The sequence below is a fragment of the Hippocampus bargibanti genome, linkage group LG13 (genome assembly GCF_051943395.1).
Source record: "Hippocampus bargibanti isolate YZ-2025 linkage group LG13, ASM5194339v1, whole genome shotgun sequence".
NCBI lineage: Eukaryota > Metazoa > Chordata > Actinopteri > Syngnathiformes > Syngnathidae > Hippocampus > Hippocampus bargibanti.
In genome coordinates, this window is record NC_142746.1 from 18,989,840 (window position 1) to 19,061,928 (window position 72,089).

A 72,089-nucleotide genomic window follows, 5' to 3' on the forward strand; every position below is an offset into this window, starting at 1 on the left:
ACAGCATTGCAGTCTTGTGTGGTCTGTTTTCGAGAAACTTGCCAATTTTCAACTTCCATTAAGATTGCTCGGACTGTCATTTGTATTGATTGACTGTGTTGACAGATTCCAATAGCATCATGCCAAAATCATTCCCTCACCAACAGAAGGGCCACAAATCAGTTCTGATTAGCCACACTATGGTTTCCAGGCAGCCAGCTATCAATAAGCCACTTAACAAACACCTGCTGGTTGAATCCTTGCGTTCCATCTTGGGCTGTCTGACAGTGCGCATCGATCATGTTTAAACCGCTAAACTTTAATTTTAGCAACTTGGCATTAACTTTGAATTTTATGGAAGTAACATGTTCCAAAAAAAAAAAAAAATCCAGGACAACCCACACACACACTTTAAAGGTCCTTTAAAGGACAACCGACATCTCCGGACAAGTTGTGTCCATAATTTGTAAAGTGGCTTCAAATGACTTCTACTGGTCGTACTTTACAAAGATTCCACCGAATAAGCTATATTTTACGTTTTAAGACTTGCACTGAATATTCCGGAAGTCTTGTTTTTGAGTTGGTGACGAGTCCTCACCCTACGTCACTGAAGGAACGCCCCTGACCGAAAAAAGGACACATTGTCGCAGTCCTTCCATCACGTCAATGCATTTTGCTGTACTTTGGTCTGAAAACGTCGTGTAGGACCAAAAAAAAAAAGCAGAAGAGGGCGACAAAGCTCCATGTAAGGAATTAATCAGCCTGTGGAAACGGGCTGATTAATTCCTTACATGGCTTTGTCGCCATTTTCTGTCTTTTTTGGGTGCAACATTTCTCACCCGTGATGCCTCAAAATGACACGGAAGGACTTCTTTAATCGATTGCAAACATGTATGCTTTCTTCTTCAGAACTATTTCAATCATATTCATAACTGGATGAGTAACAAGAAATCATATTCTCTGAATCTGAAGTCATTGTTTTGATTCTTCAGTAAGGCAAGACGTCTTGGGGTGATATCACGAAGAAGGGGGCGGCACCTTCTGAAACTGGCCACTTCCGGGTTAATTTTTTTGCAGATTTTGGACACTTTAAGTCATTTTTATTGGTGTTTTCAATTTGACTAAAAATATCATACTGCGTGTTTTAGGTATTTTAGATGATATAAAACGTTTTTCTGATGTCAGTTAAGAAACAAAAAAAGTGATGTGGTTTGTCCTTTAAACATTTAATATCAGTAACAATGCACTATTTAGACACACTGGATGATGAAGATTACTTTCTTTTCACCAATCACCGGCGCTTTATTAAAACACTTGATCTGACATATGGCTGCTGTTATTTTGACTTGGCTGTGCCTGCTGTTATTTAGTTTATGAATATTTATTTAATATTCCCACATACCCCCTGCAAGATGCTAATGTGCTCATTGCGGTATGCAAATCCTGGTTGGAAAAAAAAACATTAGCTTATATCATATACGTTCGTAACAACTCATTTAGCTGGAATTGCAAAGTAAATCTGGGTAATAGTGACACTGATGGTGGAATGATACGCTCGCCTGACATTGTGGGATTGATTTCTTGCGCAATGGCAGTGTGGATGTGGGTGTGAATAGTTGGTAATTGCTGTGTGCCCTGGAAGTAGCTTTTTGCCAGTTCAGGGTGTCCTCTACCTTTCACCCTAAATCGACTGGGATACACTCCAGCAAACCGACTTCTCTGTTACAATAATTTAAATGATATACGTATATTGTTATTCAGGAGGCAAATCTTTGATTCACATGCAATAATGTACAAACGTATTCCTAAAATTGAATATTATCAACATATCCTCGCAGGAGTCTTACTAATTAGTCTTCATTTCACAGACACAGTCATGTATTGACAGTGGAAATATGAATATTGACTAGTTACAGTTTGTTCCCATTAATTTGTGACTTGTATAAGTACAATTTTGCATTAGGTGGCAGTTGTGCTCAGTTACTGAAAAAAAAAGCCCGGTACTTTGATTTTTTTTCCCTATTTTGTCTTTCTTTACTTGCCATAGAGCACGCAGATCTGTTGCGTAGCAACGCACGAAAACAAATGCCAGCATTATTGGGAAAAATCGTCGAAAAAAAATAAAGGAAATATATTTTCTTGTGTGAACTCTACACCACAGGTAGTTTAAACATTTAGATTTGTATTAACTTACCCGTTGCTCGTAAGATTTACGTTTGAATTCGATGGCAATCAAATGGCTTTTGACAATAACATTAACTAAAATCAAAATGTGTCATTTTTGAAATGTTGATGTATCAACACAAAAAAGTGCCAACCAATCGTGAACAATAAGTAACGGAAGAATAAAAAGCTGACCCATCGTAAACAATTAAAGAAGTGACGCTTATTGGTGTCTTTCAAGTCCGGAAATGAGCCAAGTGAAATCGTCGTTTTAGTTTCAAAAGCCAAATATTCGTTCTTTGTTTTTTGGCATAAAGTCACCAATAGTTTTTCGAAGAGAACAGAGAAAAATAATTGTGATTCAATTTATTTCTGTTGTTACATTGGTAACATTGGTGTTGTTGCATTGTCTGCAAATAGACGCAAAATGGATATGGACGTCCTTCAGTATTTGGCCAAGGCCAGGAAAAAACAAGGTTTGTGTTCCTGCGTGCTCAAGTACTGTTAAAATACATTATGAAATATGATTTGCACATAATGAACATTATGATTTCCTTTGTATACAGACCCTGCAGCTCTGCAATCAGCCTTCAATGAATTGGAAGAGATGACAGAAGCTGACTTGGGCGGACCACTCAGTTTTGATCAACATATGTACATCTCCTGTGCAGAAGTGGCTCTGACGGTAGGGGATAAGGGTTGTGTCAATAAACAGAGATGTCAAACCGAGGTCCATAAAAAAAAACACTGCCAAAGTTTAGCTTTAGCCATATGTGCTTCTACTTACCCGGCAGGAAAAACTAGCATCCCAAGAGCTTTTACTTCCTGGGCTTGGATTTGACACTTCAGTCCTGCAACACACAATCTCAACCTAAACGTGCACGTGTGTAATTTGAATGACAAAATAATAAACATAAAAACGCTCCTCCTGTTTGGATTGTGTTTTAGCTGGGTTGTTTAGAGATAACTGCAGCCTGTCTGAAGCGGTTCTTTGATGGCAATCCACCATCTGATGAATATATGTGTCGAGCCTTCCTTTGTCAGAGCCAACTGAAAATTCCACCACCCACAGGGAGCATCGTGAGTACAGTGAAAACGCAGCTTTTTGGTGCGCTAACTTACACTTGGTATATGGCTAGCTAGCTAGCTAGCTAGCTATGCAATCAAAGAATTGGAAACTCAGGAAATGACTTTCGAATCCTTATGCAGAATATTTGACGTGATAACTTCTCAATGACATTGTTATTTTTCTTTGTTTCAGGCAGACTTTAAAGAAAACGTGAAGTATTTTCTTAAAGCAATTGATATTTCAAAGCGAGAGAACAGGTAAGTACCGTCCGTAATTCCTCCATACCAAAGATTGTTGCCACATACCGTCTAACCCATATACGTAAACAGTATGACATAACATGCATACACAATCAAATATACCCCCTGTAGAACATGTAGAACGGAGTGTGTATGGTTAGTCTGGTTTTCCATTCCATTAATGTTTGAATGGCAAACAATGAATAATTAAATGATATCTACTTACATACTGTGACCTGTTATTCACGCTTGGCTCATCTGTACTGTGTTGGTTTAATTCAAACAACTTTGTGGCAGTCATTGATATATAAGTGTATAAACCCATTTGTGTTTCTCCGTAAAATATGGGCGTGCTTCTTGGCTTAAAAATGCCAAATGTGTCAAGAAAAGGGTCAAATGAGCAAACCCCAATTAGCACCTAAGGGAATATGGATGTTAAATCTTGCCCAGACAAGTACACAACATGCTCTCCGATGGATAAATTAGTCCCGCTAAAGTAGTCTATTTATAATTAACATAGCTTTACTTTTTACGCAGTGCATTACTTACTTGACTTCTTCTTTTCCTTTCAGCTCTGTGGTTCATTAAACAAAGACTTCAAAATTCCACTGTTTTGCTTTTCACATTACATACATACATACATACCTCAGCTTACGAACTTAAGTGGTTCCAGAAAATGTGTGTAAGGTAAAAAGTTTAATCTGCCAAGCATTTATTTCCCGTAAGAAACCATTAAAAACGAGAATAATCCATTCCCAGGTCCCCATAAACCACAATTTTCTACTAAATACGCCTTCATTCCTTTCATCACTTTGCTGCAATTTTCCACTACTAATAAAGGCATATCCGCCTTAAAACTACACAAAATATACCTTATTTTATGTATAATAAATAAATATGCTATTGGATTTTTTGTGTCCTCTTCGGCTTAACACTAGCCTGTGGTGGGGTCTTATTCGGTCCCATAAGAGCAAATGTACTCCACTCGATAACAAACCACGTCTGCACCGAAAGAAAGTGGGAGTGGAAAACTAGTCCGCCTGCCACCGTGGCGCTGTTCGACCATGTGGTTTGGTTCGTTCGCCAAAAACGAGTTTATATGCCAAGATTATATTCAAAGTCAAAAGTCAGCTTTATTGTCAAATATGCTAATATGCATGACATACAGCACAGATGAAATTACTGTCCTCTCGGACCCAGCGCATCTCGCAAATTTAATGACATAAGGCGAAAAGTTTGTGCGCTAAAGCGTTTGTAAGCCGAGGTATCACTGTACTTGGGCTGTCAGATTCCAATTCTGTAGTTGAGCCAATTTGTGAATATATAAAAAAAAGTAAATTGCTTTATCGATTGTGATTTTTTCGGACTCCCTTGAATATCGATATAACGAGACTTTACTGTATATATATATATATTATATATATTTTTTTTTTAGGCACTATTGAAATTAATATTGTTTTTTTTTGTTGTGATTGTTTTTTTTTTTTATCTGGCAGATCGCACTACATCGTGTTCAATGCCTCAGTACTTTATCTCCAGATGGTACGTCCTCTTTTGCAACCAGGGCGGTGTTGCCACCTCATACCCTCCCTACGGCAGGTTGTCAAAAGTCTGGAATTAGTGGCAGACAAGGACCACAGCTGGAGGGCTGAACTCATGATGCAAGTGGTTCCCCGTTGTTTTCTTTTGTTCATTCTCCGTTCACGGGAATGGTATGCGGAGCTAATTAAGTGGCATTTCGCATGCTGCAACAGCTTTGTTGCTCCCCAATTAATTGGCTTGCTTTTCATCTAATAGACGGAGAAAGTGCGTCTCTTGCTCATAAAAACACCACAGGTTCAAATGCATTTTTTTGGTCACTATACACAATGTGCAATGTGTGTATAGTGAGTGAGTTTTAATTGGATTTACATTTCCTGACAGGATATATAGTGTAGTTAGTTAACATGTTTGGATCTCAGTCCACAATATAGACTACATTTCATATTCATCTTAAATTATGACGCAAAACAATCTCATTGCAGCTTGAAGAGAACTGACAAAAAGATAAGAAATGCTTTATGTAATTTGGTCATCAGATATGGAGATAAACTGTGTAAACACTTAAAGGACAACCGACATCGCTTTTTTTGTTTCCTAACTGACATCAGAAACACGGTTTATAGCATCTAAAATACCCAAAACACGCAGTATGATATTTTTAGTCAAATGCAAAACACCAATAAAAATGACTTAAAGTGTCTAAAATGTACTTCAATTTGAAACCAGAAGTTGTCAGTTTCAGAAGGTCCCGCCCCCATGTTCGTGGTGTCACCCCGAGACGTCTTGCCTTGCTCGAGAATCAAAACAATGGCTTCAGATTCGGAGAATATGCTTTCTTGTTACTTATCCAGTTATGAATATGATTCAAATAGTTCTGAAGAAGAAAGCATACATGTTTGCAATCAATTAAAGAATTTATTCCGTGTCATTTTGACGCATCAGGGGTGGGAAATGTCGCACCCAAAAAAGGCAGAACATGGCGACAAAGCTCCATGTAAGGAATTAATCAGCCCGTTTCCACAGGCTGATTAATTCCTTACATGGAGCTTTGTCGCCCTCTTCTGCTTTTTTTTTGGTCCTACACGACGTTTTCAGACCAAAGTACAGCAAAATGCATTGACGTGATGGAAGGACTGCGACAATGTGTCCTTTTTTCGGTCAGGGGCGTTCCTTCAGTGACGTCACGTATGGATTCGTCACCAACTCAAAAACAAGACTTCCGGAATATTCAGCGCGAGTCTTAAAACGTAAAATATAGCTATATGCGGTGGAATCTTTGTAAAATACGCTCAGTAGAAGTCATTTGAAGACATTTTACAAATTATGGACAAAACATGTCCGAAGACGTCTGTTGTCCTTTAAAGAATCTCCGCTATTGTCTGTTTCTGTTCAGGCACCTAATTGACTCTCTTTTGGACGCTGGCAAAACTGATGACGCTGCAAGTTATGCCAGAGTTACTGAGGAATTCATCAGAAAACACTGTCTACATCTTTATTCAAACGTCTTTCGTTTACAGGTATGCAATGCAATGCCTTCTTCTAGGAAAAGAAAAATGTAACGTCACCTTTTACCGTAGGTTTGGCACAACCTGTCAAAAAGGGAAATCCTCCTTAAAAAAAGCCGTCAATCGACGACCTTAACGGTTATTTACAAAATGCTGCAATTTAAAAGGTAAGGAACTTTGATACACTAAGTGCCAATGTTTGGAAGACATTTCTTTTTTTGCTTTCTCTCTACATGTATCTTAGAGAGTGAATTGTTGCACTCAAAATGGTGCCTTCACGTTTTAATTTACATTTTGTTAATAAAAGTTCCGCTTTTTCGAACCGATGACATAAAATATCTTAGTTTGCAATATTAACCTGTTTTGATCCTGATGTACTACAGTGATACCTTGGTTTACGAACGCTTTAGCTAACGAACATTTCACCTTACGAACCTTAAATTCGCAAGAACAGTGGTGGAACGGTGGAACAGTGCCACGGTGCCTGGCGGACTAGTTTTCCACTCCCCCTTTGAGTGCAGATGTAGTTTGCTATCAAGTGGAGTACATTTGCTATTATGGGACCGAAAAAGTCCCCACCACAGGCTAGTGTTAAGCCGAAGAGGACACAAAAGAAAATTACGGTCGAGCAGAAGAAGGAGATCATTGAAAAACACGAGCGAGATGTGTGTTTGTGTGACTTAGCGTCCCAGTACGGGTATGCTAAGTTGGTGATTGCTACGTGTGGCTAAGGGTGTTGCTGTGTTGTCTAAGCAACGGTCTCACGCAATAGAAGATGTTGAAAAACTTCTATTAATTTGGTTTAACGAAAAGCAGCTAGCAAGGGACCGTGTGAGTGAGGGTATTATCGCTGAGAAAGCACGGCAACTTCACTCAGATATCATCAAGAGCCAACTACATCAACAACCATCACAAATGTAAATAAAACGACTTTATTACACTGTACAGTTTATTTCTTTCATTACAATACAATCGTACATTTATTATACATGAAATAATGTCTATTTTGTGTAATGTTAAGGCTTATTTAGTCGAAAATTATGTTTTATGGGGTCCTAGGAACGGATTATTCCCATTTTTAATGGTTTCTCATGGGAAATAAATGTTCGGCAGACGAACTTTTCGCCTTACACACACTTTCTGGGACCCAATTAAGTTCGTAAGCTGAGGTATCACTCTAATAACATTTGTTCAATCTTTCGCCAAAAGTTGTTTATTTCCTGAACACACAGAGTGATCATTCATACTCAAAGAAATCTACTTCATTTTAGGGCGTTGGCAGAAGTAAACGAAGATGAACTCGCAAAAAAAGATTTGAATGAGCTTGAGGAGATTTTTAGTCTCCTGGGGGACACCGCAAAAGCTTCTCTCCGGGTACCTATCCCACCTGCCAACAGGTACGTCTTTTTACGTGCCCGTTTGATATCCCATCTTCAATATGAACTTTGGAGTAAAAAGTGTTACGGCGGTGGTCCTGTTCTAACTTGACTCATTCACTGCCTGACAGGTGCAAAAATGTGTCCACTCCAGTGCCAGGGTTTTTGTCATTGTCACTCGAATTCCAGGACCCACAGATTATTGAGTTTTAGGACAACATAAACATTCAGTGCAGCGTAAGAAACCTTAGACTCTCTTTTTTTCACCAGAAAAAAAGAGTTAATTCCTAAATTATATGGGTCTGGAGTTATATGAGCTTTAAATGAGGGCGGCTGTCCAAAATACAATGCAAAACACTGGTTTATATCACACTTTAACAACAGCTGAAGCTGGAACAAAGCGCTAACATGGAAAAAAGGGAAATGCTGCCCCCTTGCGGAAGGAAAAAAGGCAGAGGTCAGGCCAGGGCTTTATTGGAACCCAAACAACAAAAAACAAAACCCAAACAAATTCGGGAATGGTGCTATACGTCATATTTTACATTCGTGAATACATTCGTGAATGGCATTGAATGCTTTAACAGGGAATCCGACTCGTCACCGGAATTGTTCAAATTCAAATGATGCTTTTTGTACTTGTTTATATCTATCCCTGCTGTGATTACTACATTTCCAATAAATTATTATGCCATAATGCTAGAAAATGTCGTTTATTACACCTATTGGCAGCATGAATGCGTGCACCGGTAGAAATATAAATACAGTAAAGTCTCGTTATATCGATATCGGATATATCGATAGTCCCGGTTATATCGATACTATTTCTATGCACGCACGGAGAAAATTACATGCAAACAGGGTCGGATATATCGATAGTCCCGGTTATATCGATATTTTTTCGGACTCCCTTGAATATCGATATAACGAGACTTTACTGTAATAATTTGCTTGTTATTTGACTTGGATATTGCATATGAGATTTGGTCCTGGATTTCAGAGTATCCTTCCTCCTCGAGTTGGCTCTGCTGTCCTTACAAGCGAAGAATCACAAAGTGGCTTCCAAATGCTTGAAAAAGTTAAAGTCAACAGGGGATGTTGTAAGTGTGCATTCTTGTTTTAAAATTGTGAAGCTTTAGGAAGGCGACCAGCGTTGACACAAAACACATGTCTATATATACTGTTTATTATTTTGTCATTTAAAAAATATATATATTCGAAGCAAAATGTCAATTATGTGTATTTTTTAAGGGAAATCAATGCAGTGGAAATTTTTAAATGATGCCATAATACCCATATCTCAACATGTATTTTAATGTATAAATCATGACAATTGGATTTGAAATAAAATATAGTTTTATCTCACGCTAACAGTTGAATTTTTTTTTCTTCTCCTTTTAGAGTATCGGTGAACACATAATAATGGAGTGTATCAGCTGTGAAATAAATCTTCGGAAGAAAGAAACAAAGACGAATGATTATTCCAAATCCAGTGTGGAGGTGCTCCATCGTCATACACACATTTGAACGTATTGTTCATCAAACAGAAATTTTACTCGCTTGATAAGCAGTTGAAAAAGTTTGCCTTTTTCTTAGTCAGCTATTGTGATTAAATATTACCGGATATTCCGGTGTATAAGGCGCATCCAAAAGCCTTGATTTTCTTGAAAATATTACCCTGCGCCTTATATGTGAAGTAATATTGAGCCTCCACAAGTCCACAAGCAACTACTATCAGCAGTCACCGACTCCATTTCCTCCTGTAGAAGAAGTAGTGCGTAACCCCAGCCTCTAATGTAGCGCCTTATAATGTGATGTGCCTTATATTTGGAAAACCTTTATATATTTATCTATTATTTTTGGATTTTTTTTTCATTGATTGATTGTGCGCCTTATATATGGAAAATGTTCATAAATACACTATTTATAAATACATCTAAACAAGGACGCAGAAAATCCTACTGGACCCTCCTCACCCTGCCCACCACCTTTTCCATCTTCTCCCCTCAGGCAAGCGCTACCGATCGATGCGCACCAAATCCAGCAGACATTTAAACAGCTTCTTCCCCCAAGCCATTAACTCTTTAAACAGTAACCCAAATATCTATAGTGCCTCTTTGCAATTTTTTGATGATGATACTAGTGCAGCGTGTTCTACCGGAAACAAATTCCTTGTGTGTTCTACATACAGTGAGACCTCAACTTACGAACTTAATTGGTTCCCAGACAGAGTGTGTAAGGCGAAAAGTGTGTATCTAAAAAAAAAAAATTCCCATAGGAAACCATTAAAATGGGAATAATCCGTTCCCGGGTTTTCATAAAATATAGTTTTTAACTAAATAAGCCTTAAAACTACACACAACATACCTTATTCTATGTATAATAAATGTGCTATTGTATTGTAATGAAAGAAATACACTGCATTGTGGGTTTTTTTCGGTCCCATCATAGTAAAATTATCAGCAAAAAGCTCCAAGTAGGCGATCGACGTGTGCATTCAATGAGAGGGGGTGTGCAAAGTAGCGCCGGCTGGAGCGCTGTTCGGTCATGTGCTTCCGCCGAAGATCACTCCGCCAGCCGTGGTGGGTGTGTATTATGAAAATAGTGCTTATTATAAGGCTTAATTTTCATAAATTAGAGGTTCTTAAGACGAAAAGTTTGTAAGATAAGGTGTTTGTAAGTTGAGGTCTCACTGTACTTGGCAATAAAGATAATTCTGATTCTGATTTTGATTTATTGGGGGTGCGCCTTATACTCCGGTGCGCCTTATACTCTGGTGCACCTTATACACTGGAAAATACGGTAGTTGAATTGCTTGCTGTACTTGAAATAAGTGTTGAAATTTCAGTTTTATGTTTGTTTTTAAATGTCTATGATTCCATATACTAATATTATATACTCTGCAACACAATCTAGAGACCATAACCCCATTTTTTAAAAATATCACAGCGATAAAAGGGTTGTCTCTTGTAATTGTTTCAGAAGATTTTGTTTTCCACCCCTTTAGGCCCGTCTAAAAGCAATCGGAAAGCTAAATCAGTGTCTGCAGGCTGCACTCAGAGAAGGGGACCCTCAAGCTGTACAAGCGGTGTGTGCGACCCAGTGGAGCTTTTGTCTTCCGCTTTTACAGCATAATCTCCGCAGACACGTCAAGACACCTCTAACGCGGGTGGCCCAAGCACTCGAAGACATGCAATGGTAATTATTTTTATGATTATTTTTTAATTGATAATGTGTGCATATGTTTGGACTTCACCCTTAAGTAGCAGTATCATAACCTCATGTTGTGCTTTCTATATGTTCCAATTCATTTCTTTCATTATTATGTTATTGTTATTGTTATCATTCATTATTTAGTTTTTTCTTCTTTTTACTTAAAGATGGCGCTGAGAGAGGTGGCTGCCTTTCCAACAGCTCCTGTATTTTGTGTTTCTACTTCTTTCTTACCTTTCCTCTGCTTTTCATAACTTTGCTGCTTTGAAATGTGAAATTCCTCCACTGCGAAACAAATAAAGGTACATCCAATCCAATCAAATCCAATTTAATATGTTGATTAGTTATATGAAAATTACCTTTCCTTCTTCCAAATTCCCAACTACCAACTAAGACCAAGGATAGATGTTTGAAATATTCCGCCGAACGTTTTCCACAATACATGCAGCATGAGCGTATCGACAGAATTGCGGGTCAATGAGTTCTCACATCACAGGAGAGCAATTTGCTGTCCGTTTCAGATCTGAATGCTGCTTATGATAACCTACACTTCAATGAAGTGAATTTCAGATGTATATTGAGGTTCATAAGATAAGATTTAATTGCATTGTATGCAAAGGTTGTTATGGATAACTATAGAATTAGATAGCGTGAATGAATGAAGCTACCTGCCTGCCTGTCAGACTGTCTACCGCCCTACTGTACTTATTGACCAGCTAACTAATAATGTTTGTAAAATAACTAAATAAAAGTCCTGTTTTTTCCAGTGTATAAGGCGCACCCAAAAGCCTTCATTTTCTTCAAAAGATGACCCTGCGCCTTATACGCAGGTGCGCCTTATATATGGAAAAAGTTTGAAAATACACCATTCATTAGGGGTCCGCCTTATACTGCGGTGTGCCTTATAAACTGGAAAATACGGTATACTGTACCTTGTTTGTCAGTTCAGATTTTTTCTATCGTAAGAGTTACAATTTCATTTTTCCAGCCTGCTGTTCCCAGTTCGATGTCAGGTCCATGCTGAGCTTGCAGTGACCGAAGAGGAAGACGGACTCCTTGAGGCTTCAATGGCTCACCTCCAAAAAGCTATGTTGCTGGATAATGGCACCCAGAAAGAAAGATTGTCGTCAGCTTTCCATCTCCTACAGCTCAGAAGAAACCTTTATCAAACGCCCTCCCGGAGTGAGGATAAAGCAGCGATGCTTATGCAGCAGGTTTGCAGCATTTTGAGTCACATATCTTGAACAGTTTTGGAAACTTCATGAGGTTGAATTTTATTTAGAAGGAGAAGGTGCTTGTCAAATTATGAAGATGGGATAAAGGATGATCCAATAAAATCTACACGTCGCTTGGTAAATCTCCAACTTTAATAGGGCAGTTTAACTGGTAGAGCTTAAGACTGAAATCGTTTTAAAACATGTAAGCCAGGGGTGTCAAAGTCATTTTTTGCCACGGGCCACATTGTAGTTATGGTTTCCTCTCGAGGGCCGTTATGAATTTGGGGAACCCATTAGAATGTTTAAATCCCTTCAAATATTACATATAGAGCACACAGCAAATTAATGAATAACTCGTTTTCAAATCTGAAGTCAAGAATAATGATTTTTATTGTGGTTGACATCCAAAAATATGAAATTTTGGCTCAGATTTTAGCAATCATCATGGAATTTAACAAGTTTGATTTGCTTTCGCGGGCCGAAAAAAATGATGTGGTGGGCCGGATTTGGCCCACGGGCCTTGACTTTGACACCTGTGGTGTAAGCGGAATTCTGATTATATTCACAGCTAAGGTGACTATTATCTGTCCCCTTTATGAAATCCAATCATGTTGTAGTACTGGGAAAGTTGGGATACACGCTGAAATACCCAGCCATTGTGGGCCCCAAATGATGTTAAAAAATATATATAAAATAAAAAAATATAAAAAAGATTGGACTGTGGAAGTAAAAATATTTAATGTAAAAATTGTGTCAAAATTGTGAAGAGGTCATTACTTGATGCAACAGCATTCTTCCTATGTGATATTGCTAAAAACACAAAAACTCCACCACAAGTCTGGGGCCTGAATCCAACATTGCACCATTGTACATAATTTATTGTATGAAACATCATCATGTATAATTTTTATTCAGGGCCCAAAATATTTTGACATTAACTTTACAATAACCAATGATCACACGGCCAAATATTCGGGTGCATATAGTCCTTAAATGTACTGTACTTTATATTTTCAGGTCAAGGACAGGCAGCCCCAACAAAATACAGATTGCCGTCCTTTACTGCTAACTGTGGGTCAACTGTTGGCACCGGCTGATTTCCAGATGGTGTTGAATGCAGACAACATCTCCAAAAGTACAATTTCTTCCTCACATTTAATTTTCCATTGTTCATTTCAACACACCTCATGCTTCATCTTTTTTATTAGAGGAAGTTGATGAAAAAAATCGTAAACCAAATACAGTACGGTACTTGCAACCAGTATTCTGCATGCATTTAGCCACACCGGTATGGGATTGAAATTTTCATGAAAAAAAGTCATTTGGTTACCAGCAACAACCGTTAATAGCAAATAAAGTCAAGGATTAGAAATAGGTCACACATACTCTGTACAGACAGTCCCCTACTTACGAACATTAAAGTTACGAACAATGGTACCTACGAAAATTTTTGTAGTAACATATGTAGTATTCTTTGCAGTTGTACATATCTTTATAGAGCATATATTTTATTCAATGTTTTTTTTTCAGTACAAACATATACAGGCTACTTATAAAAGCCTTCAACGTACTTATATAACCCTTAAATATGTAATTACTAATTATATAAGCCTTACCTTGAACATGCGTATACATTCCATGCAAAATATAACACTGAAGCAACGTATCTCGTTCGTAATTTGGGTAGAGTCTGTACTGTACAGAGTAGCATTTTGAAGCACTGAACTACTCTTCCTGATCCAATTATCACACGAAATGCCCCCGGCGCTGCTGTGACCATGGAATTTCGAATCTAAAAGATCTAAAAAAAGAAACTCATTTAAGTTGCGGTCTTATCATCTTGCTTTGTAACCATTCCCGTAACTGATTTTCACGCATTTGTTCCTCTTGCAGTGTTCTTCCCGCTATGCATAAACATGCATATTTAACTAATTTTAATGAAATGATAGGTAGCTCCTGAAGTGGCACCAAGATCAATACAATATTTTTTCTTATCGTCTGTAATAGTTTCTGAAAATACAACTTTACAACATAATTACTTGTGTTTTGTTTGACTAGTTACCAAAGCCAATGTTGGATGTGGGCCAATAGCTCAGCTCTCTGCTGAGGCTCATAATTACTATGCAGCTGTACAGAAGTTGGATGGATACCTGGATCGACAAGGAGAAAACACTGACAACACAGAGAGGTGTGTGAGTGTGTGTTAGTGTGTGTGTGCGGTTGCATAGATGTTTGTGTGCAAGTTGATTCTGCCAATGTTTTATGTTAAACTGCACATATACGAATACGATTGTAACTTGAGGAAAAAAAAGCAACTGTGAATAGCCATTTTAACTCATTCACTGCCATTCCTGAATTTATTTGGGAATTTAAAAGCATAACATGAAGCGCCATTCCCGAATGTGTTGTTTTTTTTTCTTGCGGGGTGCCGATAAAGCGCTGGTCAGACCTCTGGCAATGTTTTTCCCTTCCACGAGGGGGAATCATTTGCCTTTTGTCCATGTTAGCGCTTTGTTACAGCTTCAGCTATTGTTAAAGATTTATATAAATCAATATGTATGTTGTGTATTTTGTACAGCCGCCCCCATTTCAAGCTCAAATAACTTAGACCCATATAACTTAGGAATTAACTATTTTTTCGGATGAAAGTATAAGGTTTCTGATGCTGGAATGAATGTTTATGTAGTCCTAAAACTCAATATTATGTGGGCCCTGCAATATGAGTGAAAATGACAAAAACCCTGGCACCGAAGTGGACACATTTTTGCAGATTGTCTGGCAGTGAATTAGTTAATATTGTTCACAATCTACAATGTAATACATACACTACCTCTTCTGTCTAGATTGAGGCTTTGGGCTACCCTCGCAAAGACTGCAAGAAAACAAGAAGTCTGGGATGTGTGCAGAGTAGCTGGTCGATTCTGTTTGCTCTATGATGAAGCCAGATCAAAGATGTCCAGATGTTACAGTAAGATGCTCAGTCAAAGGATCATCAAAAACACAATAAAAGGCATATGAATTGGGCAAAAGACAGTTCTGATATATTTAATTATATTGGTTCATTGGTTCATCATCATTAAACAATTAACTGATGTGTTACGTTTAACTATCATGGAAAACCTTAGACTACTCAATTATTGCTTCTAAATTATTGCCATTTAGAAATACTGTATTTTCCGGAGTATAAGGTGCACCCTCATTGAATGGTGTATTTCCAAACTTTTTCAATATATAAGGTGCACCGGACTATAAGGCACACCTTCAATGAATGAAAACAGTTTTCCAAGTATAGCAAATAGTTTTTTTCAAAATATAAGGCGTTATAGGCGCTACAGTAGCAGTAGAAATGGATTCGGGGGCTGCTGACAGTAGTTGGGAGACCTGTTGTGGCTCAATATGACTTCACATATAAGGTGCATCTGCGTATAAGGCGTGGGGTCATCTTTTGAAGAAAATCAAGGCTTTTGGGTGCACCTTATACACTGGAAAATACAGTAATTTGGTCAGTAAAAGTTTATAGACTCATCCTTTGATTACCAAAATAGGAACAAAAGTTGGTAATAGTATGATGTGCTTCACTGGTTTACCGCTCAATTTGTGTACAGAATCAAAATGCTCCGAGGACGAAAGCCCTTCCGAAAATCTTAGCAGCTTTGAAGAATATCAACCCTGTGCCAAGAAGTTACGCCTTTTAGCCGAAATATGCTTTATAACCGCTGAGGTATGTTAAGAACCGCTGCTTTATAATACATAAAGTTTCACAATGTACCCCACATACTACCTGAAGTCAGCCAAGTTGGGCTCCAGCACGCCCGCAACACTTGTGGGCATAAACGTCCGGATTGAAAAATGGTCCGCAGATTTCTGTCGATACGTGGAGAGTTCTGAAAAGTAACCCTAAATGATAAATGATGGAAGTACTGTAAAAAAAAATATATGTGACTTTGTCTTTTTTTTATTCAGGCTAATGCCCAAAAACTACAAATGCAAGGTGTGCAGCTCAACAGCCCTGCAGTCCTGCCACAGGATGTTGGTGTGTCTGAAGATGATCCTCATTGGATTATTTACAGGTAAACGACAATCTTGTCAATACCGTATTTTCCGTGTACAAGGCGCACCCAAAAGCCTTAATTTTCTTCAAAAGATGACCCTGCACCTTATACGCAGGTATGCCTTATATGTGAAGTAATGTTGAGCTAAACCAGGTCTCGCAACAACTGTCGGCGGTAACTGACTCAATTTTCCTTAGTAGAAGTAGTAGTGTGTAACCCCAGCCTCTAAGTCAGGGGTGTCAAAGTCATTTTTTGCCGCGGGCCACATTGTAGTTATGGTTTCCTCTCGAGGGCCGTTATGAATTTGGGGAACCCATTAGAATGTTTAAATCCCTTCAAATATTACATATAGAGAACACAGCAAATTAATGAATAACTCATTTTCAAATCTGACGTCAAGAATAATGACTTTTATTGTGGTTGACATCCAAAAATATGAAATTTTGGCTCAGATTTTAGCAATCATCATGGAATTTAACAAGTTTGATTTGCTTTCGCGGGCCGAAAAAAATGATGTGGGGGGCCGGATTTGGCCCGCGGGCCTTGACTTTGACACCTGTGCTCTACGTTAATGCCGTATAATGTTATGTGCTTTATATTTGGAAAACTTTGATCTATCTACGTATATATTATATTTGGAAAAAATGTTTTCATTCATTGAAGGTGAACTCTGGTACGCCTTATATATGGAAAACGTTTTAAAATACACCATTCGTTGGGGGTGCGCCTTATACTCCCGTGCACCTTCTACGCTGCAAAATACGGTACACTGAAATCGCATATACTGTCGTAGGAAAAAAAACTAATGTGACAAACAAATATAATTAAGCAAATATTATTGATCTTTTTCCTTTGAATGACTAATTAACATTTTTCATTGTGAAGTTAATTTTTTTCATTATTCGCATAGTTTGTAGCCTTAACACTCTCAAAATTGGACACCTTTATTTATTTTTACAACATTTTTGATGAATAACATAACATCCCGAATTAAAAACAGATAAACGCCAGATAATGCATGATTTACCATATTTAACTCATTCACTCCAGTGCCAGGGATTTTGTCATTTTCACTCAAATTGCAGGACCCACAGAATATTGAGTTTGAGAACTACATCAACATTCAATTCAGCATAAGAAACCTTGGTCTCTCTTCTTTCATCAGAATTTCTAATTTATATGGGTCTGGAGTTATCTGACCTTGAAATGGGGGCGGCTGTACAAAAGGCAACTGCGCCATATCTATTCCCTTAAAAAGTAATGATAGAACACAATAAACTTACGCGAAACTAGAGAAAATGATATTACATTGATATTCTCTATCCAACTCCAATTAGAGACTGGATCCAGGATCTTTCTGCCTACGCCACGTCCACTTTCCTGCGAGCAGCGGAGCTTGGAACACAGATCAGGGAACCTTGGGTTGTGGCAAATTCCGCCATTTATTTATGGAACTACAACAAGCACTTGTTGGTGACTGGAAACTATAACTGTCTCATCCCCACCTTCCAAAGCCTGATAGAGATGTTTCAAAAGACGGAATGCACAGGGTAAGGGAATGCGTTGTCAATTGCTATCCATCACTTAGCTTTTAACCATCTGATGCAACTGAGAGAAAGTCTAAAGCCTGTGTTTTTTCTCACTCATTAAATTGACGAATAAACATATTTAATGAACACAAGAGAATACATGTATTGACGCTGAAATGTAAATTTGCCTCTCATCTGCTTAGGTATGATGAGATTTTATGTTGCTCCATAATCTGAGCAAGTCGCATTTTATAAATATTAACTTATTCACTGCCAGATGATGTGCAAATATGTGTCCACTCCAGTGCCAGGTTTTTGTCATTGTCACTCAAATTGCAGGACCCACAGAATATTGAGTTTAAGGACTACATAAACATTCAATGCAGCGTAAGAAACCTTCAAAAAATGTTTATGTCAAGCTTATTTGGTTCTAGAGTTATCTGCAATGGAAGTGGACGCGACTTTACAAAAGGCAAAACCTACCCCCTTGTGGGAAGGAAAAACATTGTCAGAGGTCTGACCGGAGCTTGATCCGCACCCCTCCGCAAGAAAAAACAAAACCCGAACAAATTCGGGAATGGCACACCACGTCATGCTTTTCAATTATTGAATACATTCGGGAATGGCAGTGAATGAGTTGGGATTGATCCCAAAATGAACCTTGTTGAACCCCTGATGTGATCCGACTCATGACCACCTATTGAGAAGAAGTATTCCCAATCTTGCAAATACAGTAAAGTCTCGTTATATCGATATTCAAGGGAGTCCGAAAAAATATCGATATAACCGGGACTATCGATATATCCGACCCTGTTTGCATGTAATTTTCCCCGTGTGTGCATAGAAATAGTATCGATATAACCGGGACTATCGATATATCCGATATCGATATAACGAGACTTTACTGTAATATCTGAGCCAGAATTGCTTTTATCACTGCAGTTTAAGGGAAACTGTCCTGATTGACATTGACTGTCCACATTGACAATATACTCCCAAGTTTGTGACATAACATTCCCAAAAATGGTTTATACATAACATTCACGTTTTCCTCCCTAGAAATCACGCTCTCTTGGTCCTCCTTTGTGACGCTGTTGCTCGAGGTTTGTACCAGCATCTATCTGTATCAGATACGATGGAACAAGAACCTCTAGAAGAGAAGGGAAAGGTCAAATCTGAAAAGGTCATCGTGAATCAACCTCCTGTGCTCGAACCAGATGAGCTCCTTAAGGTCCAAAAAGCTTTTGAGGTATGTCGGTTTAATAAAAGGTTTATTTTGTTGTTATCAAACATTTTAGCCAGTAGCGGGCTGTGCATGTCACTCCTAGGCCTTCAGTAGTGCTACATCTGAATCAATCCACTAGAGGGTGTCGTTGACCAAGAAATAACTGGTGACTTGAAGAAATACTCTCATTAAACTGTTTGATTTTTTACAATGAATCTGTGGATTCACAATAACCTCATAAAATTGCAATATTATTTGCTATTTTTGCTCACTTTGAAGCTATCAAACCATAATGATGTCCATCTATTCTTGACAGGTCTGTGTTGAAAATGGCTTTAACAACAGTATATCTGCAACCAAATCCATTTTTTTTCTCCTCCTTCGGCCATTGTGTATTGACAAAACCGCTATTAAATCAACACAACAATATATTTGCTTATACAGTTAGCTACAGTGTGCTAGATACAGTGTGCTAGCTCTGGCCAGTATTCCCTTATCACTCGCGGCTAGTGATACTATGATTGGCTAGTGACTAGCCAATCATAGTATCACTAGCCGCAGGCCTTGTATTGCCAAATCGAACTCTGATTGGTTAAAGCAATGTTTTCAGAACTGATTGTGAAGGCATCCAGGCCAATGTTTGACCCTGGTAACTAATAAAGGCTGAAATGTGATTGGTTAAATGGTTAAATACGAAAATACACATCTGAAAGCAACACAACAGGTGAAAAACAATGAAAGGAAGCTGAAAGACAATTTGGAATTTGTTAATAAGAATTCATGAACAAAATATCATTCACATTAGTCTTTGATTCAGATATTTTTAGGCCAGCAGAGAAGGCCTTGCAGGCCCTGACGGCCCACCACTGATTTTAGTGGATATCTTGTAAAAAAATACATTTAAGTCACCTTAAATAATATCTTGTCTTCACTCTTAGCTATGTAACTACGCCCTTTCCATATCCAATGGCAACACCATAGGAGAGGCAGTACCCATTGCTGTCCAAAAGCAACTGGTGGCTACATGGGCCCAGATCAAAATCCTCTTGCAGCAGCAGACTGGCTGCCAAACGGACGCAGATGAAAAGGTACTATTCTCTCTGTCAACCTTCGATTGCAATCTCTTGGGTCAAAATCGATATCTCATCACACATCGCATAGTTGTTCATCTATGTGTGCCTTCCAATTGCCTGGCAACCCGTTTTAGGGTGTCCCCCGCTTTCTGCCCGAGAACAGCTGGGATTGGCTCCAGCATGGCCTGCGACAACACTCTCGAGGATGAACATGTTAGAAAATCAATAAATGGAGAATTTGCACTTGTTGCAAACATGGATTCTCTTGGTATGCTTTACGGGCAGAATTTTGAAGCAGAGCCAAAGCATTGAGGATCACAAACTTGCCTTGACAAAGACTTTGCAGTGCATAAATAGTCTCAAGTGTTGTCTTTATTGGTTGTCCGGTGTATCAATCAAGTGATGGGATGTCTTAATGATGGACATCGAGTTTTTTTTTTGTTTTTTTTTTCAAAACAACTCAACTTTATTTGTGTAGCGCCATTCATGATAGCAGTACCTTGGAGATCAACTGGTTGATCGCGATCGACGTACTAATCACCCCTGATCTATAGTAATACTTTCCCTCGTTTGCCTCTTCTTCTCACAAAGCAGTCATTCATAATCATATCTTGCTAACTTCAAAAGATCACTGTGTCCAACTAAATAAAAAATAAAGATCATTCTTGTTCCAACTTGACAGAATGAAGAAATGTCACCGATGACTCGCGTGCTGATTGCAGTGGAGATGCTTCAGTCCTATAAAGATTGTAGTCCCGCGGAGGGTTATGATCCCAGTCTCTCAACGGTACGTACCTGCATCAACTTGCTTCTTGCTATCTTTCTCACGTAATCACTCCAATCATACCCTTACATACATGTATTTTCGGCCCCTTTTTCATTTACTGTCCCTTTATTTTGTCTTTTGTCCCCCCAAAAAAAAGCTGGTGACCATGGTGTCTAATTGCAAATGGACTGACGCTGTGGTGGAGTTGCAGACATGGTGTCAGCTTGCTGCCTTCTGCCACCATGCCACAGAATACAGTTTGGTCCTTAGCTGCACTGAAAGAGCGATGCAGCTCGAGGATGCGGCATCCACGTGTCTTAATACCACCCCTTGCCTTTTGTAAGTACAAGGCGCATGGTCATCTTTTGGAGATAATCAAGGCTTTTGGATGCACCTTATACTGGAGTACGGAAAATACTGTAATCGTTTCCTGGTTAATCTTACCTAGGTATGGTCTACCTGCAGTGAATGAGATGCTGAGCACAGCAGCCTGTTTGAGGGGGTTGAGCTCAATCCATGAGTCCATCGGAGATGTCCATATTTATAAAACAGCTATGGACATGCTTCTGTCTAGTGTCAGGTGGTGTATTTATATGTGTACTGATTCAACGACTCGGGCCCAACTCGTTGAAGGATCCTAATTCAGTCACTCAGCCTCATATTTATGAAATATGCTATAATATATACAGTAAAGTCTCGTTATATCGATATTCAAGGGAGTCCGAAAAAATATCGATATAACAGGGACTATCGATATATCCGACCCTGTTTGCATGTAATTTTCTCCATGCGTGCATAGAAATAGTATCGATATAACCGAGACTATCGATATATCCGATATCGATATAACGAGACTTTACTGTATTCTCTTTACAGGTATGCACACAAAGCTGGGCATTCGGAACTTTGTTTTACAGCCGCCAGGCATTACTGGAACAATTGCCTACCTCTGACACAATCTCCCGAGGAAAGACATCAGCTTAAAGAGCCGTTGGAGGCAATTCTCAATGCCTTGCTTCTTACTTATCCAAAACATACAAATGTATGATGTCCCTCTTTCTTACGCCAAATTGACACCTGCACTGATAGATTTCCCACTGTGAGATTTTATGTGATAAAGGTCTGTTGCCATTATTGGCAGACAGCATTTTTGATGAGTAAAATCTGTTTATTTTCTGTCAATATGAGTACCGGTACACAGACAGTGGGCCATATCAGTACTCAAGAAATGGTCATGAACAATGAACCCAGATATATTTTCATAAAGTGTCAAATAATGCTATTTGTAGCAGACAATCCAATTTAGTACATTTTTTCCCCCCGCATTTAATGTTTCAGAAACAGGACAAAGTGAAACCTTTGCAGAAAGGAGCCCCCCTTGGTAGTTCCAAACCCGAAGCACCAAGTAAGATCTACCTATGTACATAGAACCTTTCATCGATCGATCTAGCTAGCTAACTAGCTAGCTATCTTGTAAATATGGACTATCTAGCAAGCTACATCGCTTGCTAGATAGTCCATTTTTACGCGATAGATAGGTAGGTACATAAAGACATAGGTACGTACGTACATACGTACATAGGGTAGATGGATGGATAGATAGATATCACACACTTTCCAACATTGCATTTTGCCCTTAATTCTATATTCTATACGTGTTTGTACGTGTCCCTGTGAGCAGATGAAGAAGTCCTAAACCTGAGATCATCGATGTATTGTCTGTTGCTTCAAATATACATTGATAGAACAGATTACAATGGTGCTCTGCAGCTGTTGGATAATGCCGTTAGGGACATGCCTGGCACCAAACACAGACTGTAAGTAAATCTAATAAAATTGATTTAAAAAAAAAAAGAGAAGGGTGAAAGAAATGTTCTAAGTTCCTGTTTTTTGTTTTTCCACAGACTTCTGTTGAAATATCGCATTCAGATCAAGGCACGGCTGGGGGAAAGCGTATTGATGGACATGCAGACCTTACAAGGCAAAGAAGAGCATAATTGTTCGTTAATGTGGCACAAAGCAGCGCTGTCTTCTTGCAACGTGACACAGCAGCTGACCTGCTATCAGAAATCAGTCACATCTCTCATGGTAAGTCAAAATAATGATGCAACGGTAATACTTGATGTTCTGAATTTTAATAAGACCGGTCGTCTTTGGGAGTCCATAAAATAAACTAGTTTTTACCCCCATCTTGTGGAATCGAGATATCATTACATTACACCGTTTTCAACGTATGGTCAAACTCGCTGCGATATTTACATGATTTTTATGTTCTCTTTCTTTTTAAAATATGAATTTGTGATTGTATTTAAGTCTGAGGAAAATCAATGGCAAAAAGTCAGCTTCCTGCTTTCGTTTGGAGCATGGCTGTACTGTAACAACTTGTCCACGGAGGAGGCTCAGCATCAAGTTCAGTGGGCCATTGACATTCTGCTCCATTTGGAAACAGATCAGTCAGAAAAATCAGGTACTACTCACTGACTACATTTGTTTGCAATGTTACTGTTAATTTAGGTCTATTGTTGATTTTTTCTTTCTTTTGGCTTTCATTTGTACAGATGGACCTGTGTCAGGTGAGTGTAATTTATGTCGAATGTGGTATTTTTTTTAACTGGGCCTTTATAAAGCGGATGGCTGGAGCCAGTTTTATTTAATTTAATTTTCTGGTCAAATGTCAGTCAGAAAAGTCAGTCACAATTTGATACAAACACCTTCACATGTTTGCATGAAGATAGCGTTGCACTGCAGCATGTGGAAGGCGTTGTCATTTTTTTTTCCAAGGCATTTTTATGCATCAGGCAAATCCTAGCAAAAAGTGCAAAATTTTGCATGTTTGTGATATGTTTAACGTGTCGTTTTATAATAATAATAATAATAATAATCAGCATCATCATCATCATTTCATTTTGTGGGTGTTTCATGGATTGATATGTGAGATGATGTGGCGTACTCCATTTTCTATTTCTCTGTATTCACTGTTAACATTTGCCTGTGTTTAGAACACCTCTTTATCGGTTTGTTTGTTTGTTCATTTTTCTGTCTAGAAGAAGACTCACAGGAGATGGATCCGAGCTCTGTAAAATGTGAAACTCTGGCTGTTGTTCAAGGACTGTCATTTGCGCAGACTGTGTCCAGTGTGACTGAGGTGCAACGCCTTGACAGCTTGGTACAAGCACACACACTGCTTGCTGTCATGGCAGATAGAAATTCATCCGAACACCAGTTTAACCTGCTCAGAGCATGTGACTTTGTTCTCCAAATATGGCAGGTGAGTATGTTCGGAAGGGATGGAGTTTATTGATATTGTGGCAGTCAAATAGAAGCAAACACACAACTGTCTTTATTCCACAACTCCCAACAATCACACATTTGCACCAAAAACCCTCCCAAGTCACCAAAACTGCTTTCTTCCACCTCAAAAATATTTCTCATCTCCGCTCTTCACTTTTTTTCAATATCGGCCAAACTCTCATCCGCGCCTTCATCACCTCCCACCTTGACTACAATCGTTTAAATCACACGATAGTAGTCACATATTAAAGTGGATTTGCGTAAAATTAAAAGCACTTTCAAAATAAATGCGTTATAATTGGATCAGCCTTCATTAGTCTCACAGTGGAGAAATTTACATTTTAAAGCAGCAAAGTGATGTAAATAAAAGTAAAGGAAAGGAAGAAGTAGAAAAACAAAATATAGGACTTGCTGTAAAGGCCGCCACTCTTGCGGCACCATCTTGATGTCAAAACGCAACAAAAAAACTAAATAACAAATAATGTGACACAACAAAAGACACTGTGATTCAATCTTAAACACTTTCTGCAGCCTCTTTGTTGTATGAAGCAGTTCTAGATGAAAGAGGAGAGGATCAAAGCGTCCTTTTCACCAGTGGATAAGGAATGTTATGGTGAAATATGCACGTCTGCTACAAGCTAAATGTTGAAAGCATACACAAAGCTGCAGCATCCATTGACGAAAAGAGTCTGTCTCACGTAAATCCGCTTCAATTCCTAGCCGCGATACTTCTACATATGCATCGGCGCTCTATTTAATTTGATTATGATTAAATTAAATCTGTCAAATATGTGTGATTTTTTTTTTTTTTTTATCTTTGCAGATGTCAACAGCAGTTGTTTCTCTGACTCCCAGTGAACTTCCAAAAGGCCTTTCTACCACTCCCGCTGGAAACAAAAAAGACAAAGCCAAAGGCAAAAAAGTGAAAGATGTACTTTATGATTTTTATTACTCCTTTCATTCATATAAGTGATTTACTTTCATAAGTGATTTTGATAAGGTAAATATTTTTCGTGTGTGTGTGGATCACCTGCATGCAGCCTACTCCACCAGAATCGAATCCAAAGCCTGTTTTGGATGCCGCTCTTCCTTCTACTCTGGAGTACTGGATTAAATACACTAGCTCGGATCAGGTCCGTTACACGTTCAAAACAAATTGTAACCCGCAGTGCATCGGTATTCACAGCATTACCAATCAGGTAAGGCTAATTTTTGTTAACTTTTTGTAGTTGTTCTTTTTTTTTTTTTTTTAACAATGTATTATTTTATGTGCCTATTGTTAGACCCAGAGCTTGTTTTATCTTGATCTTCTGGAAAAGGAGCTTGATTCCCTCTCGTTGAACCACCTGAGCCTACCCGTTATGCATTTAGCTGAAACATTCGCTCATGACCTCTTGGGTAGGATGAGCCTTTCTGATCTGTATCGACTCAGGTAAAAATATTGACATGTTGCAATAGATCATCAGGCATAATCATGTTGGATACTGTCAGAGATATTCGTCGGGCACTGTGAACAAAGGTCGAACACAGGAAGATTGTCTTTTACTGCCGGCAGGGGGCGCAGCCATTCCTGACCGACACCCAACTTCTGCAGCCCTCTGCCAAGCTATTTATGGAGAGTAAATACAAATTTAAGTGATACATGAGTAAAACATTGTCTTCTTGATTTGAATACCACGCCCCTGGACGTCCCAAGCACCAACATCTATAAAACAACAGAATGTAGACATTTTAATTGGTTGTCTTTTCCATGAACTGATAGATTTTTAACCTGGCTAATGACCTCCTTCTGTCAAGGAGTTTACTAAATCGGAATGTAATCCAATCCAGATCTCCTACATCAAGATGACAGTTAACAGGCTGCGTCTGTTCACCTCGGATTGACCCCACATTTTCTGTGCTTCTATTGTGGGCCTTCTAAGCATGAAACTTTTAAATATGATATGATATGTACAGATATGCATCATATATTTTCTTTATGCCCGTCTTTCCTTACCAGAATAGTAAAGACCTGCTGTCAACTTGGCATGGAGTCTCATTGCTCATATCATGAAACTTTATTGAATCTGATGAAAATACAGGAAGAAGAACAAATCACGTATGAAAAGCACTCAAATTTGTTTGTATTTTGTTTTCTTCATGTAGCATCATTAACCGACATAAAATTTTATTTACCACCTTAGGTGCCACAGAGCAATCACTCTTTTACAGGAGCGAAGACGCCTGTACACGTCGCATAATCAGGTCAGGCCAAAAAGCTTTTTCTGCTTTGTTACTGCATCAACTATTGAATATTCACACGCAGCTTTGTCTATGTAGTGTGTTCAAAAATATTTGTATTAATTTTCTTAAATAACCATTGGCATTTATCGGAAATGTGTGTATTTATATATCCCCCATTGTACACTTTTTTTTTACTTCCGCTTTAATTTTTGTTTGTTTATCTTGGCCTCTTCATGTATTTATTTATTTGTTTGCTTTATTTTTTTAGTTTGTTCTTTTGTTTAGTCTATTTACTATTTGTGTATTATTTATGTGTCTATTATTTATTATTGATGTTTTATTTTTTTATTTGTTTATTATTAATCCATTAATGTATTTATTATTTATTTATTGTTGAAGGCTTGTATTTCAACTTGATATGTACGTCATGCCTCAAAGAATCCTGCCATAGCTGTCAATCTACCATAGTTTCCCGTGTATAAGGCACACTCCCAATGAATGCTGTATTTTCAAACATTTTCCATATATAAGGCACACCTCCACTGAATGAAAAAGGTTTTCCAAATATAATATATAAATATATGACCTTTCCAAATATAAGGCACACCACGTACGGCACTACAGTAGAGGTCTGGGGTTACGCGCTACTTCTTTTAAAGAGGAAATTGGAGTCATGGCTGCTGACAGTCATTGCGTGACCTGTTCTGGCTCACCTGCATACAAGGCGCAGGGTCATCTTTTGAAGAAAAACATGGCTTTTGAGTGCACCTTGTACACCAGAAAATATGGTACTCTAAGAACATGTCATTATTATTATTATTTTTTTTTATTGAATATCAGGTCTTAATTCAATAACTTTTTTAGTTGTCACCCTTATCTTTGCCCAAGAAACTGACGAAACCAGGGTTGACTCGCACCTCTTCCGTGATTATCCACCATTTCCAGGAATCAGATACGGAGTCACATTTACAGAGGAAGAATTTTTTCCGGTTGAATATTTGGGTTGACAAAGCAGAGGTCTGCCTGGAGATGGGACTCTACCAAGGAGCCCGGCAATTGCTGGCAGAAGCTCAGTTGGTTGCAGTAGTGAGTTCAGAGAATTTCCATTGAAGTGAGCAAACTTTAAGACCTTGTCATGTTTTGTTTTTGTTTTGTTGATTGAAATCAGGAATTTGAAGACCAGACTGCCATGCCAAGAATCTTGCTTGGTTTGGCTACTCTCGCTTGTCAAGAACATGACCACCCACAGGCCCTTCACCTTCTGGATAAGGCTCAAGCCCTTGGAGGGGATGAACACTTTTGGTACAGGTTTACACTTACAAAGGTTGCTGCTGTGGTAGGGCAAAGACTCCATGATGCACAAGCCAAGGTAAAGAACACACTCTCCAATTAGACTGAAAAGTCCCCAAATTATTTCAACTGTTATTTTTGAACAGATTGATCAAATCATCAAGCACGGGTGTGAAGCTTTGACAGTGGTTCTGAAACAAAGAGTGAATCGAGTCTCAGAGATCACCTTTTTAATGACATCATTAGAAATGAGGTAATTGTACTGATTCATCCTACATATTTCAGATGTACATTCAAAAAAAAAATATTGAAAAATCTTGTTCAGCGTTAGTCCTTTGAGGGAACCTTTGGCTGTGCTTGGTGTGCGTGATGTTATGAGACATCTTTGATCCGATTAAAGAAAAAAAATTCTATATTTATGTCCTCAAAATAACCTTTTTTGCTGTATTCCAGGGGTGCCATTGAGTGTTTAAATGCCATGACTGGCAGTGATCCTGGAGTTTTACTCTCCACACAGGAAATGCAGATGCTAAAAGCTGCTTGTGATACACTCGGGCAATGTGCAAAAGTTTTCACTCAACTTAACTACAGAGACCATGCTGCAAAAAGCAATGAAGAGTGCACATATGGTCTGAGGTCAGTCAATTACTCTAGATTTTGATTTGAGTGACATTGGGAGTATCTTTGTTTGATACAGAACAATTTGTCTAGATGCAGATATAAACATTTTTTTAGTTTTGATTCTCACCTCTTTCATCTTCAAATGCTTTCAACAATAAAGTGTATGTGAGGAAAAATTGTTCAGATTGCACAGCTCTCCATTGTTTTTACTTTTTTTGTATTCATTATTTTGCTATTTTGTTAAGCGCTTTGTTACAGCTTCACTTCTTGTGAAAGCGCTATATAAATCAGAATGTATTGTATTGTGGATTATTGTATGCAGTATTATTCATTTAGCAATGAAACACGCACTATTTCCCGTCAAAAGTGGAATGACAACGTTTCATAAATACATTTTATTGAAACATATGTGTGATAATGGACAAAAAGCAGTTGTTTTGAATGAGTCTTGAGGTGGGATGATTCATAAAAAGTCACATTAATGGATAGCATATGATTTCATTTGTTTTGTTTTGTGTTTTACGGATAACTTACTCTCAACCATTTCGCTCACACTTTATGTTCTTCTCTTTTTAAAACAAAATCAACCATTTGAAGATTCCTGGCTAACAAGGCTACAGACAAAAAGGAGAAGCAGCGATTTCTGCTCGATGGACTCTCCCACATGCGGTTAGCAATTTCCGAACAAGAACGTGTGGTTTTGAATGCCGAAAACCTGCTCCACCTGGACGAGGCAGTAAGTAAACTCTACCAATATTGCAAAAAAGAAATTGATGTAATTTTGTGTTGTTTTTGATGATATTGGGAATACTATATCTGGATATTATGATTGTACTTTGTATTTAACTTTATGTTTGAATTCGAAAGGGGATGGAATGGAGAGAGGAATCAACCAATATAATGATAAAAAAAAACTATAACATGCATGAAGCACTCAATCAAGTGATGAACACCCACTTTTTATATCAGGAAAATGTAATTATTTTATATCTGTATGAACAGAACTTTTGTCACTGCAACCTGTCAACACAATTACACCAGATGTCTGTACAAGATGTACATGGATGTCTGAGTGGTTGAGAGCCAGGATGGTTTAGGTCAAACGCTGCCTGATTTACTACACATTATGATTGAATCAGAAAAAAATAAAATAAAATAACACTTGCTGGAAAACCAATGAAGTTTTGGATCAGATGTCCTATCAATGAGGACTCAGCTGTCTGAGAAACAGTGATAACAGTAGATGACCAGCAGATAGCGCTGTTGCCCTATTTAATTATGGCATTGTTTTCTTTGCATAACATTAAAACAATACATTTTATTTCTAAGCGCCTTTCAAAACACTGAAGGACACTTTACAGTCAAAATGAAAATGTTTTTCCGCGGGTGAGTAGCTGTGTATTTGTTCAATATGATACTGCAAGTGTGCATTTCTCTTCGGTTTATCATTTCATTACAGAGTATGATCTCACTCGTGTGTATGGTTTCTCTCGCCAGAGTTGTGGAGTGATATTGTCACCCAAATGGACACTACTACGCCTCCGTCTCACCCTGGCGGATGTTTGTTTGGCAATACTGGAGGAACATTGTGAAGAAATAGTAAACCGAGCATTAGTCAAGGACAAGAGTATTGCTGAGATAGCAATTGAAGATTTTATGCGCAGTATTCCCGAAACCAACTCTATTGAACAGGTAGTTGTTGCATAAACTCTGTCAATACACTCTATCATGAACTTGTGTTGTACTTGTCCAATAACTCTGATTCGGATCCTATAATTTAATGTTTTTTTTTTATTCTTTTACATTCACAAAAAAGTGTTCACAGCCTTTGCCACAAAGTTTAAAATTGAGCTTTACAATTTCATTTATTAGACCCTGTTTACCCAATCAATATAAGGTCCTAGAGTTGCGAGTGCGTGGCATACCAAGAACCAATAATTAAGTAAAAATAAATACATTTAGATAAATAGATAAATAGATACATCGATAATTAAACAGGTAAACAAATACACAAACAAATAAACAGATAACTACCTGAATAAAGAACTACATAAATAAATGCACAGATAAATAAATAAATGAATACATGTATGAATAAATGTATAAATAAATGAATACATAAACAAAAGAGATCAATAAATAAATAAATGAACAAATAAATAAATTAATGAATAATAAAGCAATAAATACACAGATGAATGAATGAATAAATGAATGATTAATTAAGTGAATGAATTAATGAATGAATACATGAATAAATACATGAATGCATGAGTACATACACGAATAAATACATGAATAAATAAATCAATAATTACATGAATAATAAATGAATAAATAAATAAATACAGAAATATACAAATAAATAGATGAATAAATAAGTAGATAAATAAGTAGATACATAAATAAATTGGCAAACAGGTTTGTCTTTAGTCACAGGTCAGTAAGAAGACTACAGAAAGGTTTGGGATGCTTTGAAGGTTGAAACAAGCATGTTTCCGTTGTCATCCTTTGATCAAAGATGTTGATAGACAGACTTGACAACCCTCCACCTGACATTAAAAATACATTTTGAAAAGCCATATTACCAATAAACATGCCTAAAAAATAACCATAACAATAAGCAACTGCATTGCCCAACCTGTTAAAATGGAAAATTGGTCATCCAATATTAATAGCATGAAGATGAACAAGACAAAGCTAAAGAGAGGCATTTAAGGATGTAAGTGGAAACAAGCTAAGACTTTAAGCACTCCTTCAATCAACTTAATAAATACTATAATTGCAGAGAGGTGATATAATTTCGTTTGTGTCCAAGCACATTACAGTTAAGTACTGCAATCATTATGTCTAGTTAAGATTTTTCTGCCCGCTACTTTACCTTTCTCACTCTCCATCTTCATCGTGGATAATAGCACAAATAACTATTTTACCCGACTGTTTTTATCTTACCAGTATTTCATTCTTTCCCACCCAAGTGTTTTCTATAAAGGAAACCTATGACAGGATAATCCCTAAAAATTTCAGATGACTTTGTATCTTGATGTCTTGTACAGGAGTGGATGAACGTGGGCAGCACATTAGGCCAGACATCATTGGGCCAGCTGGCTGCGGTGAACTCTTCCCCTTTGGATGACATAGAGATGAAAGCACGTTGCCTGAGTTTGTTAGGGAAGACCCTGAGACTACTGGCTGTCCAGGAGGATCCTGTCTATATGTCTTCGCTCTGGGACAAACACCTCATGGTACAAAAACCGAAATGTGACTTTGAAGAAAAAAACCAGCAATCCCTATACTGTGTGTTACTTATTTATTTCAAAACGTCAAGAAGGGCCTTTAACTCATTCATTGCCAGACGACGTGCAAAAATTGTCCACTCAAGTGCCAGGGTTTTTGTCATTTTCACTCAAATAGCAGGACCCACAGAATATTGAGTTTTAGGACTACATAAACATTCAATGCAGCGTAAGAAACCTTAGACCATGGGTCTCAAACTCCGATCCTTGAGGGCAGCTTTTCTGCTAGAAAACACCTGATTCAAATGATCAGCTCATCAGCAAGCCATGCAGAGGCCTGATAACGGCCTTGGTCATTTCAATCAGTTGTGTTGCAGCATGGAGAGATGGAAAGCATACAGGAAAGCGGCCCTCAACCGAAGTTTAAGACCCATGCCATTTGAAGGGATTTAAACATTCTAATGGGTTCCCCAAATTCATAACGGCCCTCGAGAGGAAACCATAACTACAATGTGGCCCGCGGCAAAAAATGACTTTGACACCCCTGCCTTAGACTCTCTTCTTTCATCAGAAAAAAAGAGTTAATTCCTAAATTATATAGATCTGGAGTTATCTGAGCTTAAATGGGGGCGGCTGTACAAAAGGCAAATGCTGCCCCCTCGTTGGAGGGAAAACCATTGTTCTGACCGCAGCTTGATCAACGCTCCCACCCGCAATAAAAACCAAAACAAGAATGGTACTCCACACGATGCTTTTCAATTCCCGAATAAATGACAATTTTCGGATTAACATTGCCAGAGGTCTGACCAGCGCTTTATCGGCAACCAAAATCTGAACAAATTCGAGAATGGCGCTCCACGTCATGCTTTTCAATTCCAGAATAAATTTGGGAATGGCAGCGAATGTATTCATAGTTTTTGATGGCTTGCTTAATCATTTTTTCACCTCATTTTTCTCAACAGGAAGGCACCACCGCGACACTTCCAGAAGACGATAATATAGGAAAAGAGAGGGAAAGTACTTTAAGCAGTAAAGACTCCAGGTTGAACTCTGCTAAAAGCACCGATGTGCAGGTAGTATATATACCTCTTGAAATATAAACCTTTTGCCTATGGCTTATGTGTGATATAACTGATGTTCACCTCACTGTTCTATTTCCTATGCATCATTATCTGAATCCCCTTATGATTACCGTATTTTCCACACTATAAGGTGCACCTCGAAGCCATTTTTTTCAAAAGCCTGTCATGTGCCTTATAATCCGGTGTGCCTTATATATGGAAAAACGTTTAAAATACTTAATTATTTTCCGGTGTGTAAGGCACACCCAAAAACCTTGATTTTTTTTTAAAGATGGGCGTTGATGACTGTCCTTCCATAAGCCATCAACGACCACCAAAAAGGTAAATAAAACTTTATTTTACAGCACAGTTTATTTCTTTAATTACAGTCCTCATGTAATGTGCCTCTCTTTGTGACTTTATGACACAATTCAGTGTATTGCTTTCATTACAATACAACAGCACATTTATTATACATAGAATAAGGTATGTTGTGTGTAGTTTTAAGGCTTATTTAGTTAAAAACTATATTTTATGGAAACCCGGGAACGGATTATTCCCATTTTAATGGTTTCCTATGGGAAGTTTTTTTTTTTAGATACACACTTTTCGCCTTACACACTCTGTCTGGGAACCAATTAAGTTCGTAAGTTGAGGTCTCACTGTATTATATTTGCAAAACATTTTTCATTCAATGAATATGTGCCATATATACTGTATGGAAAAAGTTTGTAAATACACCATTCATTGGGGGTGCACCTTATACCTTACAGTTGCGCCATACCTTGTCATGTCACCTTACCTTGCGCCATATACACCGGAAAATACAGTATGTCATTTGTTGAAGGTGCGCCTAATAATCTAGTGAACCTTATAGCCCGGAAAATACGGTAATTTCATTTATTTGACTATATTTTTGCAAATGGAAATCATTTTGTTGAAATACGATAACATTTAATGTTTTTTCATGGTAAGACAATGCCAAAAATATAAATTGTACTCAATTCAAAAAGCATTCAAACCAAAAGGGGTTCAAACTGTAACCCAAAATCTTATCACGTTTAATTGTAAAGCAGGCTCACAATGTTTGTAATGGATATGTATTTATTCATTGGTTTAATGTAGTTGTTTGTATACAATTATTGTATTATTTGATATCAAATTTGGGGGTTCTATTGGTCTGGTATTATTACATGAAATATGTCACATGTTTAGGCTGATTAGAACCTCAGTGCATCATACCAACATTTCATTAGCTATTAAAGTGTCACCGGTATGTCTCTTTCCCATGCAGCCCAAAAAGCGGAGAGTTGAGCAGCTCTTGGCCCAAGCCAAGAACGTACTCTCTGAATCAGTTAATCTTTGTCTTCAAAACAATTTGTCGGTCTCCATCTTGAGCGACGCCTCTCTCAATATGCTCGAGTGTCTTGGACAAACAGACCACGATTTGGCATGTCAGTACCTCGCCTTGTTTCAGGTAAGGTGATGTGCATAAAAACATTTACATTTACTTCTATACATCATTTGGAAACATTATCTCTCATTCATCTAATTTATTCTCGAAGAATCCCAATACCAACTTTGATTCTGACCTAATCAATAAGCCGCTTTATCCAAGGTGTGTTTTGATCCCTAGAGTGCCTGTACTATTGATGTCATGGCGGATGTTTTAAATGTGGCCTGTGACGACACAAGCGTGTCCCAGCTCTCAGCTCTACTCAGCCTCTACAGGAAACTCCTTATTTATCAAGAGGGCAGGCCCACTCAAGTGTTGGAAGGAGTAAAACATTCCCTGAACAGCATTTCCAAGGTACCAGGTCTCCCCCTACTCTCACCATGCACGACTCATGATTAATGGATTCTGTCATAGCAAGTTGCTAAGATCCCTTGAGGTCCGTCTTGTTATTAAGGGATGTTATGTGCCGTGGTCCCCAAAATTGCTTAGATAGGCAGAACACATATATATTACCTCGATTGTTTTTGTCCCAAAATAGTATGTGGTATGTAAAATTGAGATCATGTTAACTCATTCATTGCCGTCCCCTAATTTATTCTGGAATTGAAAATGTGACGAATAGCGCCATTCCCGAATTTGTTCGGGTTTTGGCTTTTCTTGCTGGGGTGCCGATAAAGCGCATGTTTAACTCATTCATTGCCATACGCGTATTTATTCGGGAATTGAAACTAACATGTGGAGCGGCATTCCCGAATTTGTTCGGGTTTTGTTTTTTTTCATGGAGGGGGAGGTGTAGATAAAGCACTGGCCAGACCTCTGGCAATGTTTTACCATTCCACAAGCATCATTTCCTCTTTTTTTCCATGTTAGCGCTTTGTTCCAGCTTCAGCTGTTACATCAATTCACCTGTGCATGTTGCAGGTTAAATTACCAGCGAAAAATATGTCTTGGTTTATTTATTTTTTTACCGTAAAAGAAATCTCTCACCAGGCGTGTGTAGATTTTTTTTTAATATCCACTCTACAGTTAGTATCTCCCAAACGTCATCCCAGGAATGAAATGGAGAACTATTATTTTCCTGTTATACATATCATTTTTAGAGACTCAACCTGGAATAAATTGAAGACCATTTAATTTGTTTGTGTTCCAACAAAATCTCTTTTCGCAGGCCTTTTCCCAACTAAACATCAATCCCAACCACCTAGACCTTCTTGCAGAGCTTTCATTGGATCTGAAGATTATTTTACTGCAGCACTCTAAGGATGGGTAATTTCTAAAGAGACATGTCATTCCAATATATATTTTAGATATAAAGGCGATTATAAATACTGTAAAATGTAAATACAAATATGGATGGATGGATGGATGGATGGATAATAACATAAATAATCATTATAGTTTTTTTCTTCTTCTTTTTCCTTCCCTTTTATTTTCATGAATAAAGGTTACTGTAATATAATATAGTTTAATTGAATTTAATCTAATATAATAATCCTTATGGAAGCAATGACAAGTGGCATAAAACAATATGTTGGGCAATAAGGGGTGGGTGCGCCCGCCACTGATAAATGACTGATCAGTTAATTTTTAAATAGATCATTTCTGATTCAGGCACAATTTGCAGTGGATGACTGCCATATCATATCCAAATGTATTTTGAACGATTCAATAATTACATTATTTTTTTATTTTTTTCATCGTGACAAAATGTGGCTGTATTTTTCCGTATTTTCCGGTGTATAAGGCGCACCCCCAATGAATGGTGTATTTTCAAACTTTTTCCATTTATAAGGCGCAACGGACTATAAGGCGCACCTTTAATGAATGAAAAACGTATTCAAATATTATATATAAATATATAAGATTTTCCAAATATAAGGCAAACCACATTATATGGGGCTACAGTAGAGGCTGGGTTTACGCACAACTTCTACTGGGGGAAATGGAGTCCGTGTCTTATGACAGTAGTTGCGAGACCTATTATGGCTCAATATTACTTCACATATAACGCGCACCTGCGTATAAGGCACAAGGTCATCTTTTGAAGAAGATCAAGACTTTTGGGTGTGCCTTACACACCTGAAAATACAGTACATTAAATATCTTAATATACAAGATTTTATTCCTTGTGAAAATATTTCTATGATAAATTTGTTGTTGGGTAGACCTTTCATAAAACTGTCACTGTCACTTTACAAATGCTTCTGAGCTGAGGTTGTGAACTGCATGCGTGCTGTTTTTCAGATCAGAACTTTACGGCGCTTTCTACAAGGTCCCCGAAAGTGCGGAAAATCCAAAACGAAAGACATCACAAGGTTATTGTCATTGAATTGAAGAAAAGCCACATTTACACACTAATACACGTGCTTGTTGCATCCCAGGGAATACTTGAATGTTAAGGATGTGTTATCACACGTATACAGCGCAGTGAAATAACATCGGCATTTAAAATGTTCTGTTTCTGACGGACGGGTTCTTTGTACAGTGATACCTCAGCTTATGAACTTAATTGGTTCCCAGAAAGTGTGTGTGTAAGGCGAAAAGTTCATCTGCCAAACATTTATTTCCCATAACAAACCATTACAAATGAGAGTAATCCGTTCCCAGGTCCCCATAAAACATATTTTTTTACTAAATAAGCTTTAAAACTACTTAAAATATACCTTATTTTATGTATAATAAATGTGCTGTTGTATTGTAGTTAAAGGAATAAACTGGACTGTATAATAAACTTGTTTTATTTACCTTTGTGATGGTAGTTGTCAATGGATGGTAGCAATGGTCGACTTAGCGTAGCGTGGTACTGGGGCAGCTGAGTCACACAAACGCACACCTCGTTCGTGTTTTTCGATGATCTCCTTCTTCTGCGACCGTAATTTTCTTTTGTGTCCTCTTCGGCTTAACACTAGCCTGTGTTGGGGTCTTTTTCGGTCCCGTAAGAGCAAAAGTACTACACTCGATAACAAACCACGGAGTGACAAAAACTAGTCCGCCAGCCTCCGTGATCTCTTGCTTCTGCTCAATTGTAATTTTCTTTGTCTTCTTAGGCTTAACACTACCCTGTGGTGGTGTCTTTTTCGGTCAGTTCCATAATAGCAAAAGTACTCCACTCGATAACAAACCGCGTCTGCACTCAAAGGGGGTGTGGAAAACTACTCAACATGTGAAAACAGGAGTCAACTGAAAGAATGTCAATAAATGTCTGAATGTTGTGTCATTTCTTGAGATCATGATAGTTCATGATACACAAGAGTGAGTGAGGAATAAAGAATTAGAGAGGGGAGAAGAGTGAGGGATGGGAGGAAAAAATGGGCAAAAGACTGTGAAGGTGCTCGCGGGGACCAATTACAAGTCCTGTACTACATGTGTCTATGAGCATGCATGTCTGACTGAGTGTAAATGTATTTGTTGTAGGTTCACTGACACGCTCTCAGGTGGCTAAGGTTTCTGTCTGCCCGAAGGCTCTTCTGACTCTTCGAGAGCAGACGCGAGCCTTTGACCAAAAGATGAGACACGCAGTCCTCCAGGAGTCCTGTTTGCATGGTGGAAGAGTGGAAGTCCCTGACGATGCTCATCCGGTATGTTTTTCCTTCTCTTTTACCGCAATGTTATTTTCCACCTTCTCTGATCTGCACTTGTTGTCAAAGCATTTTGTTCTTTTTATTTCCTTTCTTGAGCAGAGCTCTCATGAAGAAAATACATTACAACTTCACTTCAGAGAAATTGTTCAACAAATGGAAGAATACTTGAATCCACTCATTTCTCAGTTTGACTTCAGTTTCTTGAGGTATTTGATCCATTGGTTATTAACTCTCCCACTGTGTATGCCCACAACTTCAGAAGAGCCCTATTTAGACTTGTATTATTCAAACAAAATATTTCATGGTCATCCATCCATCCATCCAGCCATCCATCCATCCATTCTCTCAATTGCTTCTGCTTACCAGCTTATCACGGTGCCCACTTATATCGTATTATATTGTAATAAAGTTGACCTTGAGGCGGCATCGTACAGTGTTGTCATGTGATTCGTTGTTCTCCACAGGATGTGCTGCAGGGAAAATAAACATTTAATCAGGAAAGCTCATTATGTATTTGTAAACAACTTAGTCACTTTGATAGTAGGCTAATATAGCTTAGATAGAGGCATACAGCATGTGTTGGTCTTATTTTACAGCTTGTATAAGGCTTTTAACTTATTCACTGCCAGACGATGTGCAAAAAAAATTTGTCCATTCCAGTGCCAGGGTTTTTGTCATTTTCACTCAAATTGCAGGACACACAAAATATTGAGTTTTAGGACATAAGCATTCAATACAGCGTTAAAAACCGCAGAATATCTTCTTTCATCCGAAAAAAAGAGTTACTTCCAAAGTTATATGGGTCTGGAGTTATCTGATCTTGAAACGGGGGCGGCTGTACAAAAGGCAAATGTTGCCCCTTTGTGGGAGGAAAAAACATTTGCAGAGGTCTGACCAGCGCTTTTTCAGCACCCCGCCCCTCAACCCTGCAAGAAAAATCAAACCCCGAACAAATTCGGGAATGGCGCTCCATGTCATGCTTTTCAATTCCCGATTAAATTCTGGAAATGCAGTGAATAGGGTTTTTTTGTGGCTTCAGAAGGATGTTTTTGTTTGTTTTTTTGTGGGGGGGGGGGGTACAGTATGTCTCTGTCAACATTGTTGGTGACCAACACTTGCTATATACCATCAAGCCTCATTGTGGTGTACTACAGAATTATTGGATTACTTCTGTCTTTATTTCTGATATTTCATTCATTTTATGATGGTTCCATGACTTAATGAGGGTTTCGCGGGTGTTGATATCAAGCCCTGGATGGTGATAATAACATTGCACTCAACGAAAGATTGTATTGACTAATACTCAAAATGTTTTTAAGATCCGAAGAAGCAACTGAGCTAGATTCTGAAATAACCCAAACCAAAACTGAAGAAACAAAAGTCACCTCTCATGAAGGTACAGTGTGTTCTTTATCCCAATACATTGCAATTAAGTCCACATTACTTCAAAAAAAAATATTCCCAGATTGCTCCGTCCAAATTTAACCATTAATGAATTAATATTTGTGATTGTATTTTATTATATTAACTATGCTTGTCTGTGACTGTAAAGTGTCCTTGAAAGCTTTGAAAGGCGCTTAAAATGTAATGTATTATTATTATTATTATTATTATTATTAAGAAGCCAAATCCTCATGCATTATTTTGTTCAATATGGGCAACCCGTGCGCATGTGCCTGCTTATGTTTTTGTGTATCTGGCAACAGCAGAAGAAACCGTGGGAGAGTTTGTGGTCTTGCTGGCAGATTCAAGATTGATGGAGTTGCCACTGGAGGCGCTGTCTGTACTTGAGGGAGATCTTCTACACTCTATATCTCGAGATTTCTCCCTTCAGCTTTTCTGCAGTCGTATCCCAAAGGAAGAGCCTGTGAAAGGTATTCAAGACCCACATTTAAAGACTAATACTACTGTCTGAAACTCATGACAAAAAGTTAGCGGCAACCAGGGCGGACACCTCTGAAAAGTTGCCTGCCCGGCCATAAAGTTGCCTGCCCCATTTTTCACAATTTAAAACACAATAAGACGACTAATCGCAAAAAAAAAAAAAAAAAAAAAACATCTTTGCGAAGTATAAAGGATTTTTTTTAATTAAGGAAGTACCGACCACAAATGCTCCCTTGCTTAATTTATGGTAAATATCCCCTGATGAAGATTTTGCTCCAGTTGTCGTCATGGTGCACAATGCAATGTCTGCTAAAAGCCACGTGGACTCCTCTTTCTCAGTGCATTTCAAAACTCACGTTTGGCAATTTGCATACTCGTCACGGCAGCCAATCAGAAGCCTGTTTCGTGCTTCGGACTATACCGTGACTGTAAAGTGTACTTGAGAGTTTTGAAAGGCGCTTAGAAAGAGGAGTCCACGTGGCTTGTAGCGGTTTGCTTGTCGCTTTTGCTTTATTAAATAAAACAAACGTTTGATTTGAAAAATAACTTTGTTGTCGGCCACCTGGGCCGAGACGTTTTGCAAGTTGTGCGCCCCGGGCCTCCGGGCCGACGTTATTTCAAACACTGTTTATACACAAGATTTGCCAGTAAACCTGAAACGATTAACACTGTAGCAACCGCTGTCACTGAAAGGGTTTAAATTTAGCCTATTAATTTTCTTGCCACATATGAAAAACTTTGGGAAGACCAGCCTTTGCATCCCCAGCAGACTATTTTAAAGAAATGTCAATGGCTCATTCGATATTCTGAACCTCTAAATCAAATTTTTTTGCCACGGGCCACTCTCGGGAAGCCACTCCATTATTAATTTGGGGAAGCCATTAGAATATTTGATCCTCTCTACATATTACATATAGAGCGCACAACAAATTAATAAATAACACATTTTCAAAGTTGATGTCAAAAATAATGACTGGACTGTTATTGTGGTTTACATGAGACAATTTGGAATTTTGGACTTTTTAGCATGCATCATGGAATTTCACATGTTTGATTTGCTTTTGTCGGCCGAGTAAAATTATGTGGCGGGCCCCGATTTGGCCCTCGTGCCTTGACTTTGACACCTGTGCTCGAGATGGTGTCAAAAAGTATTCGCTCATTCTGCCTTCTACTTGTTGCAGTGGAAAAGGACTCCAAAGTGGGTAAAGGCATGAAGGGGAAAGCCGATCAAAGCCAAACTATCAAAGCGGTGAGTAAATTGATCTGGATCTGCTTGATAATGACAATGTCATATTTACCTGCTGTTTGCACTGGTAATGAGGGTTTTCCCCCAAGCTCCAGACTCTCTTTTAAGAATCTTTATCTGTCAGTCGCCAAAGATGGTTTTTAATCAAACAAATTCCATTTCTTACATTTTGAACTCCAGCTTTGATTCCATTGACCAATTTGTCTACTGCAAATGTCTCTCGGCTGCTGTTTGCCAATGTCTCCCATGCAAGATGAATGTATTTATTTACAAACCTTTTAGAAAGACTTTAAAGGACAACCGACACCTTTTTTGTTTCCTAACTAACATCAGAAAAAGTTTTATAGCATCTAAAATACACAAAAAAACACACAGGCTGACATTTTTAGTCAAATTAAAAGCACCAATAAAAATGACTTAAAGTGTCCCAAAACTACTTCAAAATTACCTCAAAAAGTTTCAGTTTCAGAAGGTCCCACCCCCTTGTTCGTGACGTCACGCCAAGATGTCTTTCCTTGCTCGAGAATGAAAACAATGGCTTCGTATTCGGAAGAAGATGCTTTCTTGTTACTCATCCAGTTATGAATGTGATTCAAATACAGTAAAGTCTCGTTATATCGATATCGGATATATCGATAGTCCCGGTTATATCGATACTATTTCTATGCACGCACGGAGAAAATTACATGCAAACAGGGTCGGATATATCGATAGTCCCGGTTATATCGATATTTTTTCGGACTCCCTTGAATATCGATATAACGAGACTTTACTGTAGTTCTGAAGAGGAAAGCATAAATGTTTGGAATCGATTAAAGAATCCTTCCGTGTCATTTTGAGGCGTCTGGACTGTAATATAGCGTCCCAGAAAATGCACAAAATGTCAGTTAGGAAACAAAACGCTTGGGCGTCATCAGAAAAACGTTTTATAGCATCTAAAATACCCAAAACACGACGTCACGAACAAGTGGGCGGGACCTTCTGAAACTGAAACTTTCTGAGGTCATTTTGAAGTAGTTTTGTGACACTATGTCATTTTTAATGATGTTTTGCATTCGACTAAAAATATCAGCCTGTGTGTTTTGGGTATTTTAGATGCTATAAAACGTTTTTCTGATGTCAGTTAGCAAACAAAAAAAATGGTGTTGGTTGTCCTTTAAGAGATTAATAAAATGAAACACCATTTTATATCTATATCCCAGCATGCATCATGCACTACTTCTTATGGGGGGAAGTGAAGTCGTATAACGTGCAGCGTCATCTTTTGAAGAAAATGAAGTCTTTTGGGTGCGCCTTATAGTGCGCAAAATACGGTATGTTCTCCTTCCATTGACATTAATCGAAACCACTATTTGCTATCATTTTGTAATGTCCGCAGGTACCCGCCAATCTGCCTCAACGCACCATCCCAGTGAACTCACAAAACTTCAAATGCATCTTTAACGACAAAGATATTGTCAACACCTTTAACAATTTTGGTGAGTAAAACTTGAACCCAAGTCGTGTTTTGTCCAGTTTTGTCCAGTCTATTATTATAAAAGGGCTTTTTAAGCACTGCTGTGGACTGCAAATTTCCCCATTGCGGGACGAATAAAGGTATTCTGATTCTGATTCTGATTCTGATTATGAGGGGGCAAAATGACACAATAGTCCATTGTGTCTGCTCCTTCTGCTTCATTTACACATCCTCTAACATGAAGTCTCCTCGAGTGTTCTTTGTTTTTCCTCAACACATCTTCACAGCTTTGTTTCGCATTCAGCCTGACATTGTGTGTGTACGATGATTAACTGTGTACTTATAACGTCATTGTTGTCCAAACGTTTCCCAGGAGGAACCACTCTTGTTGAAAGGATGAAGATGAATTGGGGTGCATACGGTCAGCATTTTAACCATTTGTTGCCGGGCTTTATGAGCATCACACAAACTCCCAGGTGTGGCTCGATTTTATTTTATTTTTTTATTTGCCTTTATGCACTGACAAAAATAGACATTCCATGGATTATAATGTAATATTCTAAACGTCATCTCTTATTTCAAGTTTGAGTGAGTTGGAAAAGGTGTTGTGCACATGCAGTGGATTTATGTACCTGGGAACTGAACGCTTCTTGACTCCAATACCGCCTGCCAAGCTCGCAGCTCTCAACTTGCCGGGTAAAGTATACTTTCCCTCAGTCATTTATTATTCACATATTTCTTGATCGTAATAAGCATTAAATGTCACAGTCCATTAATTTAGGTATGAGAAAGGAAATGAAGCATGTTTTATTCTTAAAAACCATTGAATTCCTTTGTTTGTTTTAAAAAACATTTTTAGAGAAAATTTCTCTTGCAATCATCAACACATAGGAAATTTAAAATAACATAATGCTAAATGGCTAATTAGGCAAAAAAAATAGCCCTATCAGTGTCATATCGTCAAAATATCATCTACATATACAGTGCCTTAAAGTCTTTTGTGGGTTATCGTTAATATAAGTACTTTTGTCCAATCACATTTCAGCTATTTATTTATTTATTCATTTTTGTTTAGTTTGTTTATTTTGTTTACTTTATTTTTTCATTTGTGTTTGTGTGTTTGTTTATGTATTTTCTATCTAAACTTCCCAAGGCCTTTAGAAACAGGATTACAAGCCCGGTAGTATGGAATTGTAATTTTTTGTTGTGGTTTTTGTTTGTTTATTTTTAATTTTTTTAAATTAAATTCACTGCCAGACGATGTGCAAAAATGTGTCCACTCCAGTGGCAGGATTTTTGTCATTGTCACTCAAATTTTAGGACCCACAGAATATTCAGTTTTCGGACTACATAAACATTCACTGCAGCGTAGGAAACTATTTTTTTTTTCTTTCATAGGAAAAAAAGAGTTAATTCCTAAATTATATGGGTCTGGAGTTATATAAGGTTGAAATGAGGGCAGCTGTCCAAAATACAATGCAATACATACATATTGGTTTATATAGCTGAAGCTGGAACAAAGCACTAACATGGAAAAAGGGAAACACTGCCCCCTTGTGGAAATGAGAAAAAATTGCCAGAGGACATGGCCAGCACTTTATCGGCACCCAAACAAGAAAAAACAAAACCCGAACAAATTCAAGAATGGCGCTCTATGTCATATTTTCAATTCCCGAATAAATTTGGCAATGGCAGTGAATAAGTTAAATATGTTCAACCAATCACATTTCAGATCCAGTATGAGAGAGCCTGCAGAGCTGGGTGGGGGTCGCACTTTTCTGAGTGACTCATGTGGGAATCATTGCATAAATCTGGGCGCACATAGATAAACAGCCGCCTGCACTCAGTCCACACAAGTTTTTTTTCAAATGTGGGAGGAAACTGAAGTACCCAGAAAAAAACCACACAGGCACACAGGAAAGCGGTAATCAAACCTTGCAGCTCTGCTCTGTGACATCGACACGCTAACTAATCGACCACTGTGTCGCCCTATTTTTAAATTCCTGTTCCCATTTGCATCTCTGCGTGTTTAGTATATATAATCTCACTTTTTATCATTCTGTTTTTTTTTCACACGAGCCCAAAATGAACGGGCTTTTCAAAAGTAGGCCACACCGCATGAAAAGCGACATTGTTGATGATTTTCTGCCCTTTTCAGAATGCCACATGGCTCTTCTATTTGACCTTGTCCAGAGTAATACCAACGCTATGCACTCATCCAACTTTGACGAGCGCAAAAGGTAAATGGAGCCATTCATTATCTCTTTTGATATTTTCTCTCCGCCTCTCCTTTTTCAATGTGTCTCCATTCACGTCACGTTTGTCTTTTTTGTTGTCCTCGTCGAGTCACGCATCATATTTTGCTCACATTCCTCACCTTGCAACTCGTCCACCCACTTCTACCCCAGGGCAGGACAACGCACCCTGGAGAAGCCCTCGGAGGTCGCTCTGCTTTTGAGCCTGAATGGCGTCAACTGCATTGTCCTCAACCAGTGGCATAGCAGCCTTCAACAGATCTCGGAATACGTGACCAACTTTTTGGACAGTATGTTCCATATCTTATTCCCGAGCTAATAGCTATCTATTCGCTAGCTAATAGCTATGTATTTGCTAGCTGTTAGCTATCTATCTGCTAGCTATTAGCTGTGTTTTCATGAACTAATAGCTATCTATTTGCTAACTAATACCTATCTATTCGCTAGCTATTAGCTATCTATTCGCTAGCAGGCTTGCTATCTACAGTAAAGTCTTGTTATATCGATATCGGATATATCGATAGTCCCGGTTATATCGATACTATTTCTATGCACGCACGGAGAAAATTACATGCAAACAGGGTCGGATATATCGATAGTCCCGGTTATATCGATATTTTTTCGGACTCCCTTGAATATCGATATAACGAGACTTTACTGTATTTGACTTACTTCCGGGTTGAGTGGCACGTGTGGCTACCGCTGCTCACCCATAGACAGTATGTTCTATATCAATTCGCTAGCTCTTAGCTATCTATTCACTAGCTTTTAGCTATCTATTTGCTAGCTAGCTAGCTTGCTATCTATTTGGGATACGGGTTGAGTGGCGCGTGGCTGCCGCTGCTCACCCACTGAAAAACTTATCCTTTGACTGAAAAGTGACCTTGAGAGCTTTGAAAGGCGCTTATAAATGAAATAAATGTATTATTATTATTATTATTATTAAAAGGGAAATGCGGCCCCCTTGTGGAAAGGAAAAAAAACATTGCCAGAAGCCATAGCCAACGCTTTATCGGCACCCAAGCATTATTATTATTATTATTATTATTATTATTATTATTAGTAGTAGTAGTAGTAGTAGTAGTAGTAGTAGTATTTGAATCATCTGTGTTATCGGAGGGAAACGTCAAAAACATGCTGCATCGTTCTTGTAGGACCGTATTACAACAACCTATTACTTCAAACATGATTAGATTTTTTTTTCATTGATTACCTTTTTTGGGGGGGCTTTGGGAATTGATAATAGAATCTGCATTGTAGGTTTTCTAAGCGGCAGACAGACCTCCGGGCAGGTTGTCCATTCCCTCAGGCGAGATGATGATGATGAGGATGATGATGATGATGATGATGATGATGATGATGATGATGATGATGCCGCCACCGGATCAGATGGTAGATTCTGCATTCCACGAAACATTTTTTTTTTAAATAATAATTTCTGCATCATATGCTTGTCAGAGATATGACAAATATGATAACTTCTTATCCTCTAATCTCTATCAATGCCATACAAAATGTTTGTCTCAAATCCTTTGGAGAAACATTTCCACCTAGTCTCTCTCGAAAGAGAAAAGCATCCAGTAGACAACTCTAACTGGATGAGATGCGGATTAACTCTCTAAAATGTTTTTTTTTTTCTTCCCTTTTGCAGGTCACAATTTGGTCTCGGATTCAGAAGAAAATCGTCAACGCAAACCTGAACTCACACCATTAGCCTTCAACTGTGTTCTTTATGGACTCCCTATTGTGATCGGCACATAAAGCTAGCTATTCAATTAACTCTGATATTGCATTTCAAGGACAACCGACACCATTTTATCTATCTATCTATCTATCTATCTATCTATCTATCTATCTATCTATCTATCTATCTATCTATCTATCTATCTATCTATCTATCTATCTATCTATCTATCTATCTATCTATCTATCTATCGCTCTCTCTATATATATTTCTATCTCTATCTCTATCTATCTCTATCTCTATCTCTCTCTATCTCTCTCTCTCTCTCTATCTATCTATCTCTATCTCCCTCTATCTCTATCTCTCTCTATCTCTGTATCTCTATCTATCTCTAGCTCTATCTATCTCTATCTCTATCTCTCTCTATCTCTCTCTCTCTATCTCTGTATCTCTATCTATCTCTAGCTCTATCTATCTATCTATCTCTCTCTATCTCTATCTCTCTCTATCTCTATCTCTCTCTATCTATCTCTCTATCTCTATCTCTATCTATCTCTATATCTCTATCTCTGTCTATAATAATAATAATAATAAATAACATTTTAAAAGCGCCTTTCAAAGCTCTCAAAGGCACAATACAGTCACGGATAAGCATAGGTACTATAATAAATAAAATACAATCACAAATAGAATACAATAAATAAAATCCAATTATAAATAGAAACAATAGAGAGAGCTACTCAGAAAAGGCAATTTTAAATAGGTGGGTTTTGAGATGGGACTTGAAGGTGGGAAGAGAATCTATCTAGCTATCTAGCTAACTATCTGTCTAACGAGCTAGCTAATAGAAGAAGTGGTGCGTAACCCCAGCTTCTACTATAGCACCTTATAATGTGGCGTGCCTTAAATTTGTGTATTTCTTCTTCATATGAATCAGTGAATATTATTTTTAACATGCGTATAGCCTTCAGGTTCCAAAACACCATGTTGACATTAGTCTTGTTTGTTTGGGCCAGTTGTATCCAGAGGATGCAGTTGATACTGGAGCTAGACTGTATCTCGTTTTGACCTTTGTGTGCACTTTATGTATGCATGTAGGTCAGTTCAAGGGGGTGCACGATATGCAAATCTTTTAAGCTGGCGGCTTGCTTGAGAGGAAATTAAAATGTGGTGAAATGAAATGTTATATTTAATAAGCTAGGTTGTACCCTGCGTCGGTCCTGCTGAGAAAAGCTCCAACTCAACTCTGACCCGAATGAGGCGATTTAAAATCAATGGATTCTGAGGTGGCTTGTTGTGATATCAAAAATGTTCTTTTTTATTTTATTTTTAACTGTCCCATTTAGGTCTCATTTTTGCATTTGACTACATTTTGCCAAGTTTAGCCTTGATCTTGACTTCACCTCTGGGAGCATCTGGCTCCTGTCTGCCATGCCTCAAGGTGGACATTGAGGCTGCCCCCATGTGTCAAACAGAGCAGCAAATCGGATTTCCTCCCACTTTCAACAGAACAAGAATCCACAGGCATTATACAAACTCAATTAAATAGAAATTGGGACTAAACAAAAGAAAAACAAAATAGAATGATTGATGGGAGAAGACTAATCATGTTCAACTTATATTTAATGAGATGCACTCGAAAGGCAATATATTTTATGTGCAAATAATCATTCAGTTATGGCTGGAACATATTCAAAAAAATGGGACAGGGTCAATTTTACTGATCCTTTTGCCCTTTTTTACAAACTGAAAACTTAAATTCTTGAAGCTTTGCTCGGTGGAATTCGGTTCTTTTTTGTAACAGCACAAAGTTAATTATGAGTGAACGCTGGCGTGTGTGGTTGCCGCTGCTCACCCGCAGAAAAAAATATCCTGTGACTGTAAAATGTCCTTGAGAATTTTGAAAGGCGCTTCTAAATAAAATGTATTATTATTATTATTATTATTATTATTATTATGACAGTGATACATTGGCTGACAAACTTAATTGGCTCCCAGAAAGTGCGTGTAAGGCGAAAAGTGTGTATTCCAAACATTATTTTCCCATAGGAAACCATTAAAATGAGAATAATCCGTTCTCAGGTCCCCATAAAACATAATTTTCTACTTTTTCATTTTCTAAGCTTTAAAACTACACAAAATATACCTTATTTTATGTATAATAAATGTGCTATGGTATTATAATTAAAGAAATAAACTACTATATAATCGTTTTATTTCCCTTTGTGATGGTCGTTGATGGCTTGATGGAATGGAGTGGCCGGTTCCATCAGCATTAAACACTTGATGAGGAATGTAACCTTCTTTACCATCTTGAGGAATGATCCCTTATAGGTGCTTTCTCTGTGATAATTTTATCTAGTGCCTCATCAATTGCGTTCTGTTTAGCTGGGTTGATAGCTTTTTGCATCACGTGTACAGATGGTTTGTGCGGGTTGTTTGTGGAGCCTGATTGATGGGATATTTTAACCTTGCAGTCTACACTCTATCCAAGTTGAAACTCTCACTGTCGTCTGCCTGTCTCTTTAATGTTTAAACCACCTCCCCTCACTGCTTCGTTCTTTAACCGAAGACTGGGGGGCAGGGAATAGAGGACAAAAACAGTCTGCTGCCGTTTTATTGTTAGAAGAACGGGCTCGTTCGCGAACGACACATCACTCATTGAGACAGCTGAGTGTACGAAAAAAGTTCCTATGCCAAGGTAAAGTTCGTATGCCAAGGTAAAATGTTCATAAATTTAACGTTCGTAAACTGAAAAGTTTGTAAGCCAAGGGGTTCGTAAACCGATGTATCACTGTATTTGAAGAAAAAGAAAGTTTATTGGTGATTACATTAAATATCCTATCTTCTGAGCGTATTCAAATAAATATAGGTTGAACATGATTTGCAAAACATGTGTTGAACCTACTCTACAAACCTTCACCGGAATTGGCTTTGTATTAATAACCATGATCCTCAATTTTATGGCAAAGCAGCATTTAGCCACTTCACATTTGGCCTCCATATTGATAATCACGTTAGTCTGTGTTAAATTCTAATTAGATTGTATAATCACATTAAACGCTGTAATGTTACAGGCTTGCTTTCAGCACGGGTTTCTTATTGATTTTATAATTGAATGTGTTAAACAATGTTTACCAGTCAGTCACTGTCAGTCTTTGTAATTGAAGTAATTATATAGCTGCATGTCTTATAGTCAGTCACATGATGATCATGTCAACGCAATGCCAACGTGTGATACAAGTGTGATTATCCATCTACAGTGAGACCTCAACTTACAAACACCTTATCTTACAAACTTTTCGTCTTACAAATGTCATATTTCTGAAAATTAAACCTTATAATAAGCACTATTTTCATAATACACACCCACCACGGCGGGCGGAGTGATCTTCGGCGGAAGCACACGACCCAACAGCACCAGAGGTTAAGTTACCAACAGTCCTTATGGAAGGTGACTCTCCTTCCAAAAGCCATCAACGACCATCAAAAAGGTAAATAAAACTTTATTTTACAGCACAGTTTATTTCTTTAATTACAGTCCTCATGTAATGTGCCTCTCTTTCCAAACAGCAATTCCCTTTGACCTTCGACCTCCGACGCCATTCCATCAAGCCATCAATGACCATCACAAATGTAAATAAAGCGACTGTATGATACAATGCAGTGTATTTCTTTCATTACAATACAATATCACATTTATTATACATAAAATAAGGTATGTTGTGTGTAGTTTTAAGGCTTATTTAGTTGAAAAGTATATTTTATGGAAACCCGGGAACAGATTATTCCCATTTTAATGATTTCCTAAGGGATTTTTTTTTTTGAGAGAGACACTTTTCGCCTTACACACTCTGTATGGGAACCAATTAAGTTCGTAAGTTGAGGTCTCACTGTATTCATTTTCTGTACCGGTATGCTGAATGAAGCATTGACCTCTTATATTATCGCTAATAGAGTATTTAGGTTTTATAGTTGGACATTTCTATTGCCCAGAATGTAGTGTATTCAGTATTGGATTTGAATAATCATGGCTATAATGAATTTTACAGTATATAGATGAATGAATATCGCATTTCCAAGGCGATTGCTATTGTATAAAATATAATACAAAGACAGTGTCCACTTATGTTTCCTGTGACTAGAATTCTGACAAGGGCTTAGGTAGCCACATTGTATACTCTCAAAGATGTAGTGTAGGATTTTTGAAGGTTGCCAAATGACCTTGATTCTCTTTTTACAGCATCCCTGGCTTCACCGTTTCTGCTCAAAAGGCCAGAGAGAGAGACAACGATGGAATTCATGCTAATATCATCCAAGCACACCATCCTTGAAGTTTCTATGACACTAATGTATCACAAAACTCCCAGGAAGGAAATTGTGTGTTTTTAAGATCCCCCCCCACCCCACCTCGGTGAGTTGATACTTGTAGTTGTGGCCTCTGAAGGCATGATTTCATGGGGCATGCAGATAAATGTGTTTTTGAGACCTTGAGAGCTAGACAAAGCATCGAGCCAGGTTTTTGAAAATCATCCAGTGTTGCTCTTTCATAAAAAAAATAAACCAAAGTCCAGGATTGGGGAAACATTGGAACGGGGAAAAATACTTGATCTGCCTATCCTATTTAATCTGCATACAGGGAGACCTCAATTTACGAACTTAATTGGTTCCCAGATAGCGTGTGTAAGGCGAAAAGTGTGTATCTCAAAAACATTTTTCCCATAGGAAACCATTAAAATGGGAATAATCCGTTCCCGGGTTTCCATAAAATATACTTTTCAACTAAATAAGCCTTAAAACTACACACAACATACCTTATTCTATGTATAATAAATGTGCTATTGTATTGTAGTGAAAGAAATACACAGCATTGTATCATAAAGTCACTTTATTTACATTTGTGATGGTCATTGATGACTTGATGGAATGGCGTTGGAGGTCGAAGGTCAAAGGGAATTGCTCTTTGGAAAGAAATGCACGTTACATAAACAGCTGTAAAATAAAGTTTTATTTACCTTTTTGATGGTCGTTGATGGCTTATGGAAGGAGCGTCACCTTCCTTAAGGAAGGATATATATATATATATATATGTGTGTGTATGTGTGTGTGTGTGGTGTGTGTGTATATATATTTGTGTATATATACGTGTGTGTGTATATAAATTTGTATATTTATGTGTGTGTATAGATAGATAGATAGATAGATAGATATGGATGGAGAGAGTAAAATAGTAAAAACCTAATTATAAAATATTATTATTTGTCTCTGGAAAAATACAAAGGATGTCAGCACTTTTTCATTTCCATTCTATGTCAAACTTCTTCTCGTATCTCATCGTGAAGAGTGAATATTCATACTGTTTTATTTCAGGCCTAATGATTTTGAAGCCCAATTTCCAATGTATTCAAATTCATCACCTATTTTTATCGAAATCCATCACTGACATCCACGGTTATATTTCGGGTTAACGGAATTACCCAAATGTACAACATAGCAGCTTTTTTTTTGACCGAGTCTGTTTCATCCTCTGCCTTTTTCCTTTTTCCTGAGATAAAATATTCATACCAAAAGGCTGATGAAATGATGACATCCTATAAATTAATGATGGGATTAAACGTCAAGGGGTATAAAGCACCAATGTTCATTGTCATCATGTGAGGTAAGGACTGATGCCAGAGAATATTTACAGTATGCATTCGCAATTTGATCTGATCCCTAAAAAGAATAAGACAAAGAACCACGACCCTGATAGCATGTGAGATTGGATTTCGGAGATCAGGCATCCACTGTTTCGCTTTAATAATTAGTCTGCTGAGCAAATTATGACTTATTTTGTGGACTACGTAACAGTATTTTAACAGTGTCAATGGTTATTTTCTCTCATCCGTGTTGATATCATTGTCAGTCGAATTCCAGGACCAACAGTGTGAGAACTAGTTTATATACACATCCTAAAAACATCCAATGTTATTTCATTTCTTCTTATTCTTATCAGTTAGTTAGTCTATATGTGTTTAAAGTTTAGTTATTTATACATGTTAGTTTAGTATACATGTACGTAGCTCAGTTAAAACCTTAAAAGCCAACCGCCGCCGCCGCCGGACAATTTATGACCATAATTTGTGAAATCACTTGAAATGACTTCTACTGAGCGTATTTTACAAAGATTCCGCCACATATAGCTATATTTTACATTTTAAGACTTGCACTCGAGTATTCAGGAAGTCTTGTTTTCGAGTTGGTGACGAGTCCTCACCCTACGTCACTGAAGGAACGCCCCTGACCGAGAAAGCGACACACAATGCATTTTGGGTACTTTGTTGGGTCTGAAAACATCGTGTTGATCCGTGTTGAGGGCGAAATTAGAAGAAAAACACATAAATAATGCGATGGTGAATCCTTGTGTGTTGCACCAAGACTACTATTTGATACTAGTTGACACAAATTCCCAGCAGAGAAATCAGCCCATTTCCAACGGAGCTTGGGCGCCATCTTATATATATATATATATATATATATATATATATATATATATATATATATATATCTTATATATATATATATATATATATATATATATATAAAGAAAATAACACAACTATTTGTGATTGTATTTTATTTATTATAGTACCTATGCTTGTCTGTGACTGTAAAGTGTCCTTGAGAGCTTTGAAAGGCGCTTAAAATGTAATGCATTATTATTATTATTAATTCGGGAATGGCGCTCTACGTCATGTTTACGGTCTACGTCAATTTTCCATCCAATGTCTTTGGGTATGTGTTCAAGACTCAATTTTCACGAGACTTTTCTTGCATCTTTAAAGCAACCGCCACCTTCTGTGATACAGTGTCAGTTAATGTAGTTTGTGATGTATGTACATCTGGACCGACATCCATCTTAAAAATAAGAGAAATTGCAAATATTGATCGGTCCAATGTGGCAGCTTCGCAATAACCTTGAAAACACCAACGAGGATGAGAAAATCTCAGTTACAAGCGGATTTATTTTCTTGTGTTGGCATCTTAGGCCTTCCTTACTTTTGTCACAAAATAGATCGTATCGACAGTGTAACACAATCGCAACAAGATTGAAAGATCTAAAGAAGTCATTAGACACATACGTCTTCAAGGAGAGAAACTTGTTTGGCTTAACGGAAGAAATCTCCATCCATTTTTTTGAACAATATATCATTTACACGGTGAAGAAATGTCGCCGCTCAGCTTTGAGCAGTGGTGGGTCGTCAGGGCCTGCAAGGCCTTCTCTGCTGGCCTGAAAATATCTGAATCACAGACTAATGTGAATTATATTTTGCACATGAATTCTTGTGCATTTCCTGGGACGCTATATTGGAGCTCGAATTGATACGCAAATACTTCTTTAATCGTTTGCAAACGTTTATGCTTTCCTTTTCAGAACTATTTGAATCATATTCATAACTGGATGAGTAACAAGAAAGCATCTTCTCCGAATCAGAAGCCATTGTTTTGATTCTAGAGCAAGCCAAGACGTTCCTGGCGTGACATCACGAACAAGGATGCGGGACCTTTTTAAACTCTGCATCTCTGAGGTCATTTTGAAATACAGTAAAGTCTCGTTATATCGATATCGGATATATCGATAGTCCCGGTTATATCGATACTATTTCTATGTACGCGCGGAGAAAATTACATGCAAACAGGGTCGGATATATCGATAGTCCCGGTTATATCGATATTTTTTCGGACTCCATTGAATATCGATATAACGACACTTTACTGTAGTTTTTGGACACTTTAACTCATTTTTATTGGTGTTTTGCATGTGACTAAAAATATCACACTGCGTGTTTTGGGTATTTTAGATGCTATACAACGTTTTTCTGATGTCAGTTAGGAAACAAAAAAATGGTGTCGGTTGTCCTTCAAATGATAAATCCAGTGTAAATCCTTCCCATGCGAATCCTCCGCCAGTATGACTTTATAAACAAAGTCATCCAGGGATCAGTCAGAAGCCTTTTCTACATCAGGATTGGTTGAAAATTCGCATTGTTTATCGAACGGGTGCGTGATTTGCCGGCAATGATATGAATGTGTTATAAATAAACAAACGACAAAATAATGTGGAATTCAATAACCCCCTCTGGCATTGAACTTGGCCTCTTAAGTGCGTTTCTTGGTGAAATGATGCAGCAAAGAAATGACTGAGAGAAAGTTCAAAATAATTTAAAACTATGCAGACTTCTGATAGGCCCTATTTTGGTGTGTCCTGTAGTTTCGGACACAGCACTGCTTAGAATCGCCTCTGGTTTTGTCAACGTGGAATGGAAAGTGAAGCCCATTGGGAAAGGCTGGCTTAGCCCAGCACATGTCACATGCCGAGGATGTCTTAGACAACTAAAGCAGAGTGAAATCAAGAGAAAGGTCACAGCACTCCAAGCTCAAGTCGGAGTGATTTGAGCTCTCATCTTGTGAGCCAAAGAGGCCTAATGTTTCCAATGGCGAAGGAAGGCAGGAGGATGGTGGTTAAAATCCAAAATACAGTAGTACCTCAGCTTACAAACTTAATTGGTTCCCAGAAAGTGTGTGTAAGGTGAAAAGTTCGTCTGCCAAACATTTATTTCCCATAAGAAACCATTAAAATGAGAATAATCCGTTCCCAGGTCCCCATAAAACATAATTTTCTACTAAATAAGCCTTAAAACGGCACAAAATATACTTGATTTTACGTATAATAAACGTGCTATTGGATTGTAATTAAACAAATAAACTGTACAGTAAAATAAAGGGGTTTTATTGACCTTTGTGATGGTCGTTGACGTAGTTGCCTCTTGATAATATCCGAGTGAAGTTTCAGTGCTTTCTCTGCGATACTACCCTCACTCACAATGTCGCCTGCTAGCTGCTTTTTGTTAATCCAAATCAACAGAAGTTTTTCAACCTCTTCTATTGCCTGAGACCGTTGCTGAGACAACACAGAAACACCCTTAGCCACACGTAGCATTGGTCTACTTAGCGTACTGGTACTGGGACGCTATGTCACACAAACGCTCGTTCGTGTTTTTTGATTATCTCCTTCTTCTGCTCGACCGTAATCTTCTTTAGGGTCGTCTTCGGCTTAACACTAGCCTGTGTTGGGGTCTTTTTCGGTCCCATAATAGCAAAAATACTTCACTCGATAGCAAACAACATCTGCACTCGAAGGGGGTGTGAAAAGGTTTTTCAATTATTTTGTCTTAAAATAAGATCGTGAGATCTCGAAGTTGTTTTTTTTCTTTGATGTCCCCCTAGGGGCTCCATAAGAACCAGATGTGACATTTTTTTTGTCACATAAGGTTTTATGCCATCTTTTTTTGTGATGTGTGTGTGTGTGGGGGGGGGGGGGGGGGGGGGCAGTGATTACCATGTGATTGACATTAGCCTTTTTATCTGGGCACGCTAGCAACTCTTCAGCCATTTGCAACTGGACGGGTCAGGAAACAGATTAGCTATCTAGCAAGCAAGCTATCTATTAGCTATCTAGCAAGCAAGCTATCTATTAGCTATCTAGCTAGCTAGAGAACTAGCTATTAGTAAACTCAAATAAATAAAAAGCTAGCTAGCCAGCTAAGAGTTAGCTAATAATCCCTCAACCCGAAAGTACCTCAAATAGATAGAAAGCTAGCTAATAGTTAGCTAATAATTACTCAACCCGAAAGTAACTCAAATAGATAGAAAGCCAGCTAGTTAGCTAAGAGTTAGGTAATAATCACTCAACCCGGAAGTAACTCAAATAGATAGAAAGCTAGCTAAGAGTTAGCCAATAAACACTCAACCCGGAAGTAACTCAAATAGATAGAAAGCTAGCTAGATAATAGAATGTTAGCTAGCCAGCTAATAGATAGCTAGCTAGCTAGATAGCTAATATGTTTCCTGACTATATTGCTAATAGCTAGAGTGAACACTGGCGCATGTGGCTGCCGCTGATCACCCAGGGAAAAACTGATCCTGTGACTGTAAAGTGACCTTGAGAGTTTTGAAAGGCGCTTAGAAATGAAATGTATTATTATTATTATTGTCAGATCAATGCTAACGTGACACATTTTGCTTGCCACTACACAGTATGCTAATTTCCACCTTGTTTCTCTTCTACTTGTATCATAGATGCCCCAGACAGCCTTTTGAATGAAAATAATTTATTGCACAAAAAAAAAAACAGACACGCACAGTAAACTCATGCATGAGACAGGCTCAGGATAATTGAACGAAAGGAGCGAGTCAGCGGAAAAAAACATCGCTCACAATTGCTGCAAAGCAACTCAAGAATCACAGTGATCTGTTCTCTGAAGGAATTTCAAATTTGTCCATTATATACACCATCGATCTGCAACTGATGACGATATCAAGATGAAGGTAATAACAGACATGCACAATCTCATTCATCATAATATATCCGGATTTAAAAAAAAAAAATCAAAACACTGTATCTATGTCCTCTCTAATCCTTAAAGGACAAGCGACACCATTTTTTTTTGTTTCCTAACTGACATCAGAAAAACGTTTTATAGTCGTCTGGACTTCAATGTAGCGTCCCAGAAAATGCACAAGATTGCGCACAAGCTCTGTTGGAAATGGGCTGATTTGTCTGCTGGGAATTTGTGTCAACTAGTATCAAATAGTAGTCTTGGTGTAACACACAACGATTCACCATCGCGTTATTTATGTAGTTTTCCTTCTAATTTCATGATCAACAGTTTGTTTTCAGCTGAAAAAAAGCACCCAAAATGCATTGTGTGTCGCTTTCTCGGTCAGGGGCGTTCCTTCCGTGACGTCACGTACGGACTCGTCACCAACTCAAAAACAAGACGAGTCTTAAAATGTAAAATATAGCTATATGCGGTGGAATCTTTATAAAATGCGCTCAGTAGAAGTCATTCGAAGTGATTTTACAAATTATGGACGCAACTTTTCCGGAGGTGTCGGTTGTCCTTTAAATCACAGCTGAAGTTAACAATGATGCTTTCTCATAATAACCATGTCAAACCAAAAAAAAATAAAATAAAGTTGTCAATGCACATATTTTATCCTACACGTAACTGGTTGCAAATTTAAAGCAGATTACATTTATACTTACCATAGGATTACTTTTAACACCATCTTATAGAATTGACAGTACTGTACAATAATTTTAGACACAGATGGAGAAATAGATGACAAACATGCATCACAAAGTCAAAATAGAACACTGTTATAATTCACATCTGTCGCGCGTCTGCGTTTATGTGGGTGTGCAATACGATGCAGACACGATTGATCTGTGCTTATATTGTTATTTTTTCATCGTTTTTGACCACGGCTGCTACATACGTTTCTTTTGTGCTCAATTTCTGTAAACAATATTGATTGGAACATGCTATGACACATAGTTCATCATAAAATGACAACAGATTGCAGTTTCAATATATGAATACAGGTAACAGTGGGACCTTGGCTTACAAACTTAATTGGTTCCCAGACAAAGTGTGTAAGGCGAAAAGTGTGTATCCCAAAAATTAATTTCCCATAGGAAACCATTAAAATGAGAATAATCCGTTCACAGGTCCCCATAAAACATCATTTTCTACTTTTCTAAGCCTTAAAACTACACAAAATATATCTTATTTTATGTATAATAAATGTGCTATAGTATTATGATTAAAGAAATAAACTGTACTATACAATAAAGTCATTTTATTTACCTCTGTGATGGTCGTTAATGGCTTGATGGAATGGAGTGTCCGGTTTCCTCAGCATTAGACACTTGATGAGGAACATAGGCTTCTTTCACCATCTTAGAATTATGAACCGAAGACTGGGGGCGGGGAATAGGGGACAAAAAAAAAAAACTGCCATTTCCTTGTTTGGAGAACGGGCTCGTTCATTCATTGTGGCAGCTCCGTGTGTATCCCGAAAAATAGTTTCTATGCCAAGGTAAAATGTTCATAAATGTAACGTTCGTAAACCGAAAACTTCGTAAGCCAAGGGGTTCGTAAACCGAGGTCCCACTGTACATATTTACAGTACATATTAAAAAAAAAACTTACCGGTATACAATGATGGATTGATTAGACACACAATCTCAAAACGAGCTGTTACTCTTCAGGGACAATGTTTGGTCTATTTGTAAAGAACATTTATGATTTCAGATGTCAGCATTGGAACAGAAGGCCTGGTTCACAATCTCTGTTGTAGTACCTCACGTAGACGTTCGAAGGGAGACAAAGTTGGGAGGTATTTGCCAGTACATTTCTACCACAACAAACTAATACAAAAGAATGTTTAAACCTTCACCATTCATGCACTAATCATGATAATCTGTAACCTGATTAGGTAATGAGGTGTCCATTGTGTAGTAATGGTGAGCATTTATTTCTGGCTCTATATCCGAAAATTTCAATTACTGTATTTTCCGCACCATAAAGCGCACCTAAATGCCTTCAATTTTTTCAATGCGCCTTATAATAATCAGAATCATAATCATAATCATAATAATGATACTTTGAGTTGCTTCCGGGTTGAGTGAATGCTGGCGCGTGTGGCTGCCGCTGCTCACCCACAGAAAAACCTATCCTGTGACTGAGTTTTAGAAGGCGCTTATAAATGAAATGTATTGTATTGTATTGTAATGATTATTATTATTATTATTATCATAATAATAATCATGATTATAATAATAATAATAATAATAATAATAAATGGTAGTATAATAGTAGTAATAATCGTAATAATAGTAGTAATGATAGTAATGATAGTAATAATAATAATAATAATAGTAATAATCGTAATAGTAATAATAATAATCATAATAATCATTAATCAATAATAATAATAATAATACATTTCATTTAGAAGCTCCTTTCAAAACTCTCAAGGTCACTTTACAGTCACAAGTTTTTCTGCGGGTGGGCATAATCCGGTGCGCCTTATATATGGAATGAACTGAGCATATATTTTTTGTGTGTTTTACAGTTGAACAAGGTTGGTCATATTATGAATATAGACATTATAATAATAATAATAATACATTTGATTTCTAAGTGCCTTTCGAATAAAGGCATATCCAATCCAATCCAATCCAATAATAATACATTTCATTTAGAAGCGCCTTTCAAAACTCTCAAGAACACTTTACAGTCACAGGATTAACGCATGAACAACATTGAGTTATTATGCTATTGCTTTAGAGTTATTGTTTGAATTATTATTGTTATTGTTACTGTTATTGCTTTGTACTATTACAAGTGTAACTATATTGTGATTGCACTGACATTTAATTTACCGTAACAGCATCAGAATGCTTTTTTTTTACATATTTACTGAATGGATGAAAATTGTCCTCCATTAGGAGATATAAATGTTACACTAAATTACACTCATTGAACACAAAATGTCATTCATTGAAGGTGCGCCTTATAATGTGGTGCGCCTTATATGTGTAAAAAATTAATACTGGATGTCATTCATTGAAGGTGCGCCTTATAATTTGGTGCGCTTTATATGTGTAAAAAATTAAAATATGTCATTTATTGAAGGTGCGCCTTATATGTGTAAAAAAATGTCATTCATTGAAGGTACACCTTATAATGCGGTGCGCCCGTCCTTACGTGTAAAAAAATTTAAATATGTCATTCATTGAAGGTGCGCCTTATAATGCAGTGCGCCTAATAATGCGGAAAATACAGTAAATAGCAGTCACATGTTGCCCGATTACTTCTGTGGGGACAACTAAACTGCTGGTTAAATCAACAGTTGCGAGCAAGTAGTTTAGCTGCTAATGCTAGCTAGCAATTTTAGCATTATTCCAATATATAGTGGGGACAACTAAACTGGTGGTTAAATCAGCAGTTACAAGCAAGTAGCTTAGCTGCGAATGCTAGCTAGCAATTTAAGCATTAGTCCAATTTACAGAACATTCTTTGTTTTGTTTAGCATGAGAGCCAGAACACTGGAAAGTTTGCACATAGCTCATATTGCTGACTTTTCAATCCTTTCAGTGTATAATTTCTCAAAACGGCATATACAGTAAAGTCTCGTTATATCGGTATGGGTTATATCGATAGTACTGCTTATTACGATACTATTTCTATGAACGCAAGGAGAAAATTTACATGCCGCAGGATCGGATATATCGATAGTCCCGGTTATATCGATATTTTTTGCGACTCCCGAGAATATGGATATAACGAGACTTTACTGTAGTTTAATACGATGAAAGGGAAAAAACTGTTTATCTCCACGACTAGTAAATTAATTAAAACGGGTGTCAATCAATACCATAGCGGATAGTTGAGCAAGGTGTTTATTATGAACATCTTTGTGTACTTGTTGATGGAATCCGCACCATATTGTGCATATTGCCCTTGTATCTCAGCGGTTGAGATACACAGTCTGAACAAAAACAAAAGGGAAGGGTGTTCTAACTTTTTAAACTTTTGGATTTGACTGAAGATCTGCTGCCAAAGTCAAGTACTGAAACAGCACCGTAAAAAAAAATGCTTCCTCCGTAGGGTCTCAGGGTACGGAAAACAAAAGAAATAGGAGCAGAATTGGGAGATTTGATTTGCAAAAGTGTTGACTAGCTCGAAATTGACGTATGATGTGATTTTCCAGAAGTTTCTATTCACAATGAGATATATGATGAAAGTCGATCAAGTTAATTAAAGTGCAGGTTGCATTTTGTGGCACACTGGACGTTGTGCGGGTCAGCAGAACGACAATGGCAGCCACCATAGGAAACAAATACAGTGATACCTTGGCTTACGAACTCAATTGGTTCCCAGACAGTGTAAGGGGAAAAGTGTGTATCCCAAAAATAATTTCCCATAGGAAACCATTAAAATGAGAATAATCCGTTCCCAGGTCCCCATAAAACTAAAACATAATTTTCTACTTTCTAATTTTCTAAGCCTTAAAACTACACAAACTATACCTTATTTTATGTATAATAAATGTGCTCTGGTATTATAATTAAAGAAATAAACTGTACTGTATAATAAAGTTGTTTTATTTACCTTTGTGATAGTCGTTGATGGCTTGATGGAATGGAGTGGCCGGTTTCATCAGCATTAAACACATGATGAGGAACATAACCTTCTTTCACCGTCTTGAGGAATGATCCCTTGTAGGTGCTTTCTCTGCGATAATTTTATCTAGTTCCTCATCAATTTTGTTCTGTTTAGCTGGGTTGATAGCTTTTGGTATCAAGTGTACAGATGGCTTGTGCGGGTTATTTCTGGAGCCTGATTGATGGGATATTTTAACCTTGCAGTCTACACTCTGCCTTTGAACTATCAAAGTTGAAGCTCTCTCACTGTCGTCTGCCTGTCTCTTTAATGTTTAAACCACCTCCCCTCACTGATGCGTTCTTGACCAATCACGTGGCTTTAACCCAAGACTAGGGGCGGGGAATAGAGGACAAAAACAGTCGGCTGCCATTTTGTTGTTAGAAGAACGGGCTTGTTTGCGAACGACACATCACTCATTGAGGCAGCTCCGTGTACAAAAAAGTTCGGATGCCAAGGTAAAGTTTGTATGCCAAGGTAATATTTTTATAAATTTAATGTTCGTAAACCAAAAGTTCGTAAGCCAAGGGGTTCGTCAACCGAGGTATCACTGCATAAGGCAAGTTCATCGTTACAAGGTGTCTAATGGCTAAAAGTTTGAGCTTTCCTATCTGGGATTATGCAAATCCAATTTTGAGCGAACAATGAAAAGGTTTCTTCAGCCATCAACTGTACTTCTTTGAAGGTATCGGACGTTTTGGTTATAATCTGAGAAGCTTCATCAGCGAACTAAAATTTGCTGGTAAATTTAAAATTTTTTTAACTCAAATTTGCTGGTAAATTTTAGCACATTTTAGTTCGCTGACGAAGCTTCTCGGATTAAAAGTAAAACATCCGACACCTCGAAAGAAGTACAGATGACGGCTGAAGAAACCTTTTCATCGATGGACCACTCCTGTACGACTGAGAGCTTACACAGACAAATTTTGAGCGAACCATTTCAATGCGCATCAGCAGAATGCTTCATTTGCTTGACAGTGTTACATTTTTTGGAAATGTTCCTTTAATGCGACCGAATTCAAAGTTCAAAAGGTTCATATCTTGAGCTCAACCATTCCTTCCAAGAATCAAAACTAATACTGCTATGGTCCAAGGTTCCGCTATGGCAAGAGTTTATGAGGAAATACATGCAGGAGTAGTCGCTGTTACATCGGACATACTTTGTTCTCTGGGATAGGGAGCTGAGCAAAGGAGCCACGGTCAGTCGGAGAATCTTCAGACCTGGGCGATAGCGGTATACGAGTTGCAATGGCAGCCATTTCTCCTGTTTGACTATCCGCAGTTGTTCCTGGTCGCTCTGACGTCTGGTTGATGTTGCTTTCTGGCATGGCCACCATGCCGGTGAAGAGCTGGATGATACACTTCCGGAACTAAAAAAAACAAAGTTATCTGTGAGCATCCCAAGTTTGAAGCAAATATCTTCGACGCATCGAGGAAAAGGTTGCTTCATCCGTTATCTGTACTTCTGTGACGTTGTCGGATTCATCCGAAGAGCTTCGTCAGCGAACTAAATTTGTGCTGGTAACTATCGATAGCCGCTATATTTATATATATATAAGGAGAATATATATATATATATATATTATATATATCGATAGTCCTAGTATATATCGATATTTAAAGTCTATCTACCGCTTATTACGATACTGTTTCTATGAACGCATATATAAATATTATATGCGCGCAGGGTTGGATATATCGATATATATATATATCGATATTTATCGGACTCCCGAGAATATCGATATAGAGAGACTGGTGGCTGTGTGCCATACCTATACTCCGATCGCTATAAATACCTTAATTTATATTATATTTAATAACTTTTTAATTAAATTAACTATAAATTTACTGGACATTGGCGGTGACGACCTCGATCCGAAGGTCCAAATACCTTAATTTTAATTATATTTAATAAAGTTTTACATCTGTTAGATTTTATCCAAAAACAGCTGCTATTTGCTGAATTGCTTTAACTCATTTTCTGCCATTCCTGAATTTTTTCGCGAATTGAAAATATGACGTAGGGCGCCATTCCCAAATTTGTTCTGGTTTTGGTTTTTCTTTAGTATAATAAAGTCTTTTTATTTACCTTTGTGATAGTAGTTGTCAATGGATGGTAGCAATGTTCGACTTAGCGTAATGGTAATGGGACAGCGAAGTCACACAAACGCACACCTTGTTCGTGTCTTCGGCTTAACACTAGCCTGCGGCGGGGTCTTTTTCGGTCCCATAATAGCAAAAGTACTCCACTCGATAACAAACCACGTCTGCACTCAAAGTAGGTGTGGAAAACTAGTCCGCCAAAAGCTAGTTCATATGCCAAGATTATATTCTCGCAAATTTAATGTTCGTAAAATGAAAAGTTCGTCAACTAAAGCGTTTGTACCCCTCTAGTGGACTTGTTAGTAAATCAGACCACACTTTTGGTTTCAGTCTGGATTGATTCAGGCATAGTACTACTGAAGGCCTAGCAATGAAATCCAAGGCCCGCCACTGTTTATAGCGTGTAGACGCCTCAGCTCAGCAATAACTTATATTGATCTCGATGTCAATGTGCTTGTTTTACACAAGCTCTACTCTTGTCAATACTGTACCAATCAATGATGTCGAGACAAATACCACCCCAATCTCACTAACAGCTCCAGGCAGTGCAAATCTTACCAAGAGAAATATATGACTTGAATATTCTTAGCAGTAGCGATATCCAACTTTACAAGCATTACATAGGTGGGGTTATGTATTTTTCAACAGGGCCTCATATGGACAATTGTACCTACTGAATTGCACATTTTATTTATTCATATGCCGTGCATTATTTAGAACCAGGCAAACTCCTCCAACAATATCGACATCTTGGGATTCACAGCAATCTTCAACTGCGCTATACACATCATGATATGTCTCGGCTTCAGTTCAAAGAGGAAATATTACCTGTCTGTTCATGAACACGTAGATGATTGGGTTATACACCGCAGCGGTCTTTGAGAAGAATGCGGGTATAGAAGCCAATCTTGGATCAATTTCAATGTTTGGATGAATTGTAACCAGTATAGCAAATACAGCATATGGTGTCCATGCCACCATGAATGCTATAATCATGACGATCACCATCCGGGTCACTTGACGCTCAGGCTTTCTGGCATTGGCCAGACGGCCATGGGACACCTAGAAGGAAACAAAATAGTTCTTGATTTTATTGATTATTTTCCATTTGACTGATATGGTTTTACAAGTCACTTTAAAGAGTTAATTCCTAAATTATATCGGTCTGAAGTTATATGAGCTTGAAATGAGGGTGGGTGTCCAAAATAAAATGCAATACATACATATTGGTTTATGAAGCGCTTTAAGAACAGCTGAAACTATAACATGGACAACTATCATATACAGGAAATAAAGCAGTCACAAAGATAGTAGAAAGCACCAGGGAGTAAAACTATGATTAAGTCTGAATCATGTTGAGTCACTTTAAAGTGATATGTCACTGTACAGGTCACTTTAAAGTGACTTGTAAAACTCAACATGATCTTAGTTTTACTCCCTGGTGCTTTCTACTATCTTTGTGACGACTTTATTTCCTCAATATGATAGTTGTCCATGTTATAGTTTCAGCTGTTGTTAAAGTGCTTTACAATTAAAGCACTTTATAAAACAATATGTATGTATTACATTGTATTTTGGACACCTGCCCTCATTTCAAGCTCATATAACTTCAGACCCATATAATTTAGTAATCAACTCTTTTTTTTTCTGATGAAAAAGGAGAGTAAGTCTGTGTAAAATCTCAATCGTACAGGAGTGGTCCATCGATGAAAAGGTTTCTTCAGCCGTCATCGGTATTTCTATGAAGGTGTCGGACGTTTCGCTACCTACCAGCACAATTTTAGTTTGTTGACGAAGCTTTTCGAATGAGGACCAAAAGGTGTTTCTTACGCTGCATTGCATGTTTATGTAATCCTAAAAGTTAATTTTCTGTGGGTCCTGGATTTTTGAGTGACAATGACAAAAACCCTGGCACAGGGGTGAACACATTTTTTGCAAGTTTAGCAGTGAACGAGTTAAAAATCATGCAATTCTGAGTCAACACGGCCCGCAAACTAAACATGTAATCTCACAAAATTTGGCAGTGACATTTTAACATCTGAATGATTCTAGGAGAACCAGAAAGTAAGAACCACTTCCAATTGATATCCAAACCCTAAGTGTGATTTTATCTTTTTTTTTTAAAGAGAAAATAAAACGTTTCACTCCATACTGATTTTGGTATCACACAAAGTAGTGAAGAAAAAGACTCAGGAAGGCCTCTTTTATAAATAACTTCAGAAATATGTTCTCAACTAAGTGAAAACAAGGCCATTCGCTCCCCAGGTGGATAAGAAGTAACACTGACCTTCCGAAGTTTGCGCAGAAGCCTTCCATAGCAGAAGATGATGAGTCCAAGGGGCAGAATGAAGCAAGTGGAAAAGAAGGTAATGATGTAGCTATGGTCAGTGATGTTGGATGAATACCTGGTGGAAATACATCCATTCAAAATGCACACGGTTGTTACATATTGTCTACATTTTGAGGATATTAATTGGACGTGTCCACATTGATTATACTTTGTGAAGGAAAACAATTTTTTTCAATATCTATATACAGTAAAGTCTCGTTATATCGATATTCAAGGGAGTCCGAAAAAATATCGATATAACCGGGACTATCGATATATCCGACCCTGTTTGCATGTAATTTTCTCCGTGCGTGCATAGAAATAGTATCGATATAACCGGGACTATCGATATATCCGATATCGATATAACGAGACTTTACTGTATATTTTTTTACATCAAAGTCATCAGATAAATTAACTCATTCACTGCCATTCCCGAATTTATTCGGGAATTGAAAATATGACGTAGAGCGCCATTCCTGAATGGTTTTGTTTTTTCATGCTTGGGTGACGATTAAGCACTGGGCATGGCCTCTGGCAATGTTTTTTTTTCCACAAATGGGCAGCATTTCCTTTTTTCCATATTAGCGCTTTGTTCCAGCTTCAGCTGTTGTTAAAACGCTATATAAACCAATATGTATGTATTACATTGTATTGTGGACAGTTGCCCTCATTTCAAGCTCATATAACTCCAGACCCAGATAATTTAGGAATTAACTATTTTTCTGATGAAAGCAGAGAGTCTTAAGGTTTCTCACGCTGGATTGAATGTGGATGTAGTCCTAAAATTCAATATTCTGTAGGCCTTGGAATTTGAGTGAAAAATGACAAAAACCCTGGCACTGGAGTGGACAGATTTTTGCACATTGTTTGGCAACATTTGCCTTTTATACAGCCGCCCTCGTTTCAAGATCAGATAACTCCAGACCCATATAATTTAGGAATTAACTCTTTTTTTCTGATGAAAGAGAGTTGAAGGTTTCTAACGCTGGATTGAATGTTTATGTAGTCCTAAAATTTAAAATACTGCAGGTCTTGGAATTTGAGTGAAAAATGACAAACACCCTGGCACTGGAGTGGTCACATTTTTGCACATGTCTGGCACTGAATGGGTTAATGGAAGCAAGATCTATGCAAGAACATCAAGAACTCAGTTTCAGGTTTTTACTCTCTGAAACCTAATTGAAGAGAATTGAATTAGAATTGACCCTTTTTTTAACTTTATGACTATGATAGAGAATAAGAAGTAATTATATTTCAAAGTTTCATGCTATTATATGCTTAGTCAACATGTGTGACTCGAATACACAATTGAAGCACAGACAACCTGGGGTCAATCTGAGGTCAACAGACACAGCAAGTTAAACTGTCATCTTCATCTAGGAGATCTGGCCTTGGACAGAATTTAGGACTTGGGAAACTCCTTTATCACGAAGCAATTTACGACTTGAAACTCCTTCACAGGAAGAGCTCATTAGCCAGGTAACAAATTTATCAGTTCATGGAAAAGGCAATGTTTTATTGCTTACAGCTGTTCGTGCTTAGAACTCAAGAGGTGTGGTATTCTAATCAAGAAAACTATGTTTTACTAATGTATCACTTTAATTTGCATATACTCTCAATAAACAGCTTGGCAGAGGGCTGCAGAATTCAGGCGTGTGTCATGAAGGGCTGCGTCTCCTGCCGGCAGTAAAGACAATCTTTCTGGGTTCGAGTCTTTGTCCACAGTGTCCGATCGAACATCTCTGACAGACTTAAAAAGACATTTTGGAATGTTTATTTCTGGTGACTGGTTGAATGTGCCCAATATCTACTGTATGAATGATCTATCCATCCATTTCCTATCATGAATGGCTTCAATAGCGCGTCAAAGATGAGCTGGATGTACGTATGTATGAGACACGCAAAGGAGACAAGGATGGTTCTCACCAGTCAGGCTCACAGGTTGTTCCAATCTTGCTGACGGTGTATCTGTTCCATCCAAGCACTGGAGGGAAGGTCCAAACAAAGGAAAAGATCCAGACGAAGAGCAGACCAGTGACGGCATGCTTGGCTTGAAGTCGAATGTTGCCCAAAGGACGACAGATCACGAAGAATCGTTCGAAGGACAGAATGGCCAAAGACCACAGGGCAACAATTCCTGAGACAAAAAAAGCCGATCAGTCATAGTGGCAACATCACAAAGCAATATAATAATAATAATAATAATAATAATAATAATTAATATTATTATTATTATTATTAATAGCTGGTTCCCTTGCTTGTCTTCTCATTTCAAATTGAACTGATGGCTAGTGCGGGTTATTTGTAGAGCCTGATTGATGGGAATTTTAACCTTGCAGTCGACACTCTGCCTTCGTCCTATCAAAGTTGAAACGAGTCCAAAATTCACTGTTTTATATCCATTTTGTCACTCGCTGTCTGTCGTCTGCCGTCTCTTTAATGTTTAAACCACCTCCCCTCACTGCTGCGTTCTTGACCAATCACGTGGCTTTAACCGAACACTGTGTGCGAGGAATAGAGGTCGGCTGCCATTTTGTTGTTAGGAGAACGGGCTCGTTCGCGAACGACATATCACTCATTGTGGCAGCTCCGTGTGTATCCCGAAAAATAGTTTGTATGCCAAGGTAAAAATTTCATAAATTTAACGTTCGTAAACCGAAAAGTTCGTAAGACAAGGGGTTCGTAAACCGAGGTATCACTGTATTTATAATAATCGCCGCTCAATGCCTCTCATTTGTAATCCAACACAATAATCGAATTACATACTGATTTTCCGGTGTTTTAAAACGTTAAGTGCGTGTGATTTCACCACTTGACAATACAGTAAAGTCTCGTTATATCGATATCGGATATATCGATAGTCCCGGTTATATCGATACTATTTCTATGCACGCACGGAGAAAATTACATGCAAAAAGGGTCGGATATATCGATAGTCCCGGTTATATCGATATTTTTTCGGACTCCCTTGAATATCGATATAACGAGACTTTACTGTATATTTAAAATTACTTTTTTTTTTTATTATTAAAAATGTTATGATGAATTAAATTACACCTACAAGCATATGGAGCTAGGATTGTCTGGTTATAACTTCCCCTACCGTATAGTTAATTATTATTTATTGACAACGGATGTTAGCTGCGGAAAGCCAAAAGAGATGTGAGTAAAGTTCCTGATGCTAGAAATATAGTTAAATGATCCAGGCTGCCTCATGATGGACTAAAAAAAAAAAAAAAAAAGCTCTCTTTAATTATGGTAATAACTCACTCTCACCAAGCGGGTAATTACCTTTCTCTGTACAATCACAGAATCGCAGTGTCTGTGAGCTTAGTGGGGAGGACAAAAGAGAATGGTGGAAACCAGGATGTTCCATTATGTTTCATACATTAAAACATGAAACGATACACGGATTGACTAATGAAACTGACATTTTTTTTTTTTTTTTTAGTAGCCCATAATAACAAGCGAAAATGGTGTAGCGATACAACACACACACATCATGAACATCTGCATATTTTGTTACCACATCTCTTAATCTATTCCCTCCCGAAATCCTGAGCAACATAACCTGCATCCATCTTATTTTTTCGTCAACAAATACCAAAGCAGGTGCGCGCAATGACACACCTGTCGAACCCTAAAACAAAACTAGACCAAACTGGATTTTCCATCCTGTCCATTGCTTTTTGATTACATATCACATGAGTAATCTCAGAGTTTATTTATTATGGAAGAGAAGTTCTTTTGGTCAACTTTCAAACAAGTTGGGCCTGTTCTACTCTGATCCAAAAATTACATTTGAAAATTTGAAAATACACCATTCATTCAGGGTGTGCCTTATAATCCGGTGCGCCTTTACACCGGAAAATACGGTACATATCATTGTCTTTCATTTTATTGAGATGGTGTTTGATTTGAACTGCATTACAAATGTACTCCGCAGTACACTTTAAAGGACAACCGACGTCTCTGGACAAGTTGTGTCCATAATTTGTAAAATGGCTTCAAATTATTTCTACTGATCATATTTTACAAAGATTCCACCGCATATAGCTATATTTTACGTTTTAAGACTTGCGCTGAATATTCCGGAAGTCTTGTTTTCGAGTTGGTGACGAGTCCGTACGTGACGTCACTAAAGGAACGCCCCTGACCGAAAAAAGGACACATTGTAGCAGTCCTTCCATCACATCAATGCATTTTGCTGTCTGAAAACGTCGTATTGCACCAAAAAGAGGCAGAAGAGGGCGACAAAGCTCCATGTAAGGAATTTATCAGCCTGTGGAATTCATCACATGGAGCTTGGTCTTCATTTTCTGCCTCTTTTTTGGTGATACATTTCCCCCCAATGTTGCCTCAAAATGGCACGGAATAAATTATTTAATCGATTGCAAACATTTATGCTTTCCTCTTCAGAACTATTTGAATCACATTCATAACTGGATGAGTAACAAGAAAGCATCTTCTCCGAATCTGAAGCCATTGTTTTGATTCTAGAGCAAGGCAAGACGTCCTGGCGTGACGTCACGAACAATGGGGCGGGACCTTCTGAAAGTCGGCATCTCCGGGGTCTTTTTGAAGTCGTTTTGGGACACTTTAACTCATTTTTATTGATGTATTGCATTTGACTAAAAATATCAGCCTGCATGTTTTGGGTATTTTACATGCTATAAAACGTTTTTCTGATGTCAGTTAGGAAACACAAAAATGGTGTCGATTGTCCTTTAAGTGTTAACATTCTTGATGTCACATATTGCCTGATTATATATTTTCTGCTGATTTTTGGTTCTCCAATGGCATCCATCCGCGTATGACTAAGCTGTGGACATTTAGCACGTTTGGTAGAGACATTGCTTGGAGTGACTAGATATGCTTTCACATCATGTTTAATAATAATTTAATAATAATAATAATAATAATAATAATAATAATAATAATAATAATAAGACATCATTTCATTGATAAGCGTTTTTCAAAACTCTCAAGGTCACTTTACATTTGCAGGTTCAATCACATTTTTACACCTGTTTTTGCATGAATAAATCTTAAATAAGATAAATCAATAATAAGAATAAGAAAGCCTTTAATAGGCCCATAATGGGACTATTTTTGTCGTGATTTGTTTCAATATACGTACACTTTACTAAAAATGTGTGGTTATAAATCCTCATGAAACACTTTATTTAATATCAGTACATCATTATTATCAATACTTGAACCGTTCTTGTGACAGAAGTAAACAAAGCACGGTATAATGGAGAATTTTAGCAAATTATACAGGACAATTACTTTGGTATAAATACTGTATGTATATTTTGCAATAGTTTGTCTTACGTAACATTTTATATTGACAGAAATACTATTTCTAAGTGTTGCAATGGATGTCTTTTGACTTATTCATTTGTAACCTGTTGGCTATTCAGAATGCGATAGTAAGATTTTTGACACGATGATCAATTCCATGCCCGAATCAACGCTTATGTTAGTTATTCTGACCTCGACAGACACTCCGCATAGATCTTAATGACAGGTGAACCTTATTTTTTGTCACCGCTGGTAACTGACTTATGATAAACCGTGCATAGTGATGGACGACTAGAATGTAATGAGTGCAGGCATTTTTGTTTTTTGGCCACGCAGACTTTGTTCCCAATCCAGTTGATTGGTTTATCAAATAAGAGGAGGGACGTTTATTTCAAGCTGCATGGGTTTACTTTACCAACAAAACTGTAATAATAGTGCAGAAGTAGACTGTGTGTACAGTTTTATAGAGAGAGAGAGAGAGCGTGGCCAGTGATAGTGATAGGCTGAGCTGATTGCCGTGGAAAAATGGGTGATTGGCATTTTGTAGATCAATACATCTCATTGACGATGACAAAAACAGATCGCCCAAAGCTAGTACTTTGCAGGCTTTGAGCCAACTAAAACCGAGCCTGTACGGAATAAACAATCTCCACCCACTTTCCTTCACAATACACATGACAGACTAAAACTGTAAATTCCAACGCTGAGACCTGTATCTTGAACATGACGCACAAACAGAGATTGATCTTGTCACTCAGAAATCTTAAATCTTAAAAGTCTTCAAGGCTGTCTCAAGTCTTATATAATTTTATTTTGGACAGCTCAACATAACACACACACAGTTATCTAGTGGGGAGTCAAACCTCTTTCTTAATCTAATCAATCTAATCTGGAAATTGCGATCGTTATAAAGTGAGTCAGTAAATAAAGGTAACTGATGACATTAATGGCCAATTTATGTAACCTGTATATACTGTATGTAGAATAAACCGATTCTTGGATTACACCCATTCGGGCACTTACCGCACTTCACTTCAACACAACTTGATCACAGAGTTT

The 72,089-nt window shown here is 37.8% G+C and overlaps 2 protein-coding genes across 2 annotated transcripts in view; one reads left to right on the top strand and one right to left on the bottom strand.

The window, feature by feature from the left end:
- The first annotated feature begins 2,030 nt into the window (after positions 1 to 2,030).
- On the top strand, positions 2,031 to 46,445 carry cfap46 (cilia and flagella associated protein 46). The gene is made up of 59 exons (XM_089012007.1): positions 2,031 to 2,140; positions 2,563 to 2,618; positions 2,709 to 2,827; positions 3,091 to 3,222; positions 3,404 to 3,468; positions 4,947 to 5,111; positions 6,386 to 6,509; positions 6,570 to 6,664; positions 7,769 to 7,894; positions 8,871 to 8,970; positions 9,272 to 9,370; positions 10,878 to 11,068; positions 12,072 to 12,297; positions 13,318 to 13,435; positions 14,359 to 14,488; positions 15,144 to 15,268; positions 15,906 to 16,021; positions 16,264 to 16,370; positions 17,690 to 17,902; positions 18,941 to 19,130; positions 20,045 to 20,194; positions 20,862 to 20,966; positions 21,103 to 21,284; positions 21,394 to 21,525; positions 21,822 to 21,987; positions 22,290 to 22,350; positions 22,627 to 22,762; positions 22,850 to 23,033; positions 23,259 to 23,412; positions 23,990 to 24,217; positions 25,073 to 25,158; positions 25,277 to 25,435; positions 25,520 to 25,668; positions 26,236 to 26,334; positions 26,420 to 26,480; positions 27,405 to 27,545; positions 27,628 to 27,828; positions 27,896 to 28,002; positions 28,203 to 28,385; positions 28,968 to 29,106; positions 29,868 to 30,062; positions 31,427 to 31,631; positions 32,573 to 32,679; positions 33,962 to 34,144; positions 34,304 to 34,477; positions 35,292 to 35,389; positions 36,368 to 36,438; positions 37,538 to 37,680; positions 37,771 to 37,910; positions 39,024 to 39,100; positions 39,411 to 39,578; positions 40,770 to 40,837; positions 42,213 to 42,312; positions 42,664 to 42,766; positions 42,874 to 42,986; positions 44,449 to 44,530; positions 44,699 to 44,835; positions 45,806 to 45,937; positions 46,197 to 46,445. Exons 2-59 carry the CDS (start codon positions 2,570 to 2,572, stop codon positions 46,304 to 46,306), a joined length of 7,719 nt encoding a protein of 2,572 aa, XP_088868133.1. The 5' UTR covers positions 2,031 to 2,140; positions 2,563 to 2,569; the 3' UTR covers positions 46,307 to 46,445.
- Positions 46,446 to 62,095: 15,650 nt separating this feature from the next.
- valopa (vertebrate ancient long opsin a) overlaps positions 62,096 to 72,089 on the bottom strand; it is an 11,930-nt gene continuing 1,936 nt past the window's right edge. Inside the window, exons 2-5 of the mRNA XM_089011412.1 lie at positions 67,650 to 67,860; positions 65,679 to 65,796; positions 64,220 to 64,453; positions 62,096 to 62,655 (exon numbers count right to left, since the gene is read on the bottom strand). Coding sequence (XP_088867538.1) covers positions 62,431 to 62,655; positions 64,220 to 64,453; positions 65,679 to 65,796; positions 67,650 to 67,860 — 788 coding nt within the window. The 3' untranslated portion in view covers positions 62,096 to 62,430. The remainder of the gene's footprint in view (positions 62,656 to 64,219; positions 64,454 to 65,678; positions 65,797 to 67,649; positions 67,861 to 72,089) is intronic.

Coding starts and splice junctions, on each gene's coding strand:
- cfap46 (XM_089012007.1), top strand. CDS start 2,570: ATGGATATGGACGTCCTTCAGTATTTGGCCAAGGCCAGGAAAAAACAA. Junction 2,828..3,090: donor GTGCAGAAGTGGCTCTGACG/GTAGGGGATAAG, acceptor ATTGTGTTTTAG/CTGGGTTGTTTAGAGATAAC. Junction 6,510..6,569: donor CAAACGTCTTTCGTTTACAG/GTATGCAATGCA, acceptor CTTTTACCGTAG/GTTTGGCACAACCTGTCAAA.